Genomic DNA, 68,361 nt, shown 5'->3' with positions numbered 1-68,361 from the left:
TTACAGCCAATTTCCAACTGCCTAATGTAGATTCTGAGACTTGAACTTGGTCCTCTGCAAAAATATGTCCTCTTAAATACTGAGACATCTCTTCAGCACTTAAAATAGTTTTGGAAAGATTTAAACCTGCAAAGAGGCTCTCAGAAGAGGAGACATTATGAAAAGCAGACACCGAAACATCAGGCTGTGTTGGGAGTTGACTGAGTAGAATATAACGAGAAAGCCATGCCGGTTTCAGGGAATGCACTTGGGACAACACTGTAGTATTGAGGGTCTTTTCGGAAAACCCACTCAAGATTTAATAATAGAGAGGCAGAGACATTTGTATAGTGTAAGGCTGCTGGCCTTTGCTGGGCAGACTCTCAGTTACAGTGTAACTTAACCTGACATCCCAGACATTGCAACCCTAACATGTTGCTTCCCCTCCAATCTAATGTCTCCTCTAGTCCTCTAGTTGGTTGATCTGTATCACCCCTGCCCCCAGCTTAATCTCCAGACCTTTATTCTCCAAAGAGCCACATTCCAGTTTGAACCAATCAGAAGCAGGACAACGCCTAATCTCTTTGAGTGGCCCTTTGGCCTAGCTGAGGGCTATGTGACCTCCTTCCGGTCAGTTTGCTTTTTTTTTTTTTTTTTAAAGATTTATTTATTTTATATGAGTACACTGTAGCTGTCTTCAGACATTCCAGAAGAGGGCATCAGATCTCATTACAGATGGATGTGAGCCACCATGTGGTTGCTGGGATTTGAACTCGGGACCTCTGGAAGAGAAGTCAGTGCAGAGCCATCTCTCCATCCTGCCCCCCACCTTTTAATGTGATGATTTCAGAGAATCATCTTTTGTGTAGGTTATGAAGGACATTTACATATAGAAAGCTAGTAATGGACAATACCAGATATTCTGCAAGCATTTAGCTCCCTGCCAGACATAGCCAGTGATTAAAAATTGTATAAAATACAGGCACATACCTACAAGCCATTTGATACAATGTGTGGAGAAAGATCACCTCAACACTGTAGAAACATTCAGATGCTCAGGATGGGAGCATCCAGTGGCTCTAAAAGGAAATCTGAGGGAAAAAAATTGTTGGTTGAAAACTGAGAGAGAAGCTGGGTGGTGGTGGTGGTGCTACAGACCTTAATCTCAGCACTCGGCAGGCAAAGGCAGGAGGATCTCTATGAATTTGAGGCCAGCCTGGTCTGCAGAGTGAGTTCCAGGGCAGCCAGGGCTACACAGAGAAACCCTATCATGGAAACAAAGGTTTCTCCAGCCCCATAAGATCTTTTAAGATGTGATTAGTTTGTGCTGAAGAGATGGCTCAGTGGTTATGAGCAGTGACTGCTCTTCCAGAGGTCCTGAGTTCAATTCCCAGCAACCACATGGTGGCTCACAACCATCTGTAATGGGATCTGATGCCCTCTTCTGGTGTGTCTGAAGACAGACAGTGTACTTGTATGTACAAAATACATAATTGGTAGGTGGAGACAGGTAGGTTCAACATCCCTATAGCCAACCAGCCTAGTAGAAATACTAAATTTCGGGCTAGAGAGATGGCTTAGCGGTTAAGAGCACTGACTGCTCTTCCAGAGGTCCTGAGTTCAATTCCCAGCAACCACATGGTGGCTCACAACCATCTGTAATGAGATCCGATGCCCTCTTCTGGTGTATCTGAAGACAGCTACAGTGTACTCATATATAATAAATGAATAAATAAATCTTAAAAAAAAAAATAAATAAATCAGTGGCAGGGCGCTTGCCTAGGAAGCGCAAGGCCCTGGGTTCGGGTCCCCAGCTCAAAAAAAAAAAAAAAAAAAAAAAAAAAAAACACTAAATTTCAGGTTCAGTAAACCCCTGTCTTAAGGTGGAGGGTTGGAGACATGGTTCAACAACTTTTAAAAAAAAAAGCACTGCTTTTCCAGAGGTTCTGTGTCACCATGTCACATCTCACATGTCACAACTGTCTCTAAACCTGTTTCAAAACAATAAACACTAAATAAAATAATCAAACATTCAAAAACCAGGCAGGTGGTGGTACACACCTTTAATCCCAGCACTTGGGAGGCAGAGGAAGGTGGATCTCTGTGAGTTCAAGGCCAGCCTGATCTACATAATGAGTTCCGGGACAGCCGAGGCTACCCACAGGAACCCTATCTCAAGACGACTGGCAAGCAAAGGTGCAGGAGGCTGGGATGATTCATGAGGCACGGGAGGATTCAGGCTACGTTCCCATTGTCCATATAGTGGTTCACAGCCTCACCTGGTGGTTTCAAGGGATTCCATAGCCTCTTCAGAACTTCATGGGCACCAAACATGCGGATGCTGCACCTGGCAACACCTTCACATACATAATAAAATAAATAAACTTAATAGTAAAAACAAACAACTAAGTATGGAGCTATAGAGGAAGTCACCAAATGTGTGTGCACGTACGCGTGCGGGCGCGCGCGCGCACGCACGCACACACACACACACACACACACACACACACACTCTGTTTTAGAGTTGATTCTTGAATACTTTTTTTTAGGTAGGATGACCTGCTTTATCTTGAGATTCTTTGGAATCACCAGGATGAAGGCCTGCACCAGCTCATGCCCCTTGACATTTAAGACTTAAGACCATGAGCTAAAAACCTTAATTCTTTATAAAGTACCCAGCCTGAAGTATTCTGTTATAGCAACAGAAACTAGATAAAGGGAGAGCCAAGTATCTGATAGCCCTGAGGATAAAACAGCAATCTCTAGACCTGTGAATTCCTACAAACCCTTATGATGCTATGCATTCTTTTATTTTTCTCTTTCAGACTGTGTCTCATGTAGCCCAGGCTGGCCTCAAACTTGCTATATAGTTGAGGATGATCTTGAAGTTTCTTTTATATTCATTTATTTTTACTTTATGTTTTCTTTTCCTTCCTACATGGCACCATGTCCATGCTGGGTGGCTGCAGAGACCCAAAGAAGGTATTAGATCCCTTGGAGTTATAAATGGTTGTAAGATGCCATGTGGGCACGGGGAACCGAACTCGGGTCCTCTGCGAGAACAGGGAGTGTTCGTCACCGTTAAGCCATTTTTTCCAGCACCAACTTTAAATGTCTGATCCTCCTGATTCCACCTCCTAAGAGCAGAATTTCAGGTGGACACAAGAACACGAAGTTATGTAGTGCTGGGTTATGGCTCCAAGGCCTCCTGTACCCTGAGCCACTCCCAGCCTTTCACTGTGTGTGTGTGTGTGTGTGTGTGTGTGTGTGTGTGTGTCTGTGTGTGTGTATTTGTGTGTGTCTCTCTGTGTGTGTGTATTTGTGTGTGTATGTGTGTGTATGTATGTATGTGTGTATGCGTGTGTGTGTGTATATATGTGTGTCTGTGTGTGTGTCTGTGTGTGTATGTGTGTCTGTGTGTGTGTCTGTGTGTGTATGTGTGTCTGTGTGTCTGTGTGTGTATCTGTATGTGCATCATACGCTTGGAGAGCTCAAGGAGAAGACCAGAAGAGGGCATCAGATCCTCTGGAAGTGGAGTTTTGTATGCTTGTAAACTATCCAGTGTGAGTTCTGAGAACCAAGTCTCAGTCCAGCTCAGGAGCAGCAATCCTCTTAACCAGGAAGCCCTTTTTCCAGCCTCTAAGCATTGTTGTTTGTTTGTTTGATAATTGGAAACAAGTACTCACTATATGGTCATGGTTGTTGTGGAACTCAATGACATGGGATTCACCCAGCTCTGCCTGTCTCAGCCTCCCAAGAGCTGGGATTAAAGGCATGATGCCCAGGCCTCAGCATCACTTTTTAAAGAAACAATGGATGTATATATTTTAAATAAATCTTTAAAAAAAAAAAAAAAGGAGGGGGGCTGGAGAGATGACTCAGCAGTTAAAAGCACCGACTGCTCTCCCAGAGGTCCTGAGTTCAAATCCCAGCAAGCACATGGTGGCTCACAACCATCTGTAATGGGATCTGATGTCCTCTTCTGGTGTGTCTGAAGACAGCTACAGTGTACTTATATAGAATAAATAAATAAATCTTTAAAAAAAAAAAAGGAAGCAATGGATGTACTTAGAAAAGAACTAGGGGTTGGGGATTTAGCTCAGTGGTAGAGCGCTTGCCTAACAAGCACAAGGCCCTGGGTTCGGTCCCCAGCTCCGGAAAAAAAAAAAAAAAGCAGAAAAGAACTAAGTTCCAGGATGGGATCGCGTTTAGCATCAGATTCAGTGTCCAATTTATAGGAGATCCTAGGATCTAGCCCAGTAGCGGTAAATATTACAGAATCAATCTACCAACCCATGCTAGTGCCAGCTCCAGCGGGCCACAGGGCATCTTCGGGGGATTCTCATCTTAATCAGCAGAGCATCTCAACCCAACTCGCCAAGTCCCAATCTCCATCCCACGCTGCCACTGGCGACTCCGAGCCCAGCAACCGGCCTCTGTGACTGTCATGCTAAGAACCTTGCTCACGTTCCCAGCCTCCCCCCTGTGGTTATAGTCACAACTCCCAGTAACCCATTAAAATCAAAATTCAATAGCTTGTAATTAGTCAATCAGATTTATATCAGTAAATCCTCACCCCACAAAACGTCCACACAATAAACTCACAATCAATTAATATAATCTGACCACCTAGATAAGACAAATTGTCCTATAAAAATCCATCCCTTATGAAATATTCATAACTACCTGTGGCCCTTTAAGGTCACATAGATCTGGGTTTTTCAACTCCATCTTGGTTCTTCTCCTCTTTCTCCTCTTTCCCTCTCTCCAAAACTCTGTGCCCACCTTACTTTTTCACTGTCTGATCAAAGGCCTTGCCTTATCTTGTGCCTGCTCTCACCTCCATATAGACACTGAAAAAGAAAAAAAAGGGTTGAACCATGAAAGAGAAAAATTTGGATTTAGAAAATACAGTAGTAGCATACAACTTTAACCCCAATATTGGGCTGGAGAGATGGCCCAGTGGTTAAGAGCACTGACTGACCTAGAGGTCCTGAGTTCAAATCGCAGCAACCAAATGGTGGCTCACAACCATCTGTAATGAGGTCTGATGCCCTCTTCTGATGTGTCTGAGGACAGCAACAGTGTATTATAGGTCAATCAGTCAATCAATCTTTAAAAAGAAGATGGCACCATTTTAATCCCAGTACTCATGAAGCAGAGGCAGGTGGATCACTGAGTTAGGGGCCAGCCTGGTTTATAGAGCAAATTCTAAGACAGCCAAGGTTACACGGAGAAGAAACCCTACCTTGAAGAAGAGAAAAGGAAGAAAGAAAGAGGCAAGAGAAGGAAGAGTCTGGCCTGCTGTAACAAGGTCAAAGGAAATGCCCAGGGCAGTGTGGAGGAGGACTGGAAGAGAGCCAGTCCAAATGCAAAAGGTCACCAGTCAAAATACATCAGGGGCTTGGGAAGGGATAGCTGCAAGAAATGAAGTAGGCGGGTATCTGGTCTGTCTAAGAGCTTTCAGACTGAAATGGGAAGTTCATGCCTCGTGGATCACAGCCTGGGAAAGTGAGCAACAGAAAACAAAAGGTTCTGGGAAAACAGAACGCATATAAAGGGAAAATAAGACCAGGCATGGCAGCACCCTCAGGAGACTTGAGACAGGAAAACCATGAATTCAAGACCAGGCTGGGCAGCCAAGTTGACACCCTGTCCTCAAGACAAAACAAAATATCATAGCCCTATTGGGAAAATGTGAGTTTGGAGGTAGGAAGTGTTCATGATTCTCAGCTACATAGAAGGTAGATTTCTGTCTTTTTTAGTGTTTCTATTGTTGTGATAAAACACTGTGACCAGTAGAAACTTGGGGAGAAAATGGTTTATTTCAGCTTACAGTTCTACATAATCCGTTGTCAATTGAATTCAAGGCAGGAACTTAGGGCAGGAGCTCAAGAACTGAAGCAGAGGCCATGGAGGATCACTGGTTTCTGTCTTGCTCCCCCTGTGGCTTACTCATACCACATCCAGGACCACCAGCCCAGGGGTGGCACCACCCATAGTGAACTAGGTCCTCCACATCAAGACAATGTACACAGGCTTGACCACAGGCCAATTTGTGGGAGCATTTTCTCAGCTGAGATGCCCTCTTCCCAACCGACTCCAGCTTGTCTCAAGTTGACATAAACCAGCCTGCAATCTCCCGCAGGTGTAGCCCACAGCTGATGCTTAGGATCGACCAACTCAAAGAACAGCCACAAAAGCACACTGCTGAGTGAGATGGCGGTAAGTCACTGAGAAGGCTTTTCTAATACTTTGAGTGCGAATGTTGTCTCTGGAGAGAGGAAAGAGAGGAATTTGGATTACAGTTTCATGGGACTGTGCTTCCCGAAAGCACACGCGTCTCTGCCTTTATCTTTGCTGTTGCCGGTGCTGTTGAGAAAAGGTCTTGATGTGTAGCCCATGCTGTTCATGAACTTGTGATCTTCCAGCCTTAGCCCCTAGAGTTGGCATTAGAGGTTTGGGACACCATGCCTCACTGTGTGCATCTTTATTATAAAAATGCCAGACGGGGCTACCTCAATGACAGAGCACTTCCTCAGCATTGTAAGGACCTGGGTTCTGGAACTAGAGAGATGGCTCAGTGGTCAAGGGGACTGACTGCTCTTTCAGGGAGGCCCAGGGTTTCCTGAATCCACATGACCTCTAACCACTGTAACTCCTGCTCCAGGGGATGTGATACCCATTTCTTTTTTCTTTTTTTCTTTTCTTTTTTAAAGATTTATTTATTATATATGAGTACACTGCCGCTGTCTTCAGACACACCAGAAGAGGGCATCTGATCCCATTACAGATGGTTGTGAGCCACCATGTGGTTGCTGGGAATTGAACTCATGACCTCTGGAAGAGCAGTCAGTGCTCTTAACCTCTGAGCCATCTCTCCAGCCCCCAGTTTCCTATTTCTTTAAACAACAACAACAACAAAAAAAAAAAAAAAAAAAAACAAAAAAACTGGTGGTTGGGGTTGGGGATTTAAAAAATCCTAAAAAGGCCTGAGGTTGGTCCCCAGCTCTGAAAAAAAAAAAAAAAAAAAAACAAACAAAAAGAAAGAATCTGGTGGCATGATAAATAAAAAATACACTAATAATAATGTAAGCTTCCACACTGGCCCACTGGGGGCAGGGTGAGGACAAGATGTGTCCAGGTGACCCGGAGAACGGAGCTGAAGAGCAGTCTCTTCATGCTTATTACAGTTCCTGCGACCAACCATCTGCTTCCTCCTATTTGTTTGTTTGTTTGAGACAAAGTTCTCATTATGCAGTCCTGGCTGGCCTGAAACTCACATTACAGACCAGGCTGACCTGGAATTCGCAAAGATCTCCCTTCTGCTGCCTCCCAAGTGCTGGTATTAAAGGTGTGCACTACCACACCCTGCATTCCTCCCAAACCCCAGCTCTGATCCAAGGTCTGCCCTCCAGCAGCCAAGAGAGATGTGGGAGGAAAGAATGCCCAAGCAAAGGAACCAAGCCCTTGAGCCCACAGGCAAAATGTGGTAGCAGAAATGGCCTTTCTGTGCCCACTGCTGCCATCTGCCCTCAACAGAAACTACAATCAGCCTTCTGCAGCAGTGCCAGACTTTCGGCCTGACAACAGAAGAGGTTATCATCCCCGAGGAGGAGGCAGAGAGCCCACCAGGGCTTAACAATCTTATCAGTCCAGAAGTGGAGACACAGACCCCCCTCACTTCCTGTCCTCAGTATCTCTGCAGCACCACCCTAGCATGGAGAGGTGAAGGGTGTAACCAGATGTCAAAGCCAACTGACTGTCTCTAGCTCCAAACATCAGTACTTTAGTCTCCAGGGATTACAAGGAGAGCCGGGGAACACCCTCTGTGGACCATTGTCAGCAAGCTCCTGGGAGCAGTTTTGCTGGCACAGACCTCAACCCTTTTTTTTTTTTTTTTTTCTAGATTTGAAGTAGAGAGAGAAGTGGCAGGGGTCTCACTCTTGTGGGAAAGGAGATGTATGTATGGTATTATTCACACTCACGTTATTGATGTTAACCAAAGACAGTAAACCGCTCAGTCCCAGTCATGGGGCCGGGAACAACCTACAGCAGAGAACAGGTGACCATCACACCTTCAGAGGAAGGAATCTTATGTACATTGCTAAAAAGAACGTAATGAGTGTGCTGTGGTAAAATTCACGCAAAAGAAATACACACATAGGGCTGGAGAGATGGCTCAGCCGTTAAAGGCTAGGCTCACAACCAAAAATATAAGAAATACACACATACACACACACACACACACACACACACACACACAAATCTTTGCATTTAGCAAGGCTACCACAGAAGAGTACTAGATGAAATCAGTGAGCATCACACGTCTGGGGTTGTAGCTTAGTTGGTAGAGTACACAAGGATAGAACTGGCACCGTCAGACGGTACTTGTGCTTGTGGTAACATGGTAAGTCTTAAAAAAGAAATAAGTGGAAACTGCCATCATGCAAACTGCTAGCAAGACAGAATTCCACAATGCCCAAAGCCTTTTTAATAAATTAACTAATTAATTAATGTATTTAAATTTAATTTATTTGAGACAGGGTCACACAGCTCTGGCTGATCTGGAACTTGCTCTATAAACCAGAACAGCCTTGAACTCACAGAAATCCACTTGCCTTTACCTTCCTAGTGCTGGGATTAAAGGTATCGATGCCCACTTGGACCAAGAATGAAATCATCACCTAAGTCAAGGATTCCTTGAAATTATTTGTGTGACTATGGTGATGTCACTTGGTTTTCAGAAGATGGCTACAACCCCAGGTCATATGTGGAAAAGATTTGGGGATCTAGGGTATGCTATCAAGGTAAAAATATTAAAACTTTTAGGGGGCCGGAACTTGAAGATGAGAACAGGTACAGACTTAGTATTTTTTAGTGTATCCAGAAGCTCATTTAAGTAAGTTAAATATGTGTGTCTACAGCGAAAGTCAACTATTCAACACGGCATTTCGTCGCACCCTCCCAACGACACCAGAAAGCTTATGTTATGGCAAACAATCTTGGGTGTGTCTAAGCATAATCTTGCAAAGAGCGAAGAACAGGCAGCCTTGCTTTCTTATTTGATACATTCATTTGAAAACACATTTCTGGTTGGGGATTTAGCTCGGTGGTAGAGCGCTTGCCTAGCAAGCGCAAGGCCCTGGGTTCGGTCCCCAGCTCCGGAAAAAAAAAAAAGAAAACACATTTCTGGGGAAGTAATCAACATTTCACATATCTACACTTCATATTCACTTAATATAAATGAGTTTCCTGCCTGGTTTCAAATCAGATGCACAGAGCTACAGCCTGGCTCAACCAAAAGATTCCATATTTCTCTACCATAATTTTCTTTTAAAATAAGTTTTTGTTTGTTTGGTTGTTTTTTAATGTGTGAGGTGAGCCTTTTATCCCAGCACTGGGGAAACAGAGGCAGGTGGATCTCTAACTTAGAGGCCGAGCCTATACAGAGCTCTACTGAGTTAGTTCCAGGACAGCCAGGACTACACAGAGAAACTCAAAAAAAAAAAATCTGTGTGGTGTTTTTGTCTGCACAGTGACCCAGGAGTCCAGAAGAGGGCTTCAGATTCCCTCGGTCATGAGTTGCTATATGGGAACTGAACTCTGGTCATCTGGAAGAGCCATCGCGCCAGCCCTTTATTAGACTTTTCTAGGGTCTATCTTCTTAGAGACATGAAATGGCGGGTGCACACTCTGAGGGCTCACTGAGAAGTGCACCTTCTGCCCCTGGAGCAGATATTGATACATTAGTTTCCTAAAGCTCAAATATCTCCCTCGTTTATATTGTCATTTCATTTTTTTCTGATACTTTTTTTTGTTTTATTTTTAGGATTTTTAACAATTAATTTATTTTTCTGTGCATTGTAGCATTGGTTGCATGTGTGTCTGTGTAACGGTGTCAGATCTCCGGAAACTCAAGTTACAGACAATTGGGAGGTGCCATATGGGTACTGGAAATTAAATCCAGGTCCTCTGGAAGAGCAAGCAGCCAATGGTCTTTACTGCTGAGTCATCTCTCTGGCCCTGTGTTTAGGATTTAGTTTTTATTTATATGTATGTGCTGTGGGTATGTGTGAATGTGTATACACATGTACTTGCTGTATCTGCAGAAGCCAGAAGAGAGCACGGGTGTTGGGACCTGAACTCCAGTCCTCTCCAACAGCCAAGCAGGTTCATGATATCCGAGTCCTATTTTCCAGCCCTTATCTTTTCTTCTTTAAGTCAGGGCCTTATGGATCTCAGGATGGTCTCAAACCTGCTCTGCTCTGAGGACGGCCTGGAGCTTCTGATCCTACCTGGGATATTCTACACTATTGCAGGTTTACAAGGTGCTGGGCACCAAACCGAGGGCCTCAGGGACGCTAGGCAAGCCCTCTACCGACAGAACCACATCCCCAGCCCTTTTCTACTTTTATACAAAACATATTAAAAAAGGAGAATCAATAAAGTTTTATTACTTAGATAAATGTTCATTTTCCTTTTAAGTGATCACAGACTTGGGACATGCTGGCACTTTAAGGAGACTGTGAACAGGACACTGTACAGTTAAGAACTGTCAATAGGACACTATACAGTTAGAATTAGTGTGCGAGGGTTTTTTTTTTTTTTTTTCATACGTGCTTTGTCACTGGTTTGTTTATTTGTAGATGGGGTCTTAACTGAAGACTAGAGAAACCAAAGGGCCAGTCACCCTTTCTTAAGGCCTGACTGAGCCTATAGTGGCAGTTTGCAGGTGCGGCTCTGCCTTACAGCTTGTTAGAAGTGCACACCACCCTAAACCTGACAAATGAAAATCCACTCTTTAAGAAAATTCCCAGTCTCAAAGAACAAAGGGAAGGCGGACTCCCTAAGGGTCCAGGCCTCTGCTCACGCTGTAACTGAACCTCTGAGGTTCTTGGCTTGGGTTAGGGCAGCTGGGGGAGTTGATGTAAGAACAGGGATATTAAATTGCAACCAAAGCCAGGAAGGTTAGGGCAACAAAAGGAACACTGCTTGTGGCATGCTGTCTGCATGGGCTGTTGAGGGAGGGGCCAAGAGGGCTGCTGCCAGCAAAAATTTTTCTTTGTGTGTGTGTGTGTGTGTGAAGCTGGGGAACAAACCCAGGGCCTCTTTCCTACTCTACCACGGAGTCCCATTCTCAGCCCCATCAAAAACTTAGAACCACTCTTGCTCTTCCTCTCTTTCCTTCTTCTCTCCCCACTCCCCATCCCCTGTTGAGTGTCCATGGCCAGCCTCTACTCTCTCTGCCTTTCTCTATCTCTACTACCCCCTCAACTCCCCTCCCTATGCCCTAAAAAGACTCTATTTATACTAGAAAGATAAATAAAATAAAATAAATAATTTAGAAGTCTTATTGATACCTTTCAACCAAGTGGAGAAAAGGGCAGGACCCTCAGTTTTAACTGAATTGGAATGTACATGATTTGAGTTTAAAACCATGTAAAACTTCTAACTTACAGGACACAGGAAACTCATGAAATTTCTTTAAGAACTTGTGATTAGGGCTGGAGAGGTGGTCAGTTGCTGCTTTTCCACAAGACCCAAGTTCAGTTCCCTGAACCCATGTTACTGAGCTCACAATAGCTTGCAACTCCAGCTTCAGGTGAGCCGACACCCTCTTCTGCACACATGTAGCATACATTCACAAACACAAATAAAAACTTGAAATCTTTAAAAGGAGAGTATGTGTGGACCTCTGTGAGTTCCATCCAGATCAGCCAGGGTTACATAGTAAGACTGTCTCAATAAAGATAAAATAAAAAACAAAAACATGTAAACAACAAAAACCCACTACACAAAAACAAAGATGTAATTACAACAAAAATCTTGTTTGGTTTGACATCTGAGATCAAGTTTTGGGCACATCATTCCTTAGAATATAACCCAGGCCAAATACAGTCTTTCAGAATTTGGCAAGGTCGCACACATTCTCAAAGACTTCACTTTGGTAAAGTCCTCTCGAATTAATAGGACTATAAATCTCCAAACTAGACTTAGTGGTATCCAACTGTCTTTACCATTTAGGACCTCCTCATTCTAGTGAGGCTAACTGGTGGAAGTCTAGACACTGTTTCGAGCCTTTTCTCTACATAGTAGGTTAAAATAGTAGGACTCGAACTCTTACACTGCCCGCAAGAGACGCACGTGGAAGCCCGGGGGTGGGGTGGGGAGGGCTACACCTCTGGCCTTGGCCGTCTAACTAGTTAGAAGTCAGAGGCGCAGAGTAGATACGTAGGTTGGGACCAGACACGTGGTAGGGGGGACAGCGCTCAAGGAAGGCCACAGTAGGCCCCGCCTGGCCAGGGCGCCCAGCGGAGCCAGGGGAGGGGCACGTGCAGCTTGTCCAGCAGGCGCCAGCTCCTTTTGGGTTGGCACCCACCACCCGCCCGCACACAAAGCCCGCTCGGCGCGCTCGGCGTTCGGCTCGTCAGGCCTGTGTCTCTGAGCTCCGCCTGGCGGCTTCCAGGTTGGGCGTGAGGTCCGGGCAGGCAGTAGGCGTCGAGTGGCTGCGCGCATCGAACCGCCGCGGGCGGGAGCGTGAGGGGAGGAGTGGGCCGCGGGGGGTGGAGGAAGCGGCCTCGCGCTGAGGAGGGAGCAATTGAATTTCAAACACAAACAACCGCACGAGCACTCCCCGAGCCGAGCGTTGCCCACCGCGCCCGCCCGGTCCGAGCGGCGCGCGGGCGCAGACGCCGTGGCTGCTCCGGAGCTCGCGTCGGGGGCCAGCATCGAGGCGGGGGCCGCGCGAGGGCCGGAGCGCAGCGGCGCCGCAACCGCCGCACGCGCAAACTTGGGCTCGCGCTTCCCGGCTCGGCGCGGAGCCCGGGGCGCCTGCGGCCCCGCCATGTCGCGATCCAACCGGCAGAAAGAGTACAAGTGCGGGGACCTGGTGTTCGCGAAGATGAAGGGATACCCACATTGGCCGGCCCGGGTGAGTAGCGCGGCCGTCGCGGGCCCTGGTGCGGTTGCATAACGCTCGGGAGGGCACGGTAGCCGAGCGCAGTGCGGGCGGAGGGGCAGGGGTTCCAGGCCTGCTCTCTCTGGCGGGAGCCCACCACCACTTACATAACGGAGGCGACGGAGGGCCGGCACCTGGCGGGCAACGCCGCGTGCTCAGTTCGCCCTCAACCCTCCCTCATAGCGGCCGAGGCTTCGGGCTTACGGTGGGGGAGCGGCCCGCTGGTGTGCCGCGATCCCCAACCCCTTCGGGAAGCCCCGCACGAGCCCCGAGTCTCCATTGGTAGTTGCCTCCAGTTCAGGTTTCTGGCTGGGCAAACCGTTGCGAAGGGTCTCAGTCCACAGAGGGTTAGGTGGGTGTAGAGTTGGCGACTAACAAACTTTCTTTGAGCATTTTGTAGGAACTCTGAAGTTGGGAGGGTCGTGGAATACTTGGGGACGATTTGGTTAAATGGTCTGCCTGTCTGGGTAACTCTGCCATAACCAGTTTATCCCTTAGCTCTACAAGAACATCCCTCCCTCCATATGCCTCCATCTCAGACTTGGAACTGTAGGCAGCAGGGCCCCATGTGCTTGGGAAATCCAGTACAGACAACCTAGTGAGGTAGGGGACTATGGGAAGCTGGAGTTTCCTCCACTTCCCACTAGTGAGCGTCTACAGCCAGGGAGGCCAGTGTCAGCCATGTGGTTGTTTCAACCCGCCAAGAGAAGGTCCTTCCCCATTCCAGCATCTGGCCAGGTGGGAGGGTGGGGCAGGAAAGCCTGCTGTTTTATCACCTTTCCTCTGAGGAAAAGGTTAAGTGTGTGTGTTAGGGGGAGGGTGGGGTAGGGTGGGGGGTTGCTTCTGGGAATCTTTCAAAACGAGTGTAGAAGGGGCCCTAGGTATTGGGTGAGGGCATGACTCAGCCCCTTAGGGTGTGGGACTTGTGTAAAGTGAAATCCTAGGGCAGAAAAGCCTGGTGGGAGAGATCCCAGGCAGGATTGCCTTGTGCATTTTTCTGTATGGCTGACTGTTCTTCCATCTGGTTCAGTACTGCTCTGAGGCTCCATGCTGTCTTGGTTCCTGTTCAGGGTATCAGGCCGCCTTGATCTTTGAGAAAACTCAAGTGGCCCTCCACATTCTCCCTCCCTCCCAAGGAGTATGTCCAGTCCCACTTGCCTCTGCTCCTTGCTCGATGAAACTTTAAAATGGGTCAAATAAGGCCTGGCTCTGGCCTACGAGTGAAGTGCAGAGAGAAGCCAGACTTCCCCAGAACTTTAGAAGGGCCTCAGGAGCCTGACTGGAGCTAGGCAGTCTTTATGTGTGTAAGTCATATAAACAGTCACGCACTTTACCTTGCACCCTCTGATCTACTGGCTTCTTGGCCCAGATGCCAAGGCACTGGTGGGCAGGGCAAGAACTGGACCCAGGTCTCTACTGCTTCTCCCTGCTGGGGGTGAGACAAAGTTCAGAGGTAAGCTGTGCCTGAGGAAGGAGTAGTTATGGAATGTCCATTTATGGAACCTTCTGGTTTGTCTGAGGTTTGGGGCCCTATGAACAACAAGCCTTTCTGATTTTTGGTGGCCTTTGGCTAGAGGACAGCCCTTGGAGTAGGTGTCCCATCAATTTCTCTTCCTTATGAGTGTCTAGGGCAGAAGGGTGGGACAGAGAGGCAATTTCTCTATTGAAGCCTGAACCTTTGAGATGAAGTTGTGAATGGGTCTCAAAGAGGCAACCCAATACTTGGCTTGGTTGTGACACTTAAGAGGGGTACACTGGACTATCATCTCTAATGCATCCCCCTGGACTCTGAAAAGGACAAAACTGAGTTGTGGTCTTCCCCACCCCAGATTCCTTAGAACCTTTCTGAGCTCTTGCTGAGTTGGAGGGAGAAGCCTGGTGGCCAGCTGGCTGCTCCAGGGTGTAACCAGAATCCCCAGCCGCTATGCAAGCCAACCACTTGGACCTATCTGCTCCTTGGGAGCATGGGTGACAGGGAAAAGACTCCAAGGGCCCAGAGTTGGAGATGGAGATTGAAGTCACCGGGCTACGTGATGACGGGACCTGGCTGGAAGAATGTATTATGACTCCATCTGCTTCCCTTTTCTTCCCCTAACCTCCTGGAGGATCTCTAGGCAATTAACAGTGAACAGCCAAGCCCTGAGACTCTCCTTCCTCATTCCTCTCCCTCTCCCCCCAGTCCTGAGAAGTTCCTGAGCAGCCTAGAGCCTTCCTTCTTTCCTTTGCCCCCTCACCTTTTCTGCCCTTGGGCTTGCCATGCTCCCTAGCCCAGATCTCTGAGCTGCCTGCTATCCTGGACATTCCGGTTCCCTAAGTCAAATCAGTCTCCTCTAGGTATGGTGGTCAGTTAGTACATTCTTAGCTTTCTTCAGCCTTCATAAATGCCTGATCTTAGACCTGTTTGGGCTCTGAGTGCTGTGGGCCTGGTGCTCAGTTCTCCCTGCTCCTCTAAATACTGCAGATGGCTTCAAAGGACTCTACCAACAGGGCGGGATTTCTAGTGCTTGAAGCCTATCTGATGGAGGCAGGCAAAAGCAGAGGAGTGAGCCCAAATGGTTAAGTGTCAGAATCTCCCTCCTGTTGTCTAGAGGAGGAAGTGTGGTAGGGTCCCTAGCACATCTGGCCCCAATCTGACTCACTGTCCTTGACTCACTTGAGTTTAGTAACTGTGGTATAGAGAAAGGGCACCATCTAGGAGACAGATTCAGGTACAGAGAGAGCTTCTTTGAGACTTACTAGCCTCACCTTAGAAGAACTGCTCTTCACAGACAAGTGCCAGCAAAGAGTTCCTTTGTAGCTTGAGGGGTGGGGATACTGCCACAGAATTGACTTTTCCTGTTTTGTGGGGGAGGGGCTGGAAATGCTGTTGGAAGGCACTCCTATCCCCGAACCCTACCTGATGCACCTATTGTAAGATGGGTAGGGTCAGGATAGTTAGGGAATGAGCCTCTTCAGTTCTTCTAGAGGAAACTCATCTGCCCTGGTTACTCCACACCCACCCTTTCTGTAGTAGGAAGTTGGCAGGACAGATGGAGTTGGAAGTCTCATTACACCCAGTTTCTGGGACTGGGCAGCTAGAGGCCTCCTGGGTCTCCTGCCTCACGGTTTAGATTCTGTTTGTTGTTTGCTCTCCATGGGACCTTGGGATATCTTGTTGTTGCAGCCTGTGTTCTTGGAGAGAGCCTCAAGCCTAACCCTGCCCCCACCCCTTTTCTTTTGTAGTCACCTCTTTAATTACCAGATTAAAAGTACAGTAATACTCTGGCTTGTGTATCTGGGATATGGGCACTTCTGCGCTTTAGCTTGAGCCGGGACCCGCTCCCCCGCCCCCCTTCCGAGCCTAGTAGGTGTCAGGCCTTTCATCCCAGAGAGGCCTACAGGAGAGTCTTTTTAACCACCTCTCCTGGGATCTCTTAGGCCCTGGAGGTCCTCCTTTTGTTTTTGCTGCGGCCCTCTGAGAAGAGGCTAGCTGATAACTGGAGCCAGGTATCTTGTCCAGCTCCTCCCTGTCCCCACCCCTTAGAGCATGCCCCCACCCCCACCCGCCTTCCTGTCCTAGCTTAGTTTCAAATACAGCCCAGGACCTGCATGCCAGACTACGAGCCTGGGGGTGGGGTGCGGTGTTTAGTGTCCCCTCCTCCCCAATCCTGGATGGAAGGCCTGGGGGAGGGGTGGTCACATTCCTAGTTGCTGAGTGGCCCCGGGGGCGGGGTTGAGTTGTCATAGTGATGGGGATCACGTTTGTGGGGGAACTGCGTGCCTTTCCACCAGGTTCCCACACCCCAGCATCTCCTGATTGTTGGGCTGGGCCTAGTTGAGTTGTGCCTTCTGAGGGGGCGGGGCTGGACCGAAGTCCCCAGAGGCCACGGGGCAAGGGGGAGGGGCTCAGAAGCCTAAAGACCTCCCATGTCTGGGGCAAAATGGCCTTCCGAGTCATGCCCACTTAGCTCATTCTACTCACTCAGCCTGCCTGTCTCCCCAGTACTCCTAGTTGCACCCTTTATCTCTAATCATTGCTTTGGTCTTTCTCTTAGACTTGGGTCTGCAGCCCCAGTCAACATGGCTACTTGGCCTCTGGGAGGAGGGCGGGCATCTGGGGCTGTTGCAAGGATTGTTGGGAGTTGTAGTTCTCACCCTAACGGCTTGGCATGGCCTGAACTTCCAGGACTTAATTTGAAGCTGGCCAGCTGTTCTCTCTTGATTTCATACTTGACCTTAGATCTCAGCACTTGCTACCTTTACTGCAGAATTCCTCCTGGGTCATATGGGGCAAGGGATTGCCTCAAGAAAGTAGGCCTAGATTGAAAAGATGCCTCAGTGGTTAGGAGTACTGGCCAGTCTTGCAGAGGACCTGGGATTCTATTCCCAGCACCTAGATGGCAACTCACAACCATTTGTAACACCGGTCCCAGGGGATCCAAGACCCTCTTCTTCTGGCTTCCTCGTCACTCATGAGGTGTACAGAAATAATGCTGGGAAAACATCCATACAACACATAAAAATACACCTCCCCTTTTTTTTTCTTGAGAGAAATCTGTAATCTGGTCCTTATAATGTGTCATGTTATTTTGGGAAAAGCATGTCAGGACTCAGTCTCCTGTAAAATGAATTGACTGATTTTAGTGGCTTTCATTTCATTGTGTTTCACAGAAGTGGCCAACAAAGTGGGGTTTGTTTGGGCTCCCTGTCACTTAAGTCAGAGCAATCTTTTAGGGTCCATAGATTCAATATTCTTTTTTCTGTGAAGTCTTGCCTAGTTAACCAGGCTGACTGAATTGTGAGCCTCCTCCCTCAGCCTTCATATTACTTAAGATTTCATATTTATCTATTTTGGTAAGGGGGTGGTTTGGTAGTTTGTTAGAGACAGGGTCTCGATTTGTAGTTCTGGCTGTCCTGATTTTCTAAGTATACCAGACTGGCCTTGAACTCACAGGGATCTGCCTCCCAAGTGCTGAGACTAAAAAGGCATGCACCACATTGCCTGTTAAGATTTCAGACCTTTCCCATCAGCCTGGCTCATTCAGCAAATACTGTATGTGCATCTCCTGGGTGTTGGAGATGAAAGCAGACCTAAGCTGCGTGTGTGTGTGTGTGTGTGTGTGTGTGTGTGTGTGTGTGTGTGTGTGTGTGGGGGGGTGGGGTGGGGTACTGCTTAGACCACAGACTGAGCTCTACCAGCCTGAGCTGTATGGTGAAGACCTCCCCACCACACACACAATAGTACACATTAGCATCAAGCAAGTAATAGGATGCATTTGTAAAATTGGAACTGTAGTTGAGCATGCCTTTAATCCCAACATTTGGGAGGCAGAAAATGGATCTAAGTTCAAAGGAGCTAGCTCTAGGACAACTAGGGCTACACAGAGAAACTTTGTCTCCAAAAGAAAAAAAATGAAACTGTTAAGGAGAGATATTATCAGTGTGTGTTTGTGTGTGGGGGTGTTGGGTCAGAGATGACGCTTTCTGGGCAGCATGATGGTAGGGTTGAGGTTAGCCAGTTGGATCATTGAGAAGAGGTGGACTCTGATCATGAGAAGGCGTTGAAAGACTTGAAGTGCTTTGATTGACATTTCATAATTGGAGATGGGTGTGTTGGCATGGGTTTGTAGTTAGAAGGCTGAGGCAGGAGGATCTTGAGTTGGAGACCAGCCTGGGCTTCATATCATAGCATGGTATTGTCTCAGTATATAAAGAAGTGACAGCATTGGTGTTGGGAGTGGCAGAGATATGGCATTGGAGAAAATATTCTCTGGTAAAAAGGAGAGGAATGGCCCTGGGTTTGTCGGGCTTTTCTATCTAATTTAGACAAATTGTACTACTAGAAATATTTTACAAGTTGGGTAGTCTCTGGAGCCTGTCCTGTGTGGCTCTATACAATGTATAAGTGGTCACCCTGCTCCAGATTGAAGAGCCTGGGACTCTAGCTCACATTTGTTCTCACTTTCTTGACACAGATTGATGAGATGCCTGAGGCTGCAGTGAAATCAACAGCCAACAAATACCAAGTCTTTTTTTTTGGGACCCACGAGACGTGAGTGAGGGGCCAGTGGGGTGCAGGTGGGACACTATAGGAACACCAGTGTGGTGAAAGGGGATGATGATGTCACCTGCTCATGTTTGGCTGCTTAGCTTGGTGGCATCTTGGGGTTTGAAAGCACAGTCTCCTATCTCTTACCAGGGCATTCCTGGGCCCCAAAGACCTCTTCCCTTATGAGGAATCCAAGGAGAAGTTTGGCAAGCCCAACAAGAGGAAAGGGTTCAGCGAGGGGCTGTGGGAGATCGAGAACAACCCTACAGTCAAGGCCTCGGGCTACCAGGTGAGCAATTGGTTGCCTCCTCAACCCCCTGGAAAGCAGGTGTGTTGTGGGCTCCAGGAGTCTTGCCCAGAGGCAATGCTTAGTCTTCAGAATATCGGGGCCTTTGGGGTGGTAGAGATGGAACTTCTGCAAGAGAGGCTGGGGGGGTGGGGTGACTTGTAGTTAGGGGCCACTGTCAATGGCTATTGAGGGCAAGAATAGGATAGAGGCGGTAAGTGGGACAGGCCTTTGTTGGGCCCATCATTAGTAAGAGGACACAGCCTTCCCAGAGGAGGTTCTTGTGAGCCGGGCAGGACAAGGCGGGAGGGCAGGGGGAGCGGGGGTCGTGGGGAACGGGTCCCCAGATCCCTTTGGGAGAAGTTGACCCGAGGTTTTGCCTCCTGCTCCAGCCCTCCCCCCTCCTGCACAGAGCCCTGCCTGCCCGGCCTGTGGGTTAACCCCAGGGCTAATCCAACAGAGGTGGGTCTCAAATCACTTGTGAGACTGGGCACCTGGGTGGGGGTGGGGGCGAGGCGGGCAAAAGAAGGAGTGAGTGTCGGAGGGGGTGGTTGGGAGGGGCTGGTCTCTGGTACCACTCAGCCTTTGATGTCTCCAACACAGTCCTCCCAGAAAAAGAGCTGTGCGGAAGAGCCCGAAGTGGAGCCTGAAGCCCACGAGGGTGACGGTGACAAGAAGGGCAATGCAGAGGGTAGCAGCGACGAAGAAGGGAAACTGGTCATCGATGAGCCAGCCAAGGAGAAGAATGAAAAGGGCATGCTGAAGAGGAGAGCAGGGGACATGCTGGAGGTACCTGCCAGCCAGCCAGCCATGTGCTCTTGGCACTTTGTGGCTTCTGTCTTACAGCCCAGTCTGAGGTGTAATCCAGTTCCTGGTCCCTGGGAATCCAACTGAGAGTGGAGAATAGAAGAGGGTAGTAGGGCAGTGAATGTCACCCAGAGACCCTGAGGAGGAGTGGAGGCACAGGGAGATGAGGTGTTGGCTTTCTCTAGCCTCAGTTCATGTCCTCTGATATCTTTCTAGGACTCCCCTAAACGTCCCAAGGAGTCAGGAGACCATGAAGAGGAGGAAAAGGAGATAGCTGCCCTGGAGGGTGAGAGGCCCCTACCTGTAGAGATGGAGAAGAACAGCACCCCCTCTGAGCCAGACTCTGGCCAGGGACCTCCTCCAGAGGAAGAAGAGGGGGAGGAAGAGGCTGCCAAGGAAGAGGCTGAAGCCCAGGGCGTCAGAGATCATGAGAGGTGAGTGAGCTACCCTGGCAGTGGGTGGGGAGCCTAGCCACTAACAGGAGGAGGAGGAGGTGAAGAGGACGTGGAGAATGGCCTGCAGTGGTCAGCCTTATTGGAGGCTGGGTGGGCTCTCCCTAGAGACCTGCACTGGCTGGGGTAAGGCCAGGCCAGGGTCACACCATTAACCCTTCTCCCCTCCCACCCTCCCCTGCAGCCTGTAGCCACCAATGTTTCAAGAGGAGCCCCTGCCCCGTTCCTGCTGCTGTCTGGGTGCTACTGGGGAAACTGGCCATGGCCTGCAAACTGGGAACCCCTTTTCCACCCAACTCACCCTATTCCTTCACTCACTCTCTCCTCTTTAAGTCCACTCCTGGAGATTGTCTTGGCCCTCACCTCCAGCTCCCTTCCTATATAATCTGTGGCCTGAGTCAGGGCCATGTGCCCCAGGATGAGATGAGGCCTTTGTATCTCCTCACATTTGTTTCCTAGGGTCTCTTTTGGGGTCTGGGCTTCGTGACACCTCTGCCCTGCTGCAGGCATTCTAGACCTTTCGGGGGTGGGTTGGGGCAGGAGTGGAGGTGAAGGAATATAAGTGAGTGTGGGTTCACGGGCGGCATCGCCTACCTGAGCTATCTCCAGCCCCCACACCTATTTCCCCATCTGCCAACATTCAAGAAACGGACACTGTGGGAGAGAGGCTACCATACATCCATACATAAATCCTTGGTGATTTTTTGGGAACACTTTCCCCTGACCCCAGGGTTCAAGGAATTGTAGATTAACATGGAGACTTTGGATTTTCCAAGTTATTTGGGCCAGGACCCGAAGAGAGCTGAGAGTCGAAGGATCAACTGATTGGCATTGAGGAAATGTCTCTGTAGATCTCAGGGCAGAGATGATAACCTGGGGAGACGCTGCTGCCTTTGTCCCATTCCCTGTTCTCAAGGCCGGCCTGTAGTCAGATATGTCACCCAGACATAAAGGAAAAGACACATTTTTTAAGGAAATGTTTTTAATAAAAGAAAATTACCCCAAAAAAACCCACAAAAAAAAAAAAAAAAAAAAAAAAAAAAAAAGAAAAAAGTTAACCTTCCCTTCGTGTGCTCCCTTTTCTGCTCCTTTCTCCCCACTACTGACCCATTTTTGAGGTATACCAGGAGGCTCACCTTCTGGTTGGGGTTGGCTTTCTCTTTGGAGCTGGGGCTTTGATGTTCTCCCAGAGTTGGTCTCTGGTGTGTCACACACCCCATTTGTAGTCCACTGAGAATACAGGGAAACGTGTCCTCCAGCCTCTTCTAGTGGTTTCTTCTGCCCCTCTTCCTTCTCTTGTCTTTTACTCCCATCCCTCCTCTGGGCTCTGAAGAAAAATTGCTGACTGTAGCTTTGGAAGTGTAGCTCTGAGAACAATAGACAATTTGAGTTCTAGGAAAATAAAGCCGTTGATTACTATCCTGATTCTGACTAATTCTTTTCAAGTGTCTGGGTTAACTGAAGAAAGGGAAAGAGAAAAATCTCTAGATGTCTTTCTCAGATTGGGGGGGGTGGGGCGGGGAGGACCTCAGCCTCCATTCCCACACCAGCCCTACAAAACCCACACAATCCAGTCTACCCTTGCAAGCACCTAGGAGCTTCTAAAACATTTTATACATTTTAAGCTATATTTTATTTTATGGGTGTTTTGCCCACATATATGTGCACCACATGCAAGCCTGGTACCAGAGGAGGTCAGAAGAGGCCATTAGGCCCCCTGGAACTGGAATTAAGAATGGTTATGGGTCCCTGTGTGGGTTTTAGTAGTCAAACCCAAGCCTTGCAAGAGCAGCAACTGCTTTAACTGTTGAGCCTTCTTTAATTGTTCAGCCATAGTCTAACATATTTTAAGCCAGGTATGGTAGCACAAATCTATACTTTAGGTGGGAAGGCAGGAGGATCACAAGCCTTCGTGGCCTCTACAAAAACACCACGTCTGAACACCTTACCCTCACTCCAGCCATGTACGAACACACACACAGTGATTGCCTAGTATGCACAAATCAGAAACCCTAGATTTGATCTAACAGCATAAAATCGGGTGTGATGCATACATGCTTATAGTTCCCAACATTCGGGAGGTGGAAGCTAGAGGATTACTTGTGCTTGACACACAAGTCAGATTATCTGAGTTCTATTCAGATACAAACAGCTTGGGCTACCAGCTACGAGTAGCTACTAGGCTAGTTGGAATGCAGACAGGACTCATCTGATAGAGTGGAAGGAGAGACCTGGTTCCTGGACACCTTCTAACCTCCACAAGTGTGAGCACATTTGAAAAGAAGATACTTCTTTCAGAGATGAGGACTGAAACCAGGGCCATGTGCTGGTCCAAACAAGTAAAAAGTCTTTAAAAAAGTCACAAATCCAATCTATAAAGTAGTTGGAGAGTTCACTGTACAGTTAAGAGCACTTGTTCTTGCAGAAGACCTGGGTTCAGTTGCCAGCACCTACACAGTGGCTGACAATCATGCATAACCTCAGTTCTAAGGAATCAAACATATTTTGACCTCCCTTAGCCAGGGCAGCACATATGTAATACACATATGCAAGCAAAGTACAAGTCTAAAATTTTATTGTATTTAACTTTGTGAGAGTGTGCCTGGGACATTTGGCAAGAATCAGTTTGTCTTCCCACCACGTGCAAATAAATTCAGGATTGAATGAACCTAGGTCTGGCAGGTAGGGTCCTCTACTGAGCTGTCTGCCCATCCCAAGAAACTTTAAAAAAATTCATTAAAGTCATTTGTAGATATACAGCAAGCTCTGGAGCGGCCTGGGGTATACATGAGACAGGACAGATATTTATTAGGGTTGGTCAAAGGTTCAATCCCCAGTACTTCAGAAAAGAGAAGTGGAGTATTGTCATGGAAAGTACATGACTTTTGTCTAAGACAGGGTCACATGTAGCCCAGGACATAGTAACTAGCTGAGGATAACTTTTTTTTTTTCCTCTCGGAGCTGGGGACGGAACCCAGGGCCTTGCGTTCACTAGGCAAGCGCTCTACCGCTGAGCTAAAACCCCAACCCAACTTTTTTTTTTTTTTTAAGATTTATTCATTTATTATATATAAGTGCACTGTAGCTGTCTTCAGACACACCAGAAGAGGGCATCGGATCTCTTTACAGATGGTTGTGAGCCACCATGTGGTTGCTGGGAATTGAACTCAGGACCTCTGGAAGAGTAGTCGGGTGCTCTTAACCGCTGAGCCATCTCTCCAGCCCTGAGGATAACTTTAAACTGACTCTTCAAGTGCTGAGATTTTAGTTCTGTGTAGCCATTCCGGGTAGGTGTTTTTCTTTTGTTTTTGAAGTAGGGTCTTCCTATTGGTCTCAGACTTTTTGCCTTAGACTCTTAAAAGTGTTGGGAAGAACTGTGGGTCTGCTTCTAGAAAAGTCAGACCTTCAGGAGCAAGTCAAAGTTTAGGGAGGAGAGGTTACCATTTAATGCTAGTTAGCAACTTCTAAGTCCAAAGACAAGGTGTGAGGCAGGGGTAATGAATGGTGCACATCTTCAGTTACAGCATTGGAGGCAGGTGGGGAATCAGCTCCAGGCCAGCCAGTTACATAGAACCTGTCTTAAAAGGAAAATGCTTTTAGGGAAGAATTATGACTTAAGATAGGTGCCTACTGGGCTGGAGAGATGGCTCAGCGGTTAAGAGCACCTGACTACTCTTCCAGAGGTCCTGAGTTCAATTCCCAGCAACCACATGGTGGCTCACAACCATCTGTAAAGAGATCCGATGCCCTCTTCTGGTGTGTCTGAAGACAGCTACAGTGCACTTATATATAATAAATGAATAAATCTTAAAAAAAAAAAAAAAAAGATAGGTGCCTACTGTCCCTATAGTAAGCTCTAGGACTGGGTTCAGTCTGGAGCACCATATGAACCAGGTTTGATGGTTAGCCCAGCACCTGAGAAGAATGGACGGCAGAAGCCAACTAGCAAGTTTGAGTTGAGCTTGGGCTAAATGAGCCACTTTCAGAAAACAAAAGCATCTGAGAAGATGGAGGACTCTTATTCCAAGTCCATCTTACTGAGTTGCTGGTTTAGGATAGGCCAGGTGGGGGCTTGCCTTCTCCCTAAGGCTCAGGGCTAGAACAGTCAGTTATAGTGCTTTCTCACAAGTGGAGGTTTGAGATCAATGACACATCTGATGCTGATGACTTCTGGAATTCTTTAGTAGTCGTACACATCCTAAGAATAAAGGTAATTTTTTCAGGCTATTCTAGTGACTGGTGAGTTTGCCCACTAATGAGATTTTTAACATAACAAACTGGATGGATTATAGGGGAAAGCCGCTTCAAAGTTATCAGTTATCAGCAGACTCAAGAATGAAAGGAAACAATCTAATCAAAGCAGGAAGGTATGTGGAGTCAAATAGCAAGCTGATAAAAGAGATCTAGTCTCTGCTAAATTTTGCTAGGAATGCCTGCCAGTCCACGGATGGTGAGAGGACAGATGGGCAGTGGACACAGTCGAAATCTCCCCGGTATGCTCCACACAAGAGTGATTCCTAATTCTATATTGGAAGGACCAATAATCATTCTTTTCTCTGCAAAGGCGGGGCTGTTTTTTAATATGCCGTGTCATGGTCCCCCAAGCAGAGAAGAGCCAGGACATAAAGGTGATCTCACTTAGAAATGGATACCCTTTGCTTTGAATAGAAAGCCATAATTACCAAGAAAATGGAGCCATGTTCTCTGTGAACTACAACTCCCAGTGGCCTCCACGTAGAGCACGTACGAACATACGCAACAAATTAGCATATCTTTCGCCTTCAATTCCCGGCATGCCTCTCCCAGTTCGGATTTCCTAGAGTTGGCTAAATTTCCTGTTTCCAGCGCAGTTTGTAACGATGGACTACAGTTCCCAGACGCTGGGAGGCTCGCTTCGGTTTTGTTTTGTTTCGAGCTTCCTCAAATTAGACTACATCTCCCAGAAATCCGGTGGGTGGGGACTGCCGGCGTAGATAGCGCACGTGGAAAGAAAGTTGGTGGAAGGTGAGGCTGCTCGGCGACTGGGGACATCTGAAGGTGGATACTTCCTTTTCCTAGTCTTAAACTGGACTTCTCTTTACTAGGAGGTTGGAGCTATCTTCAGATCTGGGTGAGTCTGACAAAGGAATTGCTTAAGGCTATGACCTGAGTGAGGGCTTGTACTGAGAGGAAAGCCAGCCCCATCACGGAAGTGACACTAGGATCTAGGTTGTGTAGGGAACCAAAGGGGAAGATGGAGTGGGGGCGTGTCCGGGGACTAAAGGAGTTTTTAAAACAAGTAAAACAAGCAAGTAAGCAAGTAAGCAAGACAGCCCCTCCCCCCCCCAAACACACACACTTGTGATGCTGCATGAACTAGGACAGGACAAAAAGGTTTTCCTGGATCTTGATGTTTGCATCCCTTCCTGGGTTCTCAGTTTTCGACTTGTCGTGTAGTAGTTAGTGCTTAGTAGTCAATGTATTGGATCTAGATAGAAATAGTCTCTGTGTTTCTCTAGCATCATGGTAACACTAGGCTTTCCCCCATCTCTTATCCCGAAATGTATAAAAAGGGGAGGAGTAGTTGTTCACTTACACAAAATGCCTGTCTGTCATATGTGAGTCCTCAAGTTTGATCACCAGCACCACACACACATACAAAGCCCAAAAAAGTGACGAGATTATGGGCAATCTCTTCGCTGTTGTTAGGCTTCTGTGAGATGCTATTTAGCATGGAACCACACCAGTAGCAACTGTTTAGAAAGCTTACTGCCTGCTAGGCTAGCAGTCTACATTGAGCCTCTTTACTTTGTTGTTTTCGCTCAGATAGGTCTCACATTGTAGCTCAGACTGATATGTTTTTATAAAGAGCAAGAGCTCTGTAAGGTGTGGTGGGAGGTGGTACCTCATGGTGAGGCATCTCTCCCTTCCATACCTGCCATAAGACGGGTCTAGTATGGAATAGAGTTTGCTTGGGGGCATGGGAAGGGAGTTGAGAAGGAAGTAGAGTCGGAGAAAGAGAAGAGAAGTGGCCGGCCAGGAACTCCTTTAGGGGAGATGGAGAGAAAGAGGTCAAAGAGTCTGAGATGCCAAACAATCCCTTTTATAGCAAGCCAGGCCTACCTGGCTCTTTCTTGGTAACTGTTGGGCAGAGCGTAGAAGAAATGCCAACACAGACTATTCTGTAGGTTACTGTGTAGACTATGCTAGCCTTGAACTCTCAGTAATCATGCTGCTGACTCCCAAGGACTGATTCAGCACATTTAACATTTTACTTTACTCGTGTTACTGGTTGTGTGTGTGTGTGTGTGTGTGTGTGTGTGTGTGTGTGTGTGTGTGTTTTGAAACAGGGTCTTACTATGTAGTCTTGTTTGGCCCAGAGCTGAGGTCTGCTGTCCATGTGCTGGGATGAAAAGCATGCCTTACTGAGTTCATCATTGGCCTTTTATGTGTAGGAGTGTTTGTCTGCATATATTTATGTACACCATGCATGTTCCTGTTACCCATAAAGGCCAAAGTAGGGTATGGAATTGGAGTAATGGATGGGCCTCTGCAAGAGCAAAGCCTCAAGCTGCAAAGGTAGGGTCTTTTCGTTCTAATGTACCAAGTGCTGGTATTACAGCAGCGCACTACCACATCTTACCTTTTGAAAAATTATCCACTTAAAATGTACTTGCCCACATGTATGTGTGCATATGCATTGTTTGCATGCCTTGATGTCTGTGGAGGCCAGAAGGTGTTATCCCCTGGAACTGGAGTTACAGATGGTTGTGTGCGCTGGGATTCAAATCCAGGTTCTCACAAAGTTGTCCAAGCAGGTCTTGAATTTGTGAACCTTCTACCCCAGCCTCCCAAGTATCTGGAAAGCCTGGCTTAAAGCACTTTTTTTTTTTTTTTTTTTTTTTTTTGTTTTTTTTTTCGGAGCTGGGGACCGAACCCAGGGCCTTGCGCTTCCTAGGTAAGCGCTCTACCGCTGAGCTAAATCCCCAGCCCACTTTTTTTTTTTTTTTAACCATTTAGTAATCCATTAATTTAGTCCGCTATCCAAATTTTGGAGTCTGTTAGCACATGCTTAAATAGAAAACTTAGGAGTCAACAACCTTTGAGTGTGTGTGTGTGTGTGTGTGTAGGCTTGGAGTCCCTAAGTCTTAAAGAAAAAGCTATGCTTAGGAAGGAGTGGATAGAAGTGGGATATGTGTTGTGGGGTGTCGACCAGAGAGGACTGTTCTGACAGGGGTTCAAGCTAATAGGAAGTCTTTATTAGCCGGACAGTGACTACATTGAGTGTTTGGTATCCCAGTGTAGTTCCAAGCATTTTTCTCTCCCCCTTTAAAAAAAAAAATGTATATATATATGAGGACACCATAGCTGTCCTCAGAAGAGGGCATTGGATCCCATTACAGATGGTTGTGAGCCACCATGTGGTTGTTGGGAATTGAACTCGGAAGTTCTGGAAGAGTAGTCAGTGCCCTTAACCCAAGCATTTCTCAAGGTGAGTTTTTAAGTACAAAAATCATTATTTTGGGTTGACATACTTCAGTGAACAAGAATAGTGAGAAGCAAAACTACAGACGGCAAAAGGCAAGGTTAGTACATTAGAGATGTTCCCAGAGGTATGGACTTCAATGGATTAGGTCTTTGTTTTCACTTTGGATGGTGGTGCTATGTACATGCTGAGTTGTTGCTAAGACTGGGCCTATTACATAGGGACATTGTAAGCTGTTTTTTTTTTTAAATAGCTTTATTTTAAAGATTTATTTATTTATTTTATGTATAGCCTTCTGCCTGCATGTGACTGCGGGCCAGAAGAGGGCACCAGATCTCATTACAGATGGTTGTGAGCCACCATGTAGTTGCTGGGAATTGAACTCATGACCTCTGGAAGAGCAGTCAGTGCTCTTAACCACTGAGCTATCTCTCTAGCCCTTAAATAGCTTTATTAAATCACAGTTCATTTACTTTTATTTTAAATACAACTTTTGATGTTGTTGTTTTTTTTTTTAAGATTTTTTTTTTTAATTTATTTTATGTGAGTACACTGTAGTTGTCCTCAGACACACCAGAAGAGGGCATCAGATTTCATTACAGATAGTTGTGAGCCACCATGTGGTTGCTGGGAATTGAACTCGGGACCTCTGGAAGAGCAGTCAGTGCTCCTTACCACTGAGCCTTCTCTCTCTCCAGCTCTGTAAGCTGTTTTTCCCTGATGTCTCATGACTGCTTGCCTTCAGGCTTTGTCCTAGCTTTCTTCCATTACCTGCTTTCCTCCTGCTCTAATGTTCATGTCTTCACGTAATAACTGTGGAGTGCTTTAGTGCCAAGCGCTCCTGAGATAGCAATCCAAGAGGCTAGATAGTGGAGCCCCTGGGTGTTGAATACTGATGTCCCCACTGATGAAAGTTACAGAACTTCTTGTCTTCTCCTGTGTAAGGATAGCCTGTGAGGAGTGTCAGTGAGATGAAGTCTTCTATGCTAGAGACTCATAGCTTTCGTGACTGTCCTGGGGCTGATGTGGTGCCCACACCTTTAGTTCTGGCACTAGGGAGACGAAGCAGATGGATGTGAAGTTCAAGGTCAGCCTGGTCTACACTGAGTTCTAGGTCAGCCAAAGATGCATAGTGAGACCCTGTCTCAGAAAACAAAAGCTCCTTCCTCGTTCAAATCTTCATCCTTTTTTTCTTGACTCAGCAGGCAAAGGAAGTTTTTGAGTCTTTCACTGGTGAGATTTCTCGAATCCAGTTATGCGGCTTTCAGCCTTGCTGGCCTTGGCATCCAAAGCCACTCTCTCCCCCTACTACCGCTATGGAATGAGCCGTCCAGGTTCCATAGCAGACAAAAGGAAGAATCCTCCCTGGAGCAGGCGGCGCCCAGTAGTGGTAGAGCCGATCTCTGATGAAGACTGGCACCTATTCTGTGGAGACATGGTAAGGACCTCAAGACAGAGTGACAGGAAGGCCAGTGGGAAACAACTTCCTGCCCTTGTCCTCAAATCGTCCTACAGGTGGAAATCTTAGAAGGCAAGGATGCTGGGAAGCAGGGCAAAGTAGTCCAAGTTGTTCGGCAGCGGAACTGGGTTGTCCTGGAAGGATTGAACACGGTGAGTTTTGAGAAGTCTTTTTTTCCGTCTGTCCCTTTTTCCTTAAGAGCAGCATGGGGAGGCAGAAAACTGGCTGAGGAGCAGGTTGTACAACTGAACTTGGGCTGTACCCGTTAAGCATTAGCGGGCAAATCCCCATCACACACTTGTTTTCTGATCTGCCTTCTCTTGGACAGCATTACCGCTACATTGGCAGAACCAAGGATCACCGAGGGACCATGATCCCTAGCGAAGCCCCCTTGCTTCATCACCAAGTCAAGCTAGTGGATCCTGTGGACAGGCAAGCACAGGGGCCCCTGGTCAAGGTGCTTCTAACTCTTGAGTTCACACAGGTGCTAGGCATACCCATTTACCAATGAGAATAGTGTGTTGGATATGCTGGAACTCAGGGATCTGTTTCTTGTACACAATCTGTCAGTGACCCTGATGCAGACAAAAACAAAGGTGGTAACCCAGAGGTCCTTTTTTTTTTTTTTTTTTAGAGTTATTTATTTATTCCATGTATGTGAGTACACAGTCACTGTCGTCTGACAGACCAGAAGAGGGCATCAGATCCCATTACAGATGGTTGTGAGCCACCATGTGGTTGCTGGGAATTGAACTCATGTCCTTAGGAAGAGCAGTCAGTGCTCTTAACCACTGAGCCATCTCTCCAGCCCAACCTGGAGAGAGGTCCTTAACCACTGCTTTCACTTTTGGGTTGGAGGATGACACAGGCCCCAAGCTAGATTCATTTTTTTTCTTACCCACTAGGAAACCTACTGAGATCCAGTGGAGATTTACTGAGGCAGGAGAGCGTGTTCGTGTCTCTACAAGATCTGGGAGAATTATCCCCAAACCTGAATTTCCTAGAGCAGATGGCATTGTCCCTGAAACATGGACTGGTAAGTTGATGGGCAGGAAGAAGTTAGGGATGTGAGGTTTGAGAGGAAAAGCAAAGTTGCTGGGGCTAGGAATGTACCTTGGTGGTAGGGTGCTTACCTAGCATGCTTAAGCCCAACCCTCCTAGGAATAGAGTTGGCAAACTCTTCTTCTGACTCAACAGATGGCCCCAAGGACACATCAGTGGAAGATGCTTTAGAAAGAACTTACGTGCCCCGGCTAAAGACATTAGAAGAAGATGTGATGGAGGCCATGAGGATCCAGGAGACTCGAAGATTCAAGAAAATCTATTGGTATTGAGCCTCAAGAGTACTGCTTCACCCTGAAGTCCACCCTTTCTTTCTTTTTTTTTTTTTTTTTTTTTTTTTTCTTTTCTTTCTTTTTTTTTTTTTTTGAGCTGGGGACCCGAACCCAGGGCCTTGTGCTTGCTAGGCAAGCACTCTACCACTGAGCTAAATCCCCAACCCACCCTTTCTTTCTAGAACACCAATAAAGAAGCCTTGGGTGCTGCTGCTGTCCACACCTTCCCTCTTCCTTTCCCAAGGGCTTGCATTTTGGGGAGCTTAGGCTTGGTGCAGCTTTTCTGCTTGTCAGGATAGACTGGTTGGGTGCTAGCCTTTCCAGGGACAGGTCCTGCGTGTTTGGGGATGGAAGCAAGAAGACCCTCTGTTCTTTTCCTATTTACAGAAACAGGAGTTTTAAGAGTTTTAATAAATAAAATTACATGGTATTTATAGGAAAAGGAGCTAAGTCTTAAAAGTTTTATAAATAAAAACTCCACAGTATTACTTTCCAAGTGAAGGGAAAGAAAGGGTACAAATCTGAAGTCTGCAAAGAGCCAGACTCCCAGCAGGATACAGGGCACTCTAAAGGGTGACAAGGATGGCATGCTGACACCTGGTGGCTTCAGACTGTCAGCTGTCTTCAGTCTCAAGAATGGAGAAGGCCTGACCCAGGGGCGTCTTGGTTGCCACCAGAACCAGATTTCTGGGAGACAGTTCAGGGCTGAAGATGGGCAACAGCTCAGCATAGAAGCCTAGGAGAAAATGTGCGGGCTAATTAGAAAGGAACAGGAGTCCCACCCAGGCTTTCTCTGCCTGTCCTGTAACACAGTTCCTTATTCCAAAGAAAGAAGACTCCAGAACCACTAGCTTGAGAGGCAATCCATGTGCTTTCCCAGTCCCTGGGATGCTTGCTTAAAATCCACCTCATTGGGGGCTGGAGAGATGGCTCAGTGGTTAAGAGCACTGACTGCTCTTCCAGAGGTCCTGAGTTCAATTCCCAGCAACCACATGGTGGCTCACAACCATCTGTAAACAGATCTGATGCCCTCTTCTGGTGTGTCTGAAGACAGCTACAGTGTACTTATATATAATAAATAACAGTGTACTTATATATAATAAATAAATCTTTAAAAAAAAAAAGAAAAAGAAGTCCTCGTTGGTGCAGAAGAGGCCTGGGTTAAGAACGCTTGTTCTTTCAGCATCCTCAAGCTTGGCTCCCGGACCCACATCGGGTGGCTCGTAACTACTGCAGCAGCAGCTCCAGGGGCTGGGACATCCAAAAGTAAGGGGCATGTGTACTACACATTTTAAAACCAAAACCTGTCTCGGGAGGTGCTGCTTAAGAATCTACATTTGTCGACAAATGCCTCACCTATCAGGTGGTAGCCATGCCCAGCAGACTCCAAGGACTCAAGGGAACCCCAAAACCTCACCTTGCTCTTGAAGATAGAGCATCCGGTCCAGCAGAATCAGTGTCTCTACCAGTGGGGCCAGCAAGAGGGCCAAGCTGAAGAAGGCCACCACACGATTCTCTTGGGCCTGGTGGGCCTGGAGGGCAGCCAGATCCAATGGCAGCTGGGGGTCCAGACCCACTCGCTGTAACCCTTGTTGCACATATCTGTGGAACCAGCCATAAATCAGTTAGTTCTAGAAACTTTTACCTCCCACTTAAATTTTTGTCTAGAAGTTGATTCCTACTGTGATTTGCTTAGTCATTTTAAAGTAATTTTTGCCTTGCCCCACACTGAGGACAAGTAGTCTTCCTAGCTTAGCCTCCGAGGCAGACTTCAGCCTAGTCTAACATTTGTGGTTTGTGTGTTTGAGATAGAGTATCTCTATGGGGTTCTGGAATTCATCTTGAAGTCCAAGCTGATCTGAGGTGCTGGGATTAAAGGCATGTGCCACTAGGTCTGCCTGTTTTGTGTTTCTGAGACAGTCTCACTTATGTACCCCAGTCTGCCCTCAAAATAAAATGCCCATTCCTCTGGCACACATTTTCTTTGGCTATGGTAATAAGTGGAGATAGGTGGGGAGCCTCCCCAGACCTCACTCTTCAATCTTGAGTTCATGGACCCTGGGAATTCCTTGCACACCAGGCCTCCGAAGTTCAGGGCAGACTTGTCGGATGACTGCCTCCAGCGCTGCACGGAAGCAATGTGTTTGCAGGCCAGGCCCTGCTTTCTGTAATCTCTCCGCATAGTCCTCTAGAGCATGGCAGGCACCCTCCCGGAGCCTGTAGGGTAGTTCATGGCCAGGCAGCCCAGCTACCCACTGACTCAGTGGGTAGCTGCCAGGGTCACTGAGTTTCATGTAGCAGCAGCCCACCGAAGCCAGGGCCACCACTTCAGGACAGCAGCAGAAGTGTCTCAGTAAGGCAACACTAAGATCCCCACAGGCATGAAGGCCTGTGAGTAGCAGACGGGTACTACTCTGGCCTGGCATCTCCAGAGGAAGCAGAAGCTCCTCACACAGAGTTGTGGGGCTGACCCACTGAACCACGTGGTGGGGGCAGTGGCGAGGGCTTCTTTGCACCATCTATGGAGAAAGGAAAAACAGGCAGATGCAAAATTGGAAGGCTGTCCTCAAACTGCAGGGGGTCCTGGGAGTTATATAGATAACAAGCTGAGCACAAGAGTTAGACTCTGAACAGGGGATCTTTGTCACAGACTGTAGACCTTTTCATTTTCCATGTCATTTTTCTTGTCTTTTGGGTAGCATAGGTGTGAGACAAGGTCTTTGCAGCCCTTTCTGACCTGGAGTTCAATGTTACCCAAGCAGGCAAATCTGTACGGATCCTATCTATGCCTTCCCAGTGCTGGAATTACGGGTACCACCATACCTAACTCAGCTTCCCTTTGGTTTCCTTATAGGTAATGAGTCTGTAGGGATATAGCTCAATGGTGGTGACTTCATCCCCAGCACAGCAAATAATATCTGGCCATATCATAGTTTACTATGAGCACACACTGGTATGAAAATTACACAAACCAGGAAGTGCCTTTGAGCTGTGTGGATGCTTTGGGGAAGGAGAAATTTGGAAGTAGAAAATGAGTCTTAACACAAAGGTCCAGCCAAGCACCCTGCTCCTTTAGTGCAGGCTGCAAGAAGAGCAGCTTACCTTTGGGTGCCTCTTCTCCATTTTGTCCAGAGCCTGCAGGAGCTCCTGGTCTAGACGCTGAGCTCTCGCTACTAGCCTCTTATTTCCTTCAAGACTCTTCACCATCAGCCCAAGCCCCAGAGACATGAAGCGAGAGAGGTGGCCCTGCAGTCATGAGGGAGGACAGCATTGTTCAGTGCCCTACTGACTTGTCACCCTATCAATGGTGTGGACGAACAGGTCCTGGGCTCCACCAAAGGCTTAATATTCTATTCCCCCAGCCACGCCTTCCCACTTCTCAGCACCTGCTTCCATGGGCACTCCGCCTGCTAATCTCCTTCCCTGGAGACTGGCTCACCTGGCCTGAGCCCACGTCCACAACTTGGGTGCAGCCAGTAAGATCACTAAGCTTCTTCACCAACTGAAAGAAGAAGAAATAAAAGTCTCTTCTTGGCATTGGCTCCTGACTCCTGAAGCAAATACTCAGAAGGATGGTAGGAGCCTAGATGGTAGGGAAACATTGAGGGTTCCACATCGATAAGAGATATGAAACCAGAATTGAGGAGAATGGTAGGTGTCTAGTGTCTGCTTGCCCCTTAAGTCAATGACTCAAAAGCAAAAGCCCTGTCGGCTATAAAACCAAAAATTGACTGCAGTGAACGGGAGTAGGAGGCACCCACACAAACCTACCAATCAACCCAGAAAAAGGACAGGAAAGCCTCCTAGCACCAACACAGAGGGCTCTAGCATGTTTGCTAAGGAAGGGCTTCTGAAATACCAGTTCCTGTATCTGCAGTAAGGGCCAAACATCTTCATAACCCATAGGCTTTAGGAGTACTAGGCTCTCACAGTCTAACCTCCAGCAGTCTCCTCACCTCTCCCAGCCTCCGGATCTCATGCTGCTTCTTGGGCTTGACATGTTTCCGAAAAGGAGCTGTTAGCCGGGAGCTCTGGCTGGGGTTCTCCAGGAACTCTGATGGGGTGTGAAAGCCAGGTGTCCGGGTAAAGGCGAGGGCACAAGCTGTGGACTTCAGGGCCAGCAGGGTGAGTGGCCACACAGACCTGTACCTGAGATAGTCCAGCCCAGGCTGCTAGTGAATAGCCCACAATCACAACCTGAGTGCACCAGCTTATGACCTGGCTGCCCAGGAAGATGCAATGAGACATCTACACAAGGCTCAATACAAGGCTTGGTGCTCTCGCTCCCAGCGCAGGGCTCCACCCTCTGGCTTACACATACCTAATCTCCTCCCCTTCCCTGGGCATCCCCAGCAACAGGGTGGCCAGCTCTGGTGGGTTCAGTCCGTCCAGCGCTTCTTGCCATGCGTGGGGGAGTGTGCCCCACAGGCTGTCCGTGAAAAATTCCTGCAAGAGGAGCCAAGCAGTTGGAAGGACTCTATGACCATTCCCATTTTCTCAGCCCCATCTCAACGCTGCACCTCATCACCTGCCCTTTTTTTTGGCACCAGTGAGGAAGATGACAAGATGCCTGTATCTCCTGCTCATCTGTACCAAGTGGCCCCACCTCCACGGTGCCCATGTGGTAGACTGCACTCTGCACACACCTCTCATTAATGCCCCACTTATTTGTGTCTTTCTCCATTTAGTTTCTTGTTTGCTTTGTTGGTTGGTTGGTTTTTTCAAGACAGGGTTTCTCTGTGTAGCCCTGGGTGTCCTGGAACTTGCTCTGCAGACCAGGTTGGCCTATGCCTCTGTCTCTCTGGACGTGTGTGCCATCATGGCTTTGTTTGTTTGTAGACAGGGTCTCTCTATGTAGCCCTAGCTGTCCTGGAACTCACTGGGTAAAAGGCTAGCCTGGAACCCACAGAGATCTGTCTGCCTCTGCCCTAAGGCACACACCACAATACCTGGCTTGACCAATTTTTAAAAATGTATTTATTTTTATTTTATATACACTGGTTTTTGAATACATATATGTCTGGATGAGGGTGTCAGATCCCCTGGTACAGAAGTTAAAGACAGTTGAGCCATCATGTGATTGCTGGGATTTGAGTTCAGGACCTCTGGAAGAGTAGTCAGTGCTCTTAACCACTGAGCCATCTCTCCAGCTTGACCAATTTTTTTTTTCTAAGTCATGTATCACTAACATGATCAATGACTGACTACAGCATTAACAGGTAACCATTAGTAACCTGCTATTTTATGGTCCAGACAGCTGTGTATTCTGAGTCATTCATTTGTTCTTTTAAAATTCTGGGGCTGTGGGGGCCTGGTGTGGTGTCTATTATTAAAGGATCCCAGCATTCAGGTAGTCCAGAATAGTGAGACCCCATCTGAAAATAATCAACTAATTAAAAAACAATTAAAAAGCCTTACTAGGGGGTTGGGGATTTAGCTCAGTGGTAGGCGCTTGCCTAGCAAGCAAGGCCCTGGGTTCGGTCCTCAGCTCGAAAAAAAAAAAAAAAGAAAGAAAGAAAAAAAGAAAGAAAAAAAGAGAAAAAAAGCCTTACTAGGGGCTAGTGAATCAGACTCTGGTCTCCACAATCCTGAATGGCAAGACCACCTGTTCTGACATCTGGTCAATGGCTTCCAGCTGAGCAAAGTAGCACACACATTTCCCAGCACTCAGGAGGCAGAGGCAGGAGGGTTTTTGTGAGTTTAAAGATCAACCTGATCTGTTCCAGAACAGCCAAAGTTACATAGACCCCACCTCAAAGGAGGGGGGGGGGGAGATCTGGTGCCTAATTTAACAGCAAAATCTATTGTAAACTTGGAGACAAGAGTCTTGTTCCTGCAGAGTTTACTTTGTAAAAAAACAGTTGGCAAGGTTGGGTGTGGTGGTGCACACCTTTAATCCCAGCATTTGGGAGGCAGAGGCATTTAGATCTCTGAGTTTGAGGCCAGCTTGATCTACAGAGTGAGTTCCAGGATAGCTAAGGCTATACAGGGAAACTCTGTCTCGAAAAACCATACACAAGAATTTAACAGTGGAGGTATAAGTCAGTGTTAACGAGTGCTTGGTGAGCATGCACAAGGTCTTGGGTTCCATTTCCAGCATTGTAAGCTAATGCAAATAACGATTTTAACATAAATAGCACATGCAATAAAACACTAACAAAGAGCTTAGTAGAGAACTACCACAATACTCCATAGAGAAAAAAATTTGAGTTGACACCAGTTCAGAGCTGTCATGTAAAGAAAATACAAGCAGAAGAAAATACTTGGGCTGGAGAGATGGCTCAGTGGTTAAGAGCACTGACTGCTCTTCCAGAGGTCCTGAGCTCAAATCCCAGCAATCTCACAACCATCTGTAATGAAATCTGATGCCCTCTTCTGGTGTGTCTGAAGACAGCTACAATGTACTTATATATAATAAATAAATCAATCTTTAAAAAAAAAAGAAGTAAACACTCACACATATATTTTTACTATTCTGAAAACACTTAAAACAAGTTTTGGGGGGGCTGGAGAGATGGCTCAGTGGTTAAGAGCACCCGACTGCTCTTCCAGAGGTCATGAGTTCAATTCCCAGCAACCACATGGTGGCTCACAACCATCTGTAAAGAGATCCGATGCCCTCTTCTGGTGGAGCTACAGTGAAGACAGCTACAGTGTACTTATATAAATGAATACATCTTTTTTAAAAAAAAAAAAAAAAAAAAAACAAGTTTTGGGTTTGTTTTTTTTTTTTTTTTTTTGACAAGGGTCTTAATATGTAGCTGTTGCTGGCTTAGAATGAAGGAGACTGCTTGTCTCTGCAATCCAAGTGCTGGAATTAAAGTGGTACATTACCATGTCCCAATTCAACGTTTTAAAATATTTTGGTGATACTTATGAGATTTAACCCAGGGTCTCATACAAGCAAGACGAAACTTTTAAAATGCATTTTGATTATTATGTGTATGTGTTGTTTGCAGGTGCCCATGGAAGCCAGAGGAACTAGAGTTACAGATGGCTGTGAGTTACCAGTTGTGTGAGTGCTGGGGACAGAACTGGTCCTCTGAAAAAGCAAGAAATGCTTATAACTACATAGACATCTCGATAACCCTAGACAAGCATTTACTCCAGAACAGCGGTCCTCAACCTGTAGGTTGGGACCTCTTTGGGGGTTTACATTTCAGATATCCTGCCTATCAGGTATTACGATTCATAACAGTAGCAAAACTACAAAGTAGCAACAAAAGATAATTTTACAGTTGGAGATCACAACATGAGGAACTGTATTAAAGGGGTGCAGGATTAGGAAGGTTGAGAACCACTCCACCTCCAAGCCTTGTAGTGCTTTTCTATGTGTATGAGGGATTGGGGAATATGAGACGAGTCTCAACATTCATCTGAGCTGGCTGCAAATCAAGACAATTCTTCTGCCTCAGTAAAGAATTCTTCTGAGGGGTAAAGATTACAAGAAGGTAACTTTATGTATGTCTGCCCTGTTTTGTCCCCCACCCCCACCCCTTTTTAAGGTAACATAGTCCAGTCCAGGCTGCTCTGGAACTTGTTTTGGAGCCCAGGTGAACCTTGAATTCCCGATTCTCCTGCATCTAGCTCTCAGGTGCCAGGATTACAAGTGTACACCACATTTGGCCAAGTACTTCCTCTTCACCAGACCACTCTTTATTGCCTTTTAGTGGAGGATATGCTCTGGAAAATCTCGGGGATTACAAATAACCAACTAAATTTTAAGTATTAGAGACAGAAGGCTGGGTAGGAATTATTCTAGTTTTCAGCTTTTCTCATAAGGAAGAGATAAAAGCTTTGCAGTGGGCTCCTAATCAACCCCACCATAAGAAGCACCCCGCCCTCAGCCCAGTGGCCTCACGATAATGTAGGCGTCCAGGATGGAACGGTAGAGAGCTAGGACGCGGGTGAGGTCCACAGCCAGTTGCCTTCTCTCCTCACACGAGAGGCCATGGGCTGAGACGCCCGGCATCCTGTGGCTTGACTGTCGGTGCAAGGAGGGAAGAGGTGAGGAGACACAAGGTCGGTACCACGAAAGCATGCAACCCAAGTCGGGCTCAATTCTGCAGGGTCAACGCAAAGCAAGAACTCCAAACCCTCCCGACAACACTTCCTCGGCAATCGCGTCCAATTGCAAGTCTAAATAACGAAGCGCATTTGGCAAACGTCACGGTTTCCACTGGGCAAAGCCATTTGCGCAGACGCAGGGGTCTCGATGACGTCACAGAAGCGCGCCCAGCACCAGCTTACTGCGAGACGGTCAACTGCAGGTCCCGCCCTCCCTCCCGGAAGTGGGATCACCGTTCCGGCGCGCTCTGTTCCGCTTTCCGCGGCCCACCACCTTCGAGTTGTACCTCCACGGGGCCCGAGGGGCCGGGGAGCGCATCCCGCCCCCGCCCCCACCCACGCCGCCACCGCCGCCACCACCGTTGCCACTGCTCACTCACTCCGAGTCCCTGGCCTCGCTGCCTGAGGTGGGGGCGCTGCGGGCGCGTGTGCGCCGGCCGCCTTCCCGTTGCCGCCCGCGTTCTTGCCGTCCGGGCATACGTCGACGCGCGCCTGCATCCGGCTCCGGACGCTTGCGATTTTAGTGGGACCTAACTTGGAGGTAGGTATATAGGTGTTCGGGGATGGTTGGGGGACCGTCAACAGTGGCGGAGGTGTCCTGTCTGGATCCTCCTCCACTTAGATCCTCTGCTGTGTGGTGTCACAGGTTCTTATGTTGGGGCCAGGCAAGGTAGATCGCTCCTCCACGTGGAGCCTAGGGAGAGCGATACCTGGATTTGCTCTTATTTTGTAGCACGTTGAGGATTCCTGGGTGATCCGGAGGACATCTCAGGACTGGCAAATGTTCTTAGAAGTTTCATTTTTCTGCTATTTCAGTACGCATTTGTTTTGACTACGATAGAGTTCGATCTTTGTGGGCCCCACACCCTTTTATCTCCAGCCTTAGCATCCTCACTTTATATTATTGGTTTTATTTGTGTGAGTGTTTTGTTTGTATTTATATATGTGTATCGTTTAATTGCCTGGGGCCTACAGAGATCAGAAAGCATCTAATTTTTCTGAAACTGGAGATACAGATGCTGTGAACTACTACTACCATGTGGGTGCTGGGAACCGAACTTCACATCTCTGCAAGACCAACAGGTTATAACTACTAAGTCATCTCTCCAGCCCCAGCATCTTTAGTTTTTAGAATGACACAGATCTGGAGAGAGGAAACAACCCTTTTAAGATCAACCTAAGGGTGAGTTGTGGGGGCTTCGTTAGTTATCCAGGCTTTGGGCTTGCAGAATTGGTCACTTAAGTCTTCCAGAATTGGTCTTCTTTTTCTCTCAGGCCTATGGTGCAAGTATCAGGATTACTTTTGCCCCCAAGGCTAATAGCAGATCTCCTCATGTTGAACTATGGGATTCCACAGAGAATGAGACTCTCATCCTTTTTCCATCAGTGAGCCACTCTTCCCAGCTTTCTCCCACCATCCACTGACCTCATGTCTACCATACTCCTGAATTTGGACTTTGGGGAACCTTCGAAAAAGGCATTTGGAGGAAATGCCAAACATCAACGTTTTGTCAAGAAGCGAAGGTTCTTGGAACAGAAAGGATTTCTGAGTAAAAAGAACCAACCCCCTAGCAAGGTGTCTAAATTAAACTCAGAACCTCCAAAGAAAGGGGAAACTTCAAGAGTAGATAGCATTTCGAAGATCCTTTCATGCCTAAAGAAGAAGAAAGAGGCAGCTGCCTCCAAGAGGGACTCAGAGCAGTCCAAAGACAAGAAAGCATCATTGTCATGGCTGACCCCTGCTCCTTCAAAGAAGACTGATTCTGTTGTGGCTAAAATAGATTTGCTTGGGGAGTTTCAGAGTGCCCTTCCAAAGCCTAAAAGACGCACCCAGAAGAAGAGCTCCAAGAAGCCCTTGAAAAAGAAAATTGCTACAGAAAACTCCACCCAAGCTCAGTCAAAGGATAAAGGCTCCAACAAGAAGCCCTTGAAGAAAAATGCTGTACAGAACTCCACCCAAGCTCAACCAGAGGATAAGTGCCCTACAGTCCCTCAAAGCTTGCCAAGGAAGATGGTGGCAATAGACTGTGAAATGGTGGGCACGGGACCCAAGGGGCGTGTGAGTTCCTTGGCTCGCTGCAGCATCGTGAATTACAATGGAGATGTGCTATATGATGAGTACATCCGCCCCCCCTGCTATATCGTGGACTACCGGACCAGGTGGAGTGGCATCCGGAAGTGCCACATGGTTAATGCTACCCCCTTTAAGACTGCTCGGAGTCAGGTGAGGAGCATGGGACAAGACAGAGAGGTCCGGAGAGGACTTTGAATAAGTAATATTCTGGGGAGGTGTCAAAGGATGGTAATAATGTCACATGATCAAGAAGGCTTCCTGTTGGAGTAAGGAATTGTTTTTGTGGATACCATGACAAAATATTCAGCAAAGGAATTGAATGAATTTATTTGGGCTCGGAGTTTAAGGATTTTTTTCCATCACAGTGCAGACATTGTGGCAGCAAGAGCAGGATGTAGCTACTGAGCAGTCAGGAAGCAGAGAGAAGTAAATACTGACTCCTGTTCTTTTTTATTCAGCCTAGGACTCCGGCCAATGGAATGAATAGGTTATTTTGTTTTGTTTTAGTTTTTTTACACGGCTCTTCCCACTTCAGCTAACGCAATCCAAAGCTCACAGACATGCTCAAATTTGTCTTCTAGATAATTCTGTCAAGTAAACAGTACTATCACAACTGTCAACTTATGACTAAACATGATACTTTTAGCCAAGCCTTCCATCCTTGGTCCTCATAAGCCAAGCTCATAGCCATCCAGAAATACAAACTGGATTTTGTTCAATTGTAAAAGTTTTCATAGTTTCTAACAGTCTAAACTGAGTCTCTGAAACTTAGGCAGACTCTTAACTGAGAGCGCCATCACATCAGAAAACAAAGGCCGCATGTGGTGGAGCACACCTTTAAACCCATCCTTGGGAGGCAGAGATAGGCATCTCTGAGTTCCAGGTCAGCTACAGTTACATGGTGAGGCCCTGCCTCAAAAACAAGTTTAGAGAAGCCTCCTTAGGTAAAGTGCTTACAGCACACGCATAATGGCTGAATCCAGAATCCATAGAACCCAGCTGTCTTAGGGTTTCTATTGCTGTGAGAAAACATGACTAAAAGCAACCTTAAGAACAAAGAAAGGGTTTATTTCAACTTAGAGTTATAATCCTGCATGAGGAAAGGTAGAGTGGGTACTCAAGGCAGGAACTCCATGGCAGAGGCCATGGAGGAATGCTGCTACTAGCTTGCTCCTTCCTGGCTTGTTTAGCTTGCTTTCTTGTAATAACCTGCCTGGGGGTGGCACGACCCATATCAATCACCATCAAAAGAGAAGGCACCACAGACTTGTCTATTGACCAGTCTTGTGGAAGCACTATCTCAAGTAAGATCCCCTCTTCTCAGGAAAATGTCTCAAATTGACAAAGGAGTTGACCCCTGTCAGCTTAACAAACATTTTAAATCATAACTTTCCTTTGTTGTTGTTCCCAAGATGTCATATTAATATCAACATCACAATATAAAACATTCTCCAGACTTTAAAAGTCTCATAGTCTTTAAGAATTCAAACACTTAAAAAGTTTAAAGTCTTATAAATATCTAAAGTCTTTTTTTTTTTTTTTTTTATGATGTGGACCTCAATATCTAAAGTCTTTAGAATTCCAAATTTCTCTAAGGTCTCATAACTATGGGTTCTTGTAAAATCAAAGACAGGTTAAATGTTTTATTTCAAGAGGAAAGACCCAACATACAGTCAAAGGAAATTAAACTGAAGTCCAACATTATGAAGTTTAAGTGTCACATTCTGAGACGCACAATCTTCTAGGATCTGAAGGGCTTGCACGGTACACACAGCCTTTTTTCTAGGCTCAGGCTAGCTCCACTTTAAAGTTGTCGCAGTCCTTGGTGGTCATCCAATGGTGATGGGGTCTCCACTGCAAGAAGGCCCCTTTACCAATAGCTTCTCCTGGGCTTTCCTCAGGGACTGTGTGATTCCTAGTAGAAGTGGGCCTTCTACTGCAGCCAGGGCTGCACATCACCAGTGCCTCTCCATGATCCAGACTGGCGACTCTTGCGTGTTAGCAGTTCTGACTGCCAGCGTGAGACGCAGCCCTGTCCCACTCTGGAACAGAGCTGTGTGCTAGAAGATTTCACCTAAGTGATGTTTTTTGTTTGTTTTGTTATTTTCGTTTTTTCAAGACTCATTATGTAGTTCTATCTTATGACTCACCATTTTTACCAGGCTGGCCATGAACTCACAGACTCTTCTGCCTCTGCTTCCCAAGTGCTGAGAATGAAGGTGTGCACTGCTATGCTTGGCCCTTAATAGATTTTTTTTTTAAGATTTATTTTATCCATGTGTATGAGCACACTGTCGCTGTCTTCAGACACACCAGAAGAGGGCATCAGATCTCATTACAGATGGTTGTAAGCCACCATGTGATTGCTGGGATTTGAACTCAGGATCTCTGGAAGAGGAGTCAGTGCTCTTAACCACTGAGCCATCTCTCCAGCCCCCTTAATAGAATCTTTAGGGAACTTTTAACCTTCTCTCTGAAACTTGACAAGCCAGGCCTTCATCCTCTTCACTGATCTCAGCATTATCCTAAGTTCTCACAACAGCTCATTAGCTTAGACAACACTTAATGTTTTTTCCAGTACCAAATTCCAGAGTCCTTTCTCAGTCCTCCCCAAAACACACGGTTAGTGTTATATCAGCAGTACTTGACAACCTAGCACCAATTTCTTTCTTAGCGTTTCTACTGCTGTGATAAAACACCATGACAAAGAGCATTTGGGGGTGGAAAGGATTTCTTTTAGCTTGCAAGTGTAGTCTAAGAAGGGAAGTCAGAACAGGAATTCAAGGCAGAAACCTGGAGGCAGAAACAGAAGGTCTTGGAATTGCTTACTGCCTTGCTCCCTCCTGGCTTGCTTCTAGCACCCAGGACCATAGGTCTTGTGGCTTAGCTGGCCATGGATATAGCAGGGAAAGACAGCAGGGCAAACACCAGAGCCTCCAGTTCCATGTCCAGCATCCTGCGCTTGTCATATTATTTGGACTGCCAGGTCCACAGGTAGGCTGGCCCTTTCACCTCTACTGTCTGTGGCACACAGAGCCCCTCTGTTGGGCTAGCTTCACTTTGTACCTGTAGTTTTCTTGACAAATGTACTGTGGTTCTGGAATTTCCAAAATTTCAGATTCTCCATTGTAACTTAGGTTTCACTTTCACAGCTTTGTGCAGGAGCCTCCTTGAAAAGGCACCAATCCTGTCACACATGGCCTGGCCCTTAAATGGCCTTCATGTAAGCCCCCCTGACTCCCTTATTTTTGAATTTTTTTTTTATTCCCTAAAAAATCAGTGTCATGTGTTGCAGAGTTTTGCTTCCAGTTCAAAATGTAGCCTGGTCCACTTAAACTAAAGTTGTAAGGACCTCTGTTTGCTTTGGTTAAAGATTAATTGAAAACTTTTTCCTAAGTGCTATTTGACATTCTCCATTTAAATGACGTGAATCTGTGGACGGGGTCTTAGCCTATGCACTTTCCCCCTTATCCCAATGGAATGGTGGTATCACCTGTAACTTTGAATGTACGGCATATAGTCCTTTCCCCACCAAACTATTTTTTCCCCCGTATTTTAATATCCTACCTGCTCCCTCTCCCTGTGGATGTGGATAAGAGTGAGCAGTCGCCTTTGCATAGCCTTGAATAGAATACCCTGTGTAGAAGTATCTTCTGCCAAATTAGTCCCATTACTCTAGTTCTTCTCTAACCTATAGCTCTAAACTCCTACATTCCCTCCCCAAAACCAGTTCCAAAGGTCTAAGAACCACATGATCAGAGTCTAACTGTTCTACTGCTATGAGGAGACCATGGCTAAGTCAACTCTAAAAAAGAGAAAGTGTTTACTTGGCTTACTCAGTTTCAGAGTTCATCTGTCTTTGATTGTCATGGCAGGAAGTAGACCAGCATGGCTGGAGCAGTAACTGAGAGATTAACATCCTGACCCACAGATGACAGGCAAAGAAAGACAGACATTGGGTTTGATATGGACTTCTGAAACCTCAAGGCCTACCCCTAGTGACATCTCTCTGCCAATGCCACACCGCCTAATAATTCCTGAATAAGTCACAGACTGGGGGCTGAGCACTTAAATACATGAGCACATGTTGGCCATAGTCAGCTTTATCACAGCAATAGCCTCACCCCTCGCTACTATTTCTCTATATTACTTATTGTTGTGATAAAAATAGTTTAAGGAATAAAGGGTTTATTCTGGCTAATAGCTTTATACTTCAGTTCACCATGGCAGCAGGAGTGTGAGGCAGCTGGTTACTACCAACGTTTAGGGTAGGTCTTCTACCTTAGTTAACTCAGTCTAGACACTCCCTCACAGACACCTCTAGAAGTTTGTCTTTACCTGATTCTAGATCTTGTCAAGTTGAGGAGATTAACCACCATAGGAACGCTAAAAGTCAAAGCACCCTGGAAAGATGGCTCAGCAGTTAGAAGCCCCTATTGCTTCTAAGAGGACCTGAGTTCAGTTCCCAGTACCTATGTGGAAATTCATCTTCAACCATCTGTAACCCCAGTTCCAGAGATGCTCTTCTGGCCTCCTTGGGCATCAGTCACACATGAGGTGCACATGCATATAAAGTCAAACTTTTTTTAAAAAGCTGAATTGAAGCATAATTATATTGGTTGGTGAGATCTGGGTGGCCTGTAGTAAGACATAAAAGACACAAGGTTTGTAGCGGGATTCTCTTTCCTCACTGCTAATAATAAAGGAGTGGAGGTAGGGTAAGAGCAGTGAAGGACATGAGAGCCTGCTGGTCCTGGGAAGCCACCAGAGGGCGCCATTGGTCTGCTTTGCAATTGAGGTCCTTGCTCTTTTCTTTTTCCAGACACACTTCCAGGGATTCACGTAGCCCAGACTGGCCTCAGACTGGCTTTGTAGCTAAGGATGATTTTGATCTTCTGACTATTTTGTATCTATCTCCTGAGTGCTATGATTATAGGCATGTGCCACCACACCTAGTTCACACAGAGTTGGGGATACAACCCAAGGCCGAATGCATGCACCAGCTGAGCCACGTCTCCAGCCCCCCCGATGAAGGAGGTTTATTAGAGATGAAGTAGCTAGGTGTTTTTAAAAAGTCAGGAAGTACCAGGCATGGTGGTCCCAGTACTGACGAGGCAGGGGCAGGTAGAGCTTTAAACTTGAGGCCAGCCAGGACTACACAGTGAGGTTTACAGTTGAGCAGATGTGTGGGAGAGGTCACTTCGGTAAGGGCAGACGAGGGCCAGATGAGATGAAGATGGTGCTGGGTAGGAGACTGGACATAGCACAGACAGCAAGCAAATGCTTGTTGATTAAACCTTCTCGGGCGAAGACACACTATGTGGTTTTCATCACGAAGCATTGCACCTTCCTTAAGCTGGGGCTGTGAATCTTAGATGAGCCCAGATGCATTACTAAGTGGGTCCCCTAAAAGCTGTGCAGGACTGTTGCTGTTTTCACAAACCCATTTTGAGTATGGCCTGCAGAGCCTGTAAGATTTTAAATGCTGAGAAGTTAGTTGGATTCAAGACAAGTATCCAGAAAACCCCACCTGCAGCTCTACTCCTATCGCTTGTTTGTTTTCTTGGCTTTTTTTCCTCTCGTTTATTTTGTGAAGATGGAGTGTGTCATGACCTGAGGGTAGAGTTAGAGGATAGCTTGTGGAAGTTGGTTCTCTCCTCTCATGCACGGCTCAGGATCAAATGCAGATCATCCAACTTGGTGACAAGAATCTTTACGTTCAGAATCCATCTTGCTACCTTTCCCCCCTTGAGGCAGGTGTCATGTGTCCCAGGCTAGCCTCAGACTTTCTGTGGAGCAAAAAGTGACTTTTAACTCGAGTTCTTCCTACTTTGACCTCACAAATATAGGGATTGGGCCTGTGCCAACGTGCCCAGGTATTGCAGTGCTAGAACCCAGGGTTTCACATGTGCTAAGCAAGCACTCTGAGCACATTCCCAGATCCAACCCTGTTTGGGTGTTGTTTGTCTTTGTTTGTTTTAAGATTTATTTGCCAGAAGAGGGCATCGGACCCCATTACAGATGGTTGTGAGCCACCATGTGGTTGCTGGGATTTGAACTCAGGACCTCTGGAAGAACAGTCAGTGCTCTTAATTGCTGAGCATCTCTCCAATCCCACAAACCCTGTTTTTGAGACAAGGTCTCGTGTAGCTCAGACTATGCTGTAACTTACAGTCTGCCTGCCTCAGCTTTCTTTATGCTGGGATTGTAGGTTTATATAACCTTGTCTAGTAATTAAACTTTTTTGTAAAGATTTATTTTTAATTGTGTGTTTTCACATGTGTGTGCAGTACCTTTGGAGACCCCAAGAGGGTGTTAGATCCTCTCAAACTGGGGTCACAGGTGGTTGAGTCCCCCTATGTAGGTGCCAGGAGCTGAGCTCTAGTCCTCTTGAAGAGTACATACTCTTAACTACTGAGTCATCTCTTTAGCCCCATGATCAGCAACTTTATGTTCCGTAGGAGACTGAAGGAAGCAGCTAGGGATAATGGCCAGTGGTAGAGTACTTGCCTGGCATATCCAAGGCCTCAGGTTCTTTGGGGATGGTGGGCCAGGGGAGAATACTGATAACTATTGTTGGGATGGAAATTAATAAACATGTAAGGAACCTCTGGTGATAAAATCTAAACAGGATTACATAGCAGTTCTCTAGGGAAAGGAGAGGGCATTTCAAGACAGGTGAGGGTGGAGGTGGTGGGGTGATATGTTGGTGATAGCCATGTTGGGCCTTCAGGATATAAGGAGCTCCACCTTTGAGTATGGCTTCTCATTACCTCATTATGTGCCCATTCCAGATCTTGAAGATACTCTCAGGGAAGGTAGTGGTAGGGCATGCCATTCACAATGACTACAAAGCCCTACAGTACTTTCATCCCAAGTCCCTCACTCGAGACACTTCCCAAATACCACTCCTCAACCGGAAGGCTGACTGCCCAGAAAATGTCACTTTGTCACTGAAGCATCTCACCAAGAAGCTGCTGAGTCGGGACATCCAGGTAACTTCTCTCCAAGTGCCCCCACCAACCGTCACCCAGTAATCTCCCTGTCTGTAAGGAGAAATAATTCCTGAGTACTTTATGGACTGTACCAGATGATACAGTGGGAAAAGAAGGCCACTCAAACATTTAACATGCTTAGCAGTCAGGACAGTGGCCACAGAATGTGGAGCTGTGGGTACATGTCACACAGAGAGCACTTAAGGAAGAAGACCCAGAAGGCTTGTCTGAAATGTCCTGCTCTGCCGAACTTCATATGACACAAGCACTGTCATAGGAGTGAATGGGCTTTCCAGGAGGGGAACTCAGCGATGTGCTAGGAGGTCCCCAGTAGACTCCTGATAAAATTCATAAACTGTAAAAGATAAAGATGTAAAAGATGACTAGCAGGCTACAGGGGGGTCCAGAGTTGTCTAGAAAAAGAAATAGTTTTTGTCTTCATGTTCTTTTCCCCTTTAGACTGGACTAAGTGGACATTCCTCGGTGGAAGATGCCCAGGCCACATTGGAGCTGTACAAGTTGGTTGAAGTTGAATGGGAACAGCATCTGGCCCAGAATCCTCCAGAAAATTAGCAGTCCCAGGGAGACACATGCAGTAGACCAACCCACAGTTCTGCCAGCTTCTCACCTGTAGAAGCCGGAATCATTGGGGAGAGGAGCTTGACCAGAGACTTAATACCCATTGAAATTTCATCTCAGCTATTGTGGTCACTGTGTGTTAAGTGTCTCATGGAAGGGGAAAGCCTTCATGTTAAAATCCACCTCTAGGTCAGGCAGAACGCCCAGGCTTGTAATCTCAGATACTTGGGAGGCCGAGACAGGTTATAGATTTAAGGTCTGCCTGGACTACAGAATTAGTTCTAGGCCAGTGAGACCCTGTCCTAACATAAGAAGAGGGCCAGGAGTAAAGCCCGGTGCTAGAACACTTACCTAGCACATAAACCACTAGATACAGTCTCCAGTGTGGGGTGGGGGATAGTAGAAGGAATGGGACCGCAACTGTTTACTTCTTTAGTGGTGCTAACCACATGTCACAGTGCTTGTGCTAGTCAGCCTTGACTTTGAGGGAGCAAGGCACACCAGGGAATACAGTTTCCCACCTACCTTATCTACGGGATACATATCATAGATCTGTCTCCTTTTGTGGGGAGTGGGGTAAAGGAGTAGCTGAGTTGCCAAGGTTGACCTCAAACACTTGGCCTTAAATGACTTCTTCCTCAGCCCCACAAGTAGCTGGGACTACAGGTGTGTGTTCACCGCTGTGCCTGGTTCTGTTATTTTTTTTTTTTTTTTCGGAGCTGGGGACGGAACCCAGGGCCTTGCGCTTCCTAGGCAAGCGCTCTACCACTGAGCTAAATCCCCAACCCCCTGGTTCTGTTAATTTATGAGGTTTTTTTGTTCTAAAATACTTAACAGTATCTTTTCACTTTCAGATGAGTCCTGATTGGAGCTAGGTGTGATGGTCTGTAATCTCAGGATTTTGAGGCCAAGACAGGAAGATCAAGAGCTTAAGACCAGTCTGAGTACATAGAAAAGTTCTGGTTCATAGAAGTAGAAAAAGAGAAGGAAAGGATTGTGTGGTTGTTTGCTGAATTTTAATTTAGGTTCCACTTAGTTTAAAAAGAATTTATATAGTTTTAATAGTCTTTCAGTCTTTTACCTTGCAAATGCAGCCTCTTAATTCATATAATTCTTATGAATTTTTATAATAGAATACTGGTGGTTTTTTTTTTTTTACATAAAAAGATGTATTTTTTATTTTATTTATGTGTATGTGTGTGCTTTCAGGGTCCAGGAGAGGGTGTCAGATCCTTCAGAACTTAAGTGACAGGCCATTGTGAGTTTCTGGAAAGTGGGTGCTGGAAATGAAGCTGAGATCCTCTGGAAAGAGCCATCTCTCCAGCTCATGTAGTGGGTTCTTTTTGGCTTTATATTAAATAACATCTCAGAGTATGGAGGGCTGTGTGGTGCTGTAAGAAGATCTCTAGGCTCTCTGGATGGGTCACTAGAGCCCGTATTTGCTAGATGATTTGAAGCTCTGGTAAGTCTTTGTCTTATCTTTCCTATCATACCTGAAGAGACACCTAAGCTATTCAGGCACATACAGAGGGCATGTGACCAGGGGAGTGTGGTGGAGTGAAGTCATGGGCATTCGGGAGGGACACAGGGGAAGGGTGCTTGGTGACGAAGCCTGGCAGCACTTCCTCAGTGGTGCACACCTTTGTCTCCTAAAGGTGAGTCACAAGTCTGCAACACTGCCATGTCTCCATCCCTTCACACTTTCATTTCGTTATTTTATTCTTGGAGTTTTAATATCAAATCCTGAGTTCTGACCTTGGTTTTTATGGGTAGTATTTGATTATGGTAGGGGGGTTGGTAAGACCGCCATCCTTCATGACAACTTGCTGGGCCTTTGAGGTACAGCATGTCACTTTAGGCTGGGTTTTTTGCTTATGTGTATGAGAGTTTTGCCTACATGTGTTGACTGTATACTTGGGTGCCTGGTGCCAATGGAGGCCACTGGAGTTCATCAGATCCCCTGGAACTGGTTTTACAAACACCTGTGAATTCTCACTTGGGTCCTGGAAATCAAACCCAGGTCCTCTTGCAAAAGCAGCCAGTGCTCTTAACCACTGGACCATTTCTCCAGCCCCTCAAGGTGGTATTCTAACAGTTGAGATTGGTCTTTCCCAGGCCAAGGAGGTAGAGGTTACACTGGCAATCAGATTTGGTGAGTAGGCCTAAATTCCCTGCCTTGCTGTTGGCATCTGAGTAGCATCTGGCAGGATACGAGGTTCTACAACCAGCCTCTGTTCTGTACTGGGCGGTGTGCGAGACACTGGAAATGGTATTGTCTTTGGCCCTGAAGTAAAGCTAGGAAACCTCTCTGAGCCACCCATTTGCTGTCTAGAGCCAAGATTTAATGCTGGTTAATAAGATGAGCAGGTGTGTATTTCTCTAAGACAATGCTGTCTGCTGTAGGGAATCTGCATTGGGGAAGGGCCAGAAAATGAGCCATCTGTGGAGTGGGAGGAGAATGTGAGTATTGCAGTAGGTGCATTAGCAGAACCTGGAGGTTGGGACAAGAGAAGGACAGATGTGTTGAATACTTCTGAACAAAGTTCAGTGGAGGATTCGCCAACAAAGAGGGTTTCAGAAAGATAAGGTGGCTAGGCCCTGGCTCCCTGAGCAACTGTAGGTAGCCAGTAGTTGACAAGTTTAGCAGATTTAAAGAGACCTGAGCCTAAAAACTAAGGTTTTGAGTCAGCATTGCAAGGTTGGGTTTTGGTGGCTCATATCAGTAACCTTGGAAGATCATGAGGTGTGGGGTTTTGAAATGGTCTCACGATGTGGTCCCCAGCTGACTAGAACTCACTATGTAGACATAGCTGGCCTCAGACCCAAGAGTCTTACTCTGCCTCCACTAGGATTAAAGGCTCTTGGCTTTCCAAAATACATCTTTTCTTTTTTTTTTTTTTTTTTTTTTTTTTTTTTTTTTGAGACAAGGTTTGTCTGTGTGACAGCTCTGGCTGTCCTGAAACTCACTTTGTAGATCAGACTTGCCTTGATCTCTGAGATCTCCCTGTCTCTGCCTCCCAAGTGGAGCTAGCCCAAAAGTGAATCTATTTAAAAAAAAAAAAAGCCATGCCTTGTTCTTAAACACGCAAGCACAGATCTGTTCTGAGGCCTACATCTATCACTTGTCTGGCAATCTTCCTTTGGTTTTTTACATAACTTGCTTCCTCATCTTTTACATGCATGTACACATACAATCTTAGCACTTGAGGGCAGAGGCAGGCAGATCCCTGTGAGTTCAAGACCAGCATTCTCTACATAGTTCCAGGCTAGCTCAGGGTTGAATAGTGAGGTCCTGTTGTGATTTTTAAAAAAGACTGATTTATTCGGGGGTGGGGGTGGCTGTGAGATGGTCCCAGCACCTATCAGCTCACAGCCCTCAGGAACTAGCTGTAGAGTATATGGCACCTGCACACATGCGTGCACACATACAAATGAACAAACACAGGGAGGAAGTGACATCTCACTGTAGCAATTTGGTACCCTGCTCTGAGCGGCGTCTGTAGTACTCAGACTGAGAACATGGCAGATGCTGAGCTGTGCTGTGTTGACAGAGACCTGTAGTTCCTGGTGTTCAGGGTCTGCCTGGCTACAGAGAATGAGCTAGAGGGGAGAGGAAGGAGAGAAACCCAAGACTGCAGTCAAGGTGAGTACATGGATCTTGTTTGAGTCAGGAGATGCTGAGGTGCTTGCAGTTGAAGGTGATAAATGGTACGAAGAAGGGGTGTGCGTGTGTGTGCATTACACACAATGGTGCGTATGCCTGCCTTAGGAGGAGCTCTTTGATATGGCAGCATTTCTGCAGAGAACTGAAAGGTAAGAGGAAGCAAATTATGTAAATATCCAGAGGAAGACCGCCAGCTACATGGCAGCTGCAGAGGCCTTGGAGCAGAATTGTGCTTGTGTGTTTAAGGAACAAGCAAGAGGGTCTGCATGGCTGGAGCAGAGTAAGTCAGGAAGGAAAGGGTAGGTGAGGTCAGAAGGGAAGGGAGACATAGGCAGGTAACAGGCCTGGCTGTACGTTAGAAGGATTTGAGGTTATACACTGCATTGAATGGGAAACCACCGTAGGATCTAGAGCAGAGAACGGATGCACACCAGTGTAGTATTGCCTCTAGCTGCTGTGAGGGAGGTAAGTTCTACTTCAGGCACGTGGTTGTACTTGTTCAGAATGGTAAGCAGCTATTTAATCCCCAGGCTTACTGGCTTTTGTAACCCTCCTCAGGCCCCTGTACCTGTTCTGCCAAAGAACTCTGAGCTGGTGTCTGTGCCCAGAGAGTGGTGCACCCAGGCAGCTGTGGTCCAGGATAGAGCCTGGCTGCAGGCCCTCTGTGCAGTCATCAGGGCAAGTGGCACCTAGTGGCACTGCCAGGAAAAGCTTAGCTTTTACATGGATGCTGACTCATTGCCATAGTGAACCAGGCCTGAAGAACTTCTGCATGGGTTTGCAGCAATCTCAGCCCCTAATCTCCCATCACTTAGCTATGCTGGGGTCTTCCAAGTTTCTCTTTTTATATATGACTTCTAGTCTTACTAGGGACATTATCAACCCTATCCCCCTTTGAGAAGGGGCAAAGAATGCCCAGGATTTCCAGGGAATGTACATGAACGATATTGTGAGGAATTCTGGGGTCCAGGGACATGGCTCAGTTGGTAAGGTGCATGCTATTTGGATCCCCTGCATGGATATATAGGGTAGGTGTGGCAGCACATGCCTGAAACCAGCACTGGCAGACAGGCCACCTGGAGCTCAGTGGCCAGCCAAACTGCTTAGCTGAAGCAATGCCAGGTTCAGTAAGAGATCCTGTCTTAATATGAAGCTGGGTGTGGTGGTGCATGCCTTTAAACCCAGTACTCAGGAGGCAGAGGCAGGCAGATCTCTGAGTTCAAGGCCAGCCTGGTCTACATAGTGAGTTGCAGGATAGCCAAAGCTATGAAAAGAGACCTTGTCTCAAACAAAACACCCACTATCTACCTCTGGCCTCCACATGTTTGCACAGGCACATACATGTGCACCATGAACGCTCATGCACACAACTGAATAGAAGTGTAGTGTTTAGGTCCCACGTACCCTTCTGTGCTCAAGAGCGAGACTCTAGGGAAGACTAGGGTAGACAGATCCATGGCACTGACCAGAAGACATATGTATAATATTAGCCTAGAGTAAGGTTTCTCAGGCCAGGGCCTGGGATCCTGGCCCAAGCTTTCTGAGTAGCAAGCTGTACACTGAGTCTATGCCAGAGCAGCTGGTTCCCCAAGGGCCATGCCCAATGATTACACCCTGTGGAATCCTGCTCAGCTAAGTGACTTGATCTGGGTTACTGCTGTGATGAAATCACTGACAGGAACAAATTGGGGAGGAAAGGGTTCATTTGATTTATGTTTCCACATTTATTGTCCATCTCTGAAGGAAGTTAGGACAGGAACTCAATCATGGCAGCAACCTGGAGGTGGGAGCTGACATAGAGGCCATGGAGGATGCTGCTTACTGGCTTCCTCCCGAGAGCTTGTTCAGCCTGTTTTCATATAGAACCCAGGACCTCCTGCCCAGCGGTGGCCCCACCCACAGTGGGCTGGGCCCTCCCACATCAATCATTAATTAAAACGTTCTACAGGCTTGCCTACAGCCCAATCCTATGGTGGCATTTTCTCAATTGAGATTTTTCTCAGACACCCCTAGTCTGTGTCAGGCTGACATAAAACTAGCCTGCACAGTTGGTTACTTAAAGAGTCTATGAGAGACCCTAGACTGTAACTCAAGAGGAAGAGGGCAGGAGTGCTATGCCATGGCTCTGGGAGCCTGCACCCAGAGAATCCAGCCTGGCTGCCCTTGGCTGGCAAGAGTAGGTAGGAAGGTGTTGTTAGGAGTCCTGTCCTTGAACATCTCTGGCTCTGTGCCAGCTACCAGTGACAACTCAGATCACAGGGAGACCTGTGTGCTCAAGGCTTGGGAGGTGTGAGACCAAGACTGAGAGTAACAGCATGGTTGGCAGCTATAAAATTCAGGAAAAACAAGCCTCTTTGATTCCCCAAGGAAATGTTCTTGTTAATTCTCAATTCCAAAGCTCCTATTTAGATGGCTTGGCTCAAGTTAGTAGAGGAGTGGCAGGCAGGAGAGAGTTAGGGACACCATTTGGATAGCATACATACTCTGCTAGGCTAACAAGTTCAGTGCCCACTGGGAGTGAGGCAGCCTGGAACCCTGACAGACCAGACGAAGTAGGGGTTTGGAGTGGTTGTGGAGCAATTTAGTTTTGCTTTGACAGCTAACATTTTCCAGAACTGGTGCCCAGAGGAAGGAAAATCAGAAATTGCCACTTCATACATCTTTCACTCATTTTGTTCATATTGCCCAGAGCATAGTATTAGATCTAGGTGAGTGTGTGAGGGTTGTGGGGGGTGGGGGTGGGGTGGGGAGTGTCCTCCCCCACCCTGCTCATTCATCCACTCTCTGGCTTTGCTCCAGGTCAGGTGAAGATGACCTTGGACTGACTAAGGCACCAGATACTTGAACTCTTTTTTTTTTTCTTAAAAACTATAGCATTATTTATGTGCATGTGCTTGACTGCATGTATATTGTACACTGAATGCATGCCTGGTACCCAGGAAGGCCAGAAAAGCGCATCAGATCTACTGGAACTAGAGTTATAAAAGGTTGTGAGCCACCATGTCACCATGTGGGTGCTCGGAATCAAACCCAGGTCATCTGGAAGAATAGCACTAGTGTGGTTTTTTTTTTGTTTTTTTTTTAAGATTTATTTATTTATTATATATAAGTACACTGTAGCTGTCTTCAGACACACCAGAAGAGGGCATCAGATCTCATTATAGATGGTTGCAAGCCACCATGTGGTTGCTGGGATTTGAACTCAGGACCTCTGGAAGAGCTGTCAGTGCTCTTAACCACTAAGCCATCTCTCCAGCCCAGCACTAGTGTTCTTAACCACTGAGCCCCCTCCACCCCTAAAGTAAAATCTTGTAACCCGTTTATCTGCTGACTGAAGATGCCAAGGGTTGGGGGAAGACCCCAGATTCTGGGCTGCTTGCCTTTATCTCTTCTGAACCTCAGCATCTCAGTGGCATGGGAAATCAGAGGAAGGTTTCAGATCCCAACTCTTTGTTCCTACTCTTAGGGCAGGAAAGGCAGCACCAGGGAGGTGACTGGATTGCGGGTTCCCCAGGCCCAGTGCCCTGGGCAAAGCAGCAGAGCTGGAGGCTGGGCTATCTAGAGCCATGTGTCTTTCAGGACAGTCCCCTTTCCTCAGGTGCCATCTGTCCTGCCTGTTGAACTTGCCGGTGGCCACAGCCCCATCACTCCTACCCTGGCTGTTAAGGTTGAATGCGACACTGGCAGATGGGTACAGTTCTAGGAACCAGACCATAGAGCCAACCAGAGTGTAACTGCAGGTCAGTCTCCCAGCAGGGGACTGAGACTAAGTCTGGACACGTCCTCAGCTAGTGCATCCCTACCCCACCCTCCTGCCTTCCTGGCTCAGCCAGCCCAGCCCAGCCCAGCCCTGAGGAGAACGCTGGCAGCTGGAGCTGGGAAAAGCATGGTAGAGCCAAGAACAACAGAGGCCCCGCCTGGGTGCTGCACAGACCCTCTTCTGGCCTGTGGTAGCCCCTCCTTCTGCCTCAGCCTTTCCTATTGTTTCTTTTCAGCCTCCTATGCTGTCTTCCTGGTCCTATTTGCCTCCCTTTGCCAGACCCCAGGCTGGCCTTGCAGGTCACAGCATCTTCTGCCTTTGGTTGGAAACTTAGGGTTCTCAGGGTCCTCTGTCCTCCTTTCCTGGTTCTCATAAAGTTCCCTTCTGTACCCGAATGTTTCTGGAAGGTGGGGTGCTACCATTCTAGTCCCTGAGCCTGTCTTACAGCTTTGGGGGTCTATTGCCCTTCATCCTGCTACAATGACAAAGGCTGGGTCTCTGACCCAGAGAGTACAAGAAAGAGTCCCTTTTGCTTGGAGGACCTCAGTGAAAGATAGGCTGTAGCTCTAGGCTCTCTGTGGTAGTCCTGAGGGTGCAAGGGCTCAGGAGACCCAACTCTCCTGCATGACAGCCAGCCTTTCTTCTGACTCAGAACACTACCTTCACCTCCTGTAGAAATGTCGGACCCAAACTCACTGGCTTTTACTTTGGAAGTCCAGGCCAACACTGATCCAGTAGAGACAATAATACCACACTCAGCAAAACCCTCCAACAGTACTGACCTCGAAGAGTCTATTCCTGGTTGGGGGTGAGGTGGGGATCCTGTAACTTTCCTGCTCTTCCTATCCCCAGTCAACCCTAGTGATCCAAGCCCCATACTGCAGCCCTACAGCAGTCTACCCTCTTGTTCCTTGCTGCCATCTCAGCTCATTTCTCTTCCTCTGCTGGAAGCCTGAGACCACCTTCCTCCCAGCCACACAATGGAGCAAAGCACTCTGCGCTTGTCTGCTCCCCACTCCATCCTCTGCTTGCCTCTGCTTCCCTATTGTGTCTGCAACTCCTGTCGGGAGAGGGGGCCCCAAGGGCGGTATTATATGGTCACAGGAATGGGGTCACTTGGGGCATATCTGCAGCAGATTTGGTTATAATTAAAAGACCAGAGGCACCGGGAAATTCCTTTCCTTATTGATCCCAGTGGGAAATTAAAGCCAGTAGTTGAGCTTGAGGCTCTTAGTGGTGGCAGCTCCTCCCATTGAACAGCTCTGAGGCACTAGCTAGCCCCTGCCCCTTTGTTAGTTGGATACCCCATCCACTGCTGCTAGCCCTCCCTAGGAGTCATCCCTCAGTGTCTCTTTCCAGCTGCTCATGTCTGCTATTCCCTTGGAATAAAAGAGCTGCCAGAGGCTGGAAATCCCAGCCCTAGCCAGTCAGCATACCCCCCCTTGTTCCTTCAGCAAAGTCGGGGTGCTTGGAGCTCTGGCCCTGAACTGCCAAACCACAAACACATCTGGAAAGAATTCCCCGCCCAGTCCCACTTACTTCCCTTTGTCTTTTCTGTCTCTGGAAATCCTAGCTAGTTGCTAGAGGAGGGAGGTGGTGGGGAGAAAGGGAAGGAGTGGGCCCAGGGCTCCTACTGCCACCTGAGGGAATCTCCTCCCAGGCTCTAGCCTCTGTGGGACTCTCCACCTGGCCTGTGTTCCTCTCAACTACCATCCCAGGCCTTCCTAGGCTGTCTTGTCATCCTGATGACCATGGGTAAAGTTCTCAAGGCTCTTGGAAAAGTGCGAGCTTGCCCTGCCCTTTTCTCTTGTGAGAGGGAAAATGCTACCTGAGTAGGAGAGTGGACTATGGGCTCCAGGGGTCTGGAGAAGTGGAAGTGGGACACAATGACCAGTATGGGAGGTAGGGACACTGGGGGTGGGGGTGGGGAGAAGCAGGCTCCTGTATTTTGACTTGTTCCTTCCCCAGGCCACACCTACCTCATTTCTTGATCTAGAAGCCGGATTTCGCAGTCAGAACCTAAAATCATCTCATTGTGCCCACAGTAAAGCTACACTGAAGCGGGGAGGGTTGTAACCTGTACTCACCACTCCCAGGATTCCTTTCTCCCCACCTAAGCATCAGTCTGCAACGATGAAACTGCTAGACCCGTGTGCCTCTTCCAGACGCCTATGCCTCCTACGCTCCCTCATCCCTAAATGAGCGTTCCTTTAAAATCTAGAGTCCCAGACTCAGGCTGACATGTCCCACTCCCTTCTGAGTGTTGGTAGCAGGGTAGGGGGTGGGGAGAGCAGCGATCCAGAAGCCCTTCTGAGAGGTAGCCTTCTTCCCTCATCCTTTCAAGTTTTCCACACTCCATTGTTGGGATTGCCTCGATGTAGGCCTGACACTGGCCTCTGGTTGAGGTTAATCCTCCAGGCTCTGTCCTCAGCTCAGTTCGACCCTCCACCAAAGCCTGTCAGTCCCCAATTCACAGGTCAGGGCTGCCTGCTCCAAACTTGGTCACCTAGACAAGGAGGGGCTAGGCGGGGATCCTATTTGAGATCCTGAGGGGACTACAGGGAGGGCCCCGGGAGGCTGGGGGCAAACGCCCAAGCAAGGGCAACCGCTTCTAGCTGCAGCATAGAGCGGCGGCGTGGTTTCTGGCTTTGGGTTACCCGCATGCCTCCGAGGTCTCGCCTGTCCTTTCTGCTCCTGTCTCTCCGCCTTTCCACTAGGGTCTCACCCACTTAAAAAAAAATCACCCTCGGAGAGGCTGGCCCGCCGCACTTTAAACTCTGAACCCGGACACCTCAGACCCACCCCTTCCCTACACAGCCAGCCTTCCCCCAACGCCAGTGGCACCGCGGCATGCGGGGGAGGGGGGCTTGGCTTCTTTCTCCCCCTCATGGCCCAGGGGGCCCAGGGAAGCATAGCCACCGAGAAAGCGCCTTAATAAAGAGTCGTGTCAAGTGATTGGCTGTGACCTCTGCCCTTCTAGCCTCGAGCCGGGGGCTCCTGCTTAACCCTTCATTGTCCGTCCAATGTTTGGAGAGGAATGAATGAGTTGCCTTGTGCTCACTTCAGGCGTCCCCAGGCACTGCTCGAACCCAGGGCTGAGTCAAGGGGTAGAGAACAGAGCGGCACCTCCCAGTCACCCAAAGGAACGCTTGAATTCCGTGCTGTTCCATTGGGTCCATTTCGACTGCTGGTTGCCGGGGCCCCAATTCTTGCATGAGTGGGGTCTCCAGATGTCTGGCGCCGAGCTGTCCAGAGCACCGAGTCTGGTAGAGGACTAGTAGAGGGCTGGTGAAATGGGACCTGTGTTCGCCCTGCAGGCCGAGAGACCGGAGCAACCATGACCCAGGCAGGCTAACTGTGCCCTGGGCTTGCCAGAGGCACAAACCTCGTTCTTGTCTTCTGATGCTTCCCCATCCGCCTACTGATGCGGGAGAAGGGTATCTTGGCCCTTAGAGAACCCTGGACCCACCCACAGTTCTAGAAACAGGCGGGATTCCGGAAAGGATGGGGGTGAAGTGGTCACAGAGCAGGGCCCCCAGGTGGTGCGGAAGGCGGGGCGGGGGCGGGGCCGTCTCATGCACCAGCTGGGTATAAAAGCCTAGAGCTCTGGCGCCCAGCGGCTGTGCAATTGTCCTCCACGCGGCTTGGTTCCCAGGTGGAAGGATCTGTTCTGCAAAGGGGACAGCAAGATACCTTTAGGCTAAAGGACTCGGCGTCCAGTATTCTAGTTGAAGATCTAAAGAGAAAGCCACCTTGCTGCCACTATGCCTAACTTTTCTGGCAACTGGAAGATCATCCGATCGGAAAACTTTGAAGAAATGCTAAAAGCTCTGGGTAAGGAGGTTTTCATGAGTTGGGAAGGGGGGGGCAAAAAGGGCTCTGGGGTCTTTAGAGCTGAGGCCAAATAAACGAAAGGAGGCCGAATCAGGGAGTGGGTGCCTGGGAGTCTGCATCCCAGAAAAGGGGCGTGCCGGATACCCTGGGTCCTGGGGCACTAGGCCCAAGACTTAAATCCTACTTTCTGAGGCTGGGCTCCCACCGGTGCCAGCTTCAACGGTGACTCAGAGCCTGTGAATCAAGTAAAAACCAAGAGCACGAGGTTAGTCTCAGGAAGGTTTGACTAGCCTCGGCGCCTGGACCTGCTGACCAGGACACCTGGCTCTGAGCTTTGAGAATCCAGTATTCAGGCAGGGAGCCCTTAGGAGACATTCCAAGCTCTTTCCACGTACCCTAACAGTAACCCAATCCGGGCGACAGGTCCATTACCCTCAACGCTTGGCTCCGCCCACCAGGTGGTCCACCACTTCACCTCCCAGACCCTCCCCCACACCTTGCACTTCCCACTCCAGTCTCCCCACCCCACCCCCACCTGTGAGACAAATATTTTCCTACAGCATCCGGCTCCAAAGCCCTAAAACCCGCTCCGGACAATTACCACTTTCTTGGATTTCAACAAATGTCGTCGTGTGAAACACCAATCCCCATTTCCGAAAGTCTAGGATTGCCTCCCTCCTAGCCAACGGACCAGCTGCACCCTGCGCAACTGGGCTGTTAGCCAAGGGTGGGAACACAGAATCCACCCAGACTTTCCCTGCCCAACTTCTTTTACCTTCTAGGATGGGACTGGGCTAGAAGGTATAGAGCAGGAGAGACATCTGAGGAGAGATGGAGTTAACCGCCCCAGGCTGTGGAAACTACCCTAGAACCTAAGGGTCAGACGCCTTCCATTTCTGCAGTGGAGGGGAGCCCGGGTTGGGGGGAAACAGGGGATATCCTTGAAGAGCTAGGAACTATACAAAAGTGAATCTGGAGCTAAAAAGAATGTCGTGAGGGCAGTAGGGCCTCCGTTCTCATCTTTCCTTGCTGTTAGTTCTTTGTGTCAGCTAACCGCAATGATTCTTAGAGTCATATCCACTTTTCTTGCTCCGCCCTTGCGAAATTAAAGATCTAAGAACAGACATTTTCAGAAAATCTATTACCATTCCTTCCCCCATTTGCTCTGAATTCTGGCCCCTCTCCCCATTGGATGTGGGAGCCTGGCATCACCCCCAGGTTCCAGCTGGAGAGAAAGGCCCAACCCTATTGTCTGCCTTCAGAATGTTTGTCCTCCCTGCAGGGTCTCTCTGAGCCACGCGACTTGCTAGGGCGTAGATTGCAAACAGACCCGTTGTTACACAAACTGCTTGTGTCAGCCAAGGTCAGCTGAGCCAGGACCCCAGCTCTGCAGGCACCAAGGACTAAGGGAGGTGGGGTTCCTCTGAACACAGCCTCCGAAGACTCCACAGTTCCGTTCAGGGTCCATTTTATGGAGGAGTCTCAGGGCTCACCATGATAATCACTGCAAACACGGCAGGTCTTTCAGTTGAGACTGGGTGAGTCAGCTTTGGTGCTGAGTGAAGTGTCCAGTTTTCTTCTCAGGAACCCAGAGCTATAGGATGCATGAGTATATGTGAGTATATGGGGGTGGGGTGGGACCTAGCACAGTGGCAGTGTCTTGTCCCCTGTAGCACCCTGAAGGGCTAGTTCTCCATCATGTCACCAGGCTTGGAGAGGTTGGTGCCCCTACCTTCTGGTCATCCCAGCAGAGGGACACTCTCCTTCATAACTAGAGGGTGGAGACAGGGAAGAGAAAGTATATGAGGACACAGAGACTCTAAATACACAGAAGCTGAGTGGGAAGGCCTTTGGATGATGTCAGAGAGGGGGTGGGACAGTACCATCCTTTCTTCCCCCTTCCTCTCCTCAGGACAGCAGAGCTTTCCCTTGAAAGAGACCTGGGACATTGCAGAGAGAGTCTGGTGCAGGAAACTTTGTTCAAGCCCAGTTTGGGCTTTTTCTTTTTTATTTGTATATATCGCCTGCATGTAATAATGGGTTTCACTGTGTCCTGGCTTTTTTTTTTTTTTTTTTTTAATGGTTTTTTTGAGTCAGGTTTCTCCGTATATTCCTGGCTGTTCTGGAACTCACCCTGTAGACCAGGCTGGTGAGCTTGAACTCAGATATCCCCCTGCCTCTGCCTCCCAAAAGGTGTGCACCACCATGCCCCGCCCTGCTAGGCTGTGGCTCTTTCATTCATTGTGTTTGCTTTTATCCAAAAAAAAATAAAAGTTTCCAGAAAACATGAATGTGTACTTGGCCTTGTGTACCCTAAATTCTTAAACATGGAACCATAGGACAATTAGAAAAATCTATTTTTTTGACAGTTGAGGAATTTAAAGTCAGAAAAGTTTAAGCCCAGGGTCACCCCGCTTTCACCTGTACCTTCCTCTGCTGAGAATCTGCTCCTCGGTTTTGGGAGGGGCAGGGATTGTGCAAATAAAGACCTACCAGTGTAGAGACCTAACAGAACAGGGTAGGTAGCTGGGGCAGAGAAGGAAGCAACCTGCTTGCCTGGTCTACCCTGCAAGTGGGCACAGGGAACTTAGTAACCGACAAGCCTACCTCAACCGGTCTCAAACCCAATGGTGAGAGGCCAGAGGGGGGAAGCTGCCCCTAAGGGTGCTAGGAATGGGTTGCTGGAATCTGGGGAGTCCTGTCCACCTACTGATTCAACAAGGTGGGGCCATATAACCTGGATAGTAGTACTCTCTGCCTCGTCTGGAACCTTCTCTCTCCTTCCATTTATAGCCTTTCACCGCCCCCTCCCTTATCACCACCCCACCCATACCACACACACCCAGGCCATACTGGCTCACACAGAGCTGCTCCAGCTGTCTCATGGCAGGGGGTGACAGGGCCATTCCTCCCCCTGCAGGGGTGAACATGATGATGAGGAAGATTGCTGTGGCTGCAGCCTCCAAGCCAGCAGTGGAGATCAAACAGGAGAATGATGACACTTTCTACATCAAAACCTCCACCACTGTTCGAACCACGGAGATTAACTTCAAGATCGGGAGGAATTTGAGGAGCAGACTGTGGATGGGAGACCCTGTAAGGTGAGGGAAGGAGGGTCCCCAGTCACAGCATCTAATTGCCATGCCTCTCAGAGTCTAGTTTCCCTAGACTCTTTGCTCTCAGGAAGGAGTCCCTAGGGAGTGCAGGGTGCTCGAAAGGGGTCTTCCTCTTCTCCCTTTCACTTTCACCTGCCCTACTGTGAGCTCTTGGGTCCCTGGTCTCTTGCAGAGTTTGGTGAAATGGGAGAGTGAAAACAAAATGGTGTGCGAACAGAGGCTTCTGAAGGGGGAGGGCCCCAAAACCTCCTGGAGCCGAGAACTGACCAATGATGGAGAGCTAATCCTGGTGAGTCCTGCCCCATCCCACCTCCTGGAGGAACCCCTGCTTCCTACTGTGGTCTGTGCTCAAGGCTCTGGCCACACCCCTCATCCTCCCAATGGGGGCTGTTTGGAAATGCCAACCCTTTTGGGTGCAACAAAGATATGCCCAGAGGAGCTCAGAGTGTTCCAGCAGGCTCTCTCTCCCTGACTGCCTCTGGACTCCAGGAGAAAGTGGGTTTCTGCTTGATCCCTAGCAACCGTCCCCCACCCCCACCCCACCACCACATTCTACCTCCCATCCCCTCCCTCCCTCCTATAATAAGCAAGGTGCCCGGGTGCTTCACCAGCTAACTACCTCTATCCTTACAGACCATAACAGCGGACGACGTTGTATGCACCAGGGTCTACGTCCGAGAGTGAGTGCCTATGTCCAAGAACTTCTTCTGGAGGCCACAAACCTCCCTCCCATGTCCATTTTACAAACTAGCTCTCCCCTTACTCCTGAGGGTCACTCTCTATGCCAGAGAGGGGCAGACTACCAAAGCTCAGAACCCTTCCATTTGCCTGGTCAGAAGTCCCAGCTCCATACCAGGATCCTTCCTGGAAGAGACTGTCTCTCTGGCCTCTACTCTTTATCCTTGTAGTCCAAGTGATTTGGAATATTTATTGATTAATTTTATTAAAATGTTTTAAAATGTAAAATCCGTCTGTGGCTCCCTGGCAGTGGTATTCAATGGCCCAGCTTAGCCTTGTCTGAAGTGTAATGGGAGAGGGCACCATCACAGTAGGTCAGCTACAGACCCTGCCTTACCTGCCTGCCATGAGTACCTCCTCTATTCCCTTCCCAGCCTTGTCTTCCTCATCAGAGTATGGGCTTCTAGGGAGCTGACTCCCACTCTCTCACCTGTGTTCCCTAGTGGCGACATGCACTGGTCTCCCACATGGTTCCAGATGAGCTCATTAACACCCACAGGCTGACCTTGCCTAGGTCTCTCAGGGAAAGGTCTCCTGCCTGCCAGGACCTTGTATCTGCCACTGTCTTTCCTCCCCACCTCTAGAGCTCCCTCAGGCCCTTTCTGTTCCTGGCTTCCCATCTCCCAGGCTCCTTAGAGGTCCCTCCTGAACCTATAGAGTAGATATTGAAGTGTCCAGAGAGTGACAAGGCAAGTTACCAAGCATTTTGTGTGCCCCCCCCCTTTTTTCTTTTTAAAACACAGCACTGGTAGGTTTTTTTTTTCATCTTTTAAATTTTTTTTAAAGATTTATTTATTCATTTATTATATATAAGTACACTGTAGCTGTCTTCAGACACACCAGAAGAGGGAATCGGATCTGTTTACAGATGGTTGTGAGCCACCATGTGGTTGCTGGGAATTGAACTCAGGACCTCTGGAAGAGCAGTCAGGTGCTCTTAACCGCTGAGCCATCTCTCCAGCCCCCATCTTTTAAATTTTTATTTTATTATTTTCTGTGTATGACTGCTTTGCCTGCATGCATGTCTGTCCGTGTACCACATGCATGCCTGGTACCTGGGGAGGTGGGGAGCCCCCATGTGGGTGCTAGGAATCGAACCCCGGTCCTTTGCAAGAACAACATGTGCTTTCAACCACCAGGTCAGCTTCTCAGCCCCTATCACTTTTGTTTCATTTTTGTTTTCTGAGACAGGGTTTCTCTGTGTAGCCTTGGCTGTCCTGGAACTCACTTTGTAGACCAGGCTCACCTCAAACTCAGAGATCATCCTACCTCTCTACCTCCCAAGTGCTGGGATTAAAGGTGTGTGGCACCATTACTGCCCACAAAACTGTTTCAAAGCATGGTGGCTAATACCTTTAATCCTAGCACTTGGGAGGCTGAAGCAGTGAGTGAGTTTGAAGCCAGCCTAAGTAGTGTGACTGGTCTCAGAGTGACACAGGGGTAAGTGCTTGCTATAGGAGCATAATCACCCACGTTTGGATCCTTGGAACTCACGCAGTATGGCTGGATGTGGTAGCATTCTTCCAGGGAGGTAGGAGGCAGAGAGAGACAAGAATCCCAGGAGGCTCATGGGCTAGCCTGGTGTACAGAGTGGTGACCAGCAAAACAGAAAGAGAACTTATTTCAGACAAAGTTGAAGATAAAAACTGACACCTGAGGCTGTCCTCTTATCTCCACTTGTGTCATGGTCTGTGTCTGCCTTCATACGTGTGTGTGTGTGTGTGTGTGTGTGTGTGTGTGTGTGTGTGCGCGCACACACATAGGCACGGGGGGTGGAGGTAGGGAGGAAGAACACCACCACCACCACCAACAACAACAACAACAAAAACCAACTCAGGACTGGGCATAGCTTGCCTGATGCTAGAGTTCTTACTTGCCTTGTGTATACAAGGCCTTGGGTTCAATCCTTAGTACTGGGAGCAGATCACAGAATTGGGGGCTGGGACTGTAGTTTAGTAACAGAACACAAATGCAAGGCCTCAAGTTCCATCTCCACCACCACAAAAACCAAAGTGAGCCCCACAAACTCATATGATGTTTGACTTATGTACTGGTAAATTCTACCTGGGTCTAGCTAGCTTCAGATGAAGCTGGGCCTAAAGCCTCAAAGACATCACCGACTCTCCCCGTCTGTCTATCTTGCTTATCTCTGAGTTTTGTGCACTGGTCACATTCAACCTTGTCATGGATCACTTTCCCCTTGTCAAAATGAGCTTCATATGCAACCAAGCTTCCAAAAGTACAGCCTGAAGCACACTGACAAGAGACACTCTTCCTGGGTCCACCACCTCTTCACATCCCAAGCCTCAATTACGGTCGGCTTGGACTGCAGGGCCATCCTTGGACTAGTTGCTATCAACGGGACAGAGCTCAGGGACGAGTCAAGTCTGGGCCTTGAGTCACACATTGCCAAGGACCAGGTGGGACCCTGATCATTCCTCAGAAACCCAAAGGGGAGGAGGAAGTTTTTCCATGAAGGCCACTGTGATTCCAACACTCGTAATCCACAAAGCAGTGTTTATAAACACATGACTCTCACCATTACGAAGCTTTCAAAAAATGATGGTTTAGAGCTGGATCGCTGGAGGTAGAGGCAGGAAGACGGGGCATTTGAGGCCAGCCCAGGCTACACAAGACTCAGTCTGGACAAAGCTAAACCAAAAATGATGGATCCAGCTAAGCTTAATGATGCAAACCTACATTTCCAGCATGGGAAGCTAAGGCAGGAGAGATCACCTGCAAGTCTGAGGCCAGCCTGGTCTACACAGGGAAACTTTGCAAACACACACACACACACACACACACACACACACACACACACACACAGCCAGGCGTGTGGGTGCACACCTTTATCTCAATTCTCAGGAGGCAGAGAGCTCAAGGCCAGCAGTCTATGTAGGGAGTTCCAGGACAGCCAGGGCTACATAGAGAGACAAAACAATAAAATTTCCAAAGTGAAAAGGGTCTAATGAGGTAGCCACATGGGTGAAAGCGATTGCCATGAAAACTTAATGACTGAGTTTGATTCCTGAGACCCACAGTGGAAGGAGAACCAACTCTCGAAGGTCGTCCTCTGACCTTCACGTGTGCACATGGCATGTACAACCCTCAGTCACACGCCACACACCATAATAAAACAGCTCCCTTGGACAGCACGTGTGCTAAGCTGCAAAGCAGCATATTATATTTTTCAGAACACCAAGAGTGTGTGTGCGCACACGTGCGTGTTTCTACTTCTCTAGTTCACTCTGTGCAATTTTAGGGAAATCCTGCAAAACATAACTGTTATCACTTCAGGATTCGTCTGAAAAAACAGCCAGGGTTTGGAGTGGATGTAGGCTATTGATAGAGTGCATGCTTAGCCTGTACAAAGCCCAAATTTTCAGCAGCAGCGCTCTGAAAACAGAAACAAAATCAGATAAAATTACAAAGCAAAAATTACCTTAGCTGTCTCTTTATGTCCAGAATGGAATATAACTGGTGTTCGAAGACCTTTACGTGGCCCCCCACCCACTCCACATTTGGCTTCCTCAAGGCTTGCTGCCTCCACCTGTCGGCCCTCAGCCATCTCCCTCAGCTTGGCTCTGGGAAGTGCATTGCCATTTCAATGTCCAAGGCTTCCTCTCCTAGGTCACAGGAAGTCTCTGGGCCAGGTCATAGGCTTTTAAAAGAGGTTTGGGGTGTTTTATTTGGCTGCTAGGAAGGAATTGGGTTAGAGAAAGGAAAGCAATTGAACAGGCAGGAGGCCAATGTCTGACCCAAGGTGGAGAAAAGAATGGCGGAAAATGTGGCCTCCCTCTACAGATGGGAGGAATTGAGAGTGGCATGTGCTGAGCAAGGCCCTGGGACACCTAGTTCTGTTTTTTACAAACGGGGAAAAGTCTGTTGAGGACTGGCTGCAGAAACAGGGTCGTCCTCCCACTGGTTTCTTGTTGGAGTTCACAAGTCAGCTTCAGGCCTTGCTTCCTCTGTTTCTTCCTACCTTGTCTGTCCCCAGCCTTCAACATGGCCCCTATGCTGCCCTCCCCTGGTGTCCTGGGGTCTGAATCCATGGACTTGAGCTCCTCAATCTGATTGCAGGCTCCTGAGAGTCAAGGACTTCCTGAGAGGTTTGTACCTCTGGCCCCTTCCCTGGGCTCTCTGTTCACAGCTAGGATGACAGGGAAATTACAGCCCTGGCTAGGGTGATGGGATCAGGGTGTTCCCACCTGACTCAACTGTGAGAGAGCTCCAGCTTCCTGCCCCACCACAGTCCCAGCAGCCAGCAGAGCCTCTTTCCCTGTCTTACCTGAGTAAATCTTCCTTACTCAACAGTGTTGCAGGTAACAAGGGCCTCTCCGATCCCCCACCCACCACGTCCATCCCCGAGAATCTGTGTGGTCTCTGTAGGTAGAGCCTTCTCTCACTGAAGCCCACATTTCTAAGAGCGTAACCACAGGAAAGCCAAGCCTCCAATCCAGGAAGCCAGAGAGAGATAAAGCAGAGACAAGGGAAAGGGATCTGTGGGAAGAGATGGCTGGGGGACCGCCAGGCACTGGCAGAGACTATCAGTAGGGAGAAGTGGAGACGATTTTTCCAACTCCTGCCCTCCAAGAGACAGGAGCTTTGAGCTAAGGGAAAGGCCCAGTAAAGACAAAACTTAGAGATCCTGGATACAGATGACAGGGACAAGGGAAGACCCAGGACAGGGCTCACTGGACCTCTGAGGTCCCCAGCACCAGACACCAATACCACAAGTGGTAAGACAGCCAAGGTAGATATTG

General features: G+C 47.9%; 5 protein-coding genes across 9 annotated transcripts; 4 read left to right on the top strand and 1 right to left on the bottom strand.

Annotated features, from left to right (window-relative positions):
- The first annotated feature begins 12,467 nt into the window (after positions 1 to 12,467).
- Hdgf (heparin binding growth factor) lies at positions 12,468 to 21,938 on the top strand. 2 transcript variants are annotated; one of them, XM_032898130.1, is made up of 6 exons: positions 12,468 to 12,913; positions 18,895 to 18,971; positions 19,119 to 19,257; positions 19,858 to 20,043; positions 20,278 to 20,495; positions 20,698 to 21,938. In XM_032898130.1, exons 1-6 carry the CDS (start codon positions 12,827 to 12,829, stop codon positions 20,702 to 20,704), a joined length of 714 nt encoding a protein of 237 aa, XP_032754021.1. In that variant the 5' UTR covers positions 12,468 to 12,826; the 3' UTR covers positions 20,705 to 21,938. The 2 variants fall into 2 exon arrangements, with proteins under 2 accessions (XP_032754021.1, XP_032754022.1); XM_032898131.1 differs by lacking the exon at positions 12,468 to 12,913 and adding an exon at positions 14,374 to 14,393.
- Positions 21,939 to 25,342: 3,404 nt separating this feature from the next.
- Mrpl24 (mitochondrial ribosomal protein L24) lies at positions 25,343 to 30,991 on the top strand. Of its 3 annotated transcripts, none has more exons than XM_032898126.1 (7): positions 25,343 to 25,517; positions 29,184 to 29,416; positions 29,494 to 29,589; positions 29,766 to 29,869; positions 30,343 to 30,473; positions 30,635 to 30,800; positions 30,937 to 30,991. In XM_032898126.1, exons 2-6 carry the CDS (start codon positions 29,234 to 29,236, stop codon positions 30,769 to 30,771), a joined length of 651 nt encoding a protein of 216 aa, XP_032754017.1. In that variant the 5' UTR covers positions 25,343 to 25,517; positions 29,184 to 29,233; the 3' UTR covers positions 30,772 to 30,800; positions 30,937 to 30,991. The 3 variants fall into 3 exon arrangements, with proteins under 3 accessions (XP_032754017.1, XP_032754019.1, XP_032754020.1); XM_032898128.1 differs by having other exon boundaries at positions 25,427 to 25,517; positions 29,181 to 29,416; XM_032898129.1 differs by having other exon boundaries at positions 25,482 to 25,550.
- Positions 30,992 to 31,165: 174 nt separating this feature from the next.
- On the bottom strand, positions 31,166 to 38,966 carry Rrnad1 (ribosomal RNA adenine dimethylase domain containing 1). The gene is made up of 8 exons (XM_032898125.1): positions 38,633 to 38,966; positions 35,093 to 35,217; positions 34,728 to 34,920; positions 34,211 to 34,273; positions 33,874 to 34,017; positions 32,806 to 33,290; positions 32,189 to 32,373; positions 31,166 to 31,507 (listed from the first exon to the last, which is right to left on the bottom strand). The coding sequence occupies exons 1-8, from the start codon at positions 38,810 to 38,812 to the stop codon at positions 31,386 to 31,388; spliced, it is 1,497 nt and encodes a 498-aa protein (XP_032754016.1). The 5' UTR covers positions 38,813 to 38,966; the 3' UTR covers positions 31,166 to 31,385.
- Positions 38,967 to 39,062: 96 nt separating this feature from the next.
- Isg20l2 (interferon stimulated exonuclease gene 20 like 2) lies at positions 39,063 to 48,607 on the top strand. 2 transcript variants are annotated; one of them, XM_032898124.1, is made up of 4 exons: positions 39,063 to 39,379; positions 40,226 to 41,062; positions 47,707 to 47,907; positions 48,367 to 48,607. In XM_032898124.1, exons 2-4 carry the CDS (start codon positions 40,268 to 40,270, stop codon positions 48,478 to 48,480), a joined length of 1,110 nt encoding a protein of 369 aa, XP_032754015.1. In that variant the 5' UTR covers positions 39,063 to 39,379; positions 40,226 to 40,267; the 3' UTR covers positions 48,481 to 48,607. The 2 variants fall into 2 exon arrangements, with proteins under 2 accessions (XP_032754015.1, XP_032754014.1); XM_032898123.1 differs by having other exon boundaries at positions 40,114 to 41,062.
- A 10,212-nt stretch (positions 48,608 to 58,819) lies between these two features.
- Positions 58,820 to 63,826, top strand: Crabp2 (cellular retinoic acid binding protein 2). The gene is given in 5 exon segments (XM_032898122.1): positions 58,820 to 59,744; positions 62,665 to 62,802; positions 62,805 to 62,845; positions 63,033 to 63,149; positions 63,494 to 63,826. Coding segments are annotated over 5 exon segments (417 nt in total). The 5' UTR covers positions 58,820 to 59,674; the 3' UTR covers positions 63,545 to 63,826.
- The last annotated feature ends 4,535 nt before the right edge of the window (positions 63,827 to 68,361 follow it).

This window comes from Rattus rattus, chromosome 3 (genome assembly GCF_011064425.1).
Source record: "Rattus rattus isolate New Zealand chromosome 3, Rrattus_CSIRO_v1, whole genome shotgun sequence".
Lineage (NCBI taxonomy): Eukaryota > Metazoa > Chordata > Mammalia > Rodentia > Muridae > Rattus > Rattus rattus.
This window is presented reverse-complemented; position numbering and strand designations above follow the sequence as displayed.

Bases quoted from the DNA above. Each gene is read 5' to 3' on its own strand.
- Isg20l2 (XM_032898124.1), top strand. From the start codon at position 40,268: ATGTCTACCATACTCCTGAATTTGGACTTTGGGGAACCTTCGAAAAAG. The intron at 41,063-47,706 runs GTGAGGAGCATG...TGCCCATTCCAG, and splicing joins TTAAGACTGCTCGGAGTCAG to ATCTTGAAGATACTCTCAGG. The intron at 47,908-48,366 runs GTAACTTCTCTC...TTTCCCCTTTAG, and splicing joins TGCTGAGTCGGGACATCCAG to ACTGGACTAAGTGGACATTC.
- Rrnad1 (XM_032898125.1), bottom strand. From the start codon at position 38,812: ATGCTTTCGTGGTACCGACCTTGTGTCTCCTCACCTCTTCCCTCCTTG. The intron at 34,921-35,092 runs GTATGTGTAAGC...GGACTATCTCAG, and splicing joins AGGGAAGGGGAGGAGATTAG to GTACAGGTCTGTGTGGCCAC. The intron at 33,291-33,873 runs GTAAGCTGCTCT...CTTTCTCCATAG, and splicing joins TGGAGAAGAGGCACCCAAAG to ATGGTGCAAAGAAGCCCTCG.
- Mrpl24 (XM_032898126.1), top strand. From the start codon at position 29,234: ATGCGGCTTTCAGCCTTGCTGGCCTTGGCATCCAAAGCCACTCTCTCC. The intron at 29,417-29,493 runs GTAAGGACCTCA...ATCGTCCTACAG, and splicing joins ACCTATTCTGTGGAGACATG to GTGGAAATCTTAGAAGGCAA. The intron at 30,474-30,634 runs GTAAGTTGATGG...CTGACTCAACAG, and splicing joins TGTCCCTGAAACATGGACTG to ATGGCCCCAAGGACACATCA.
- Hdgf (XM_032898130.1), top strand. From the start codon at position 12,827: ATGTCGCGATCCAACCGGCAGAAAGAGTACAAGTGCGGGGACCTGGTG. The intron at 19,258-19,857 runs GTGAGCAATTGG...TCTCCAACACAG, and splicing joins TCAAGGCCTCGGGCTACCAG to TCCTCCCAGAAAAAGAGCTG. The intron at 20,044-20,277 runs GTACCTGCCAGC...ATATCTTTCTAG, and splicing joins GAGCAGGGGACATGCTGGAG to GACTCCCCTAAACGTCCCAA.